Source organism: Quercus robur, chromosome 5 (assembly GCF_932294415.1).
Source record: "Quercus robur chromosome 5, dhQueRobu3.1, whole genome shotgun sequence".
NCBI classification, from domain to species: Eukaryota; Viridiplantae; Streptophyta; class Magnoliopsida; order Fagales; family Fagaceae; genus Quercus; species Quercus robur.
The window spans coordinates 54,761,497-54,815,800 of record NC_065538.1 but is presented as its reverse complement, the minus strand read 5'-3'; the positions used below and the strand labels follow the sequence as shown (position 1 = coordinate 54,815,800).

At 33.6% G+C, this 54,304-nt stretch overlaps 3 protein-coding genes across 4 annotated transcripts; all 3 read right to left on the bottom strand.

Annotated features, from left to right (window-relative positions):
• Positions 1-10,653: 10,653 nt before the first annotated feature.
• Positions 10,654-15,090, bottom strand: LOC126726339 (protein NRT1/ PTR FAMILY 4.5-like). 2 transcript variants are annotated; one of them, XM_050431566.1, is made up of 6 exons: positions 14,852-15,090; positions 14,648-14,744; positions 13,700-13,917; positions 12,666-13,109; positions 11,877-12,004; positions 10,654-11,739 (listed from the first exon to the last, which is right to left on the bottom strand). In XM_050431566.1, exons 1-6 carry the CDS (start codon positions 14,858-14,860, stop codon positions 10,866-10,868), a joined length of 1,770 nt encoding a protein of 589 aa, XP_050287523.1. In that variant the 5' UTR covers positions 14,861-15,090; the 3' UTR covers positions 10,654-10,865. The 2 variants fall into 2 exon arrangements, with proteins under 2 accessions (XP_050287523.1, XP_050287524.1); XM_050431567.1 differs by having other exon boundaries at positions 14,858-15,090.
• Positions 15,091-17,904: 2,814 nt separating this feature from the next.
• On the bottom strand, positions 17,905-29,809 carry LOC126726338 (MACPF domain-containing protein CAD1). Its single transcript, XM_050431565.1, has 6 exons — positions 29,330-29,809; positions 21,867-22,105; positions 20,797-20,992; positions 20,382-20,565; positions 19,378-19,532; positions 17,905-18,674 (listed from the first exon to the last, which is right to left on the bottom strand). The coding sequence occupies exons 1-6, from the start codon at positions 29,657-29,659 to the stop codon at positions 18,039-18,041; spliced, it is 1,740 nt and encodes a 579-aa protein (XP_050287522.1). The 5' UTR covers positions 29,660-29,809; the 3' UTR covers positions 17,905-18,038.
• Positions 29,810-37,372: 7,563 nt separating this feature from the next.
• Positions 37,373-40,386, bottom strand: LOC126726337 (cell division cycle protein 48 homolog). Its single transcript, XM_050431564.1, has one exon. The coding sequence runs from the start codon at positions 40,083-40,085 to the stop codon at positions 37,485-37,487; it is 2,601 nt and encodes an 866-aa protein (XP_050287521.1). The 5' UTR covers positions 40,086-40,386; the 3' UTR covers positions 37,373-37,484.
• Positions 40,387-54,304: the final 13,918 nt, after the last annotated feature.

The window sequence follows — 54,304 nt, the reverse complement described above, 5'->3', positions numbered from 1 at the left end:
ATTAACTCAGACTGGAAGTGACTATTTGGATGGATTATGCATGTCAATTGCAATTGTAGTTGGACTTGAACATTCCAGTATTTCTCTTTTTATTGTACTTGTCTTTCAAAATATTTTCTTTCCCCTAAATTTCTAGTGGCACGGAAATCCTTATAAAAGACATCTAATTTTATTCAATGAAATTTGTATATAAAAACCTTACATCAATTCACTTGTACAGGTGTGTTGTCTCCAACCAACTCATGTCAAGACTCAATCTTAAAAGCATATATTGTAAAGCTCTCAGTTTTTCTTTTCATCGAACACATAATAAGAGCCTTCACAGAGGTCCTGGCATATGAGAGAGAGAGATAGAAGAAGAAGACAACGATGGAGTGTGAAGCAATTGTATATATAATTCAATTGTAAATCTTTCTTTTTGAAATAAAAATCAACATATTACTTTTAAATTCAATTGTATATATAATTGTATAAATTTTATTTAAAATAATTTACTTTTATCATCAAATATCTATTTTATTTCTCTTTTAGGATGAATAGGTTGTTGAAAATGACAAGTGCCCTTTAATCAAGTAAAAAAACAATAAAGAAGGAGAGAGACAAAAATGGAAAGTAATAACATTTAATGATGCATTTTTTAACCATTAGATCTTTTAAAAATCTATGGTGTAAAAAAGGTGTAACTTTATAAGAGTTACACCAGGTGTAACTTGAACCCATCTATATATATATATATATATATATTGTTTCACTTTCCTTATAAAATAAATAAAATTTAAAGTGGATAAAAATGACACACCCACACACACACACACACACACACAACATCCTATAATTGGTTGATGGAGTATAAAGTGTAACACAACAAAACATAAATTATATATTACAAAAAGAATATGCCTGTATTCCTTGAATGCTTTTTGGTATTATTTTAGAAAATAAAAATTATATGCTTGATTAGCATATTATTAGACCCATGCCAACCAATTATATGTTAATTATTAGTATTATTTTTTACAATTCAATAGTTGGGCCAAAGGGAATATGAACATTTCTGTTTGAAATACTGGAACTTGCCATCTAATTAAGATAGAAGATTCTAGACTCAATCAACTATGTTATGTTAGGGACAAAATTTAAAAAGGAAGTAGTGTTTTTGATATTTTCAAATGAGAAGTCCGTGCCTCATTGTAATTTGTAACATTTGAATTATCAAAATAAAAAATAAAATTAAGGAATACAATATCTTAATTTATTTGTGATTATTTAAGTAATTTTATCTCTTAATTTTTATTATGGAGAAAAATTATAAATTTTTTGAATGGTTTAATTATTATCGTTTCTGAATGTTTGACCTTTTTTTAATAGTTTTCTTCAAATGGATTGCTTTTACTTGTAATGTTAATGTTCTTAATATATGTTAAATATTTCCTTTATAATTGTATTTCTTATTGATTTATTTGATAAGAAAAATTAATTAGTGTTATTATGTATGTATCTGTTTGAACACTTGATCTCGTATGATTATATAAGGATTTGATCATATACTTTTTTTTTTTTTTGAGGAACGATTTGATCATATACTTGACTGTTTTAAGTATAACATTATTATGTTTAAATTTTTTAGTGTAAATATTTAAAATAATCTTTAAATGTTAATCTATCAAATTTTAACCATTTTTTTATTTATTTTATCAAATTTTCATAATTTTTATTTCAATAATTACCAAACACCCACTAGTTGGTTGCTTAATAAATGTTATTTGTATGAATAACATGTTAAATATGTATTGATGGGTATCAATGAGTATTACCATGCATGATAGGACTAATTTAGTTTCAATTTTATATCTAGCAGTAGCGTGATAATCTTTATTGCATTATTGCTATATGAATAGGAAAATCCTAAATGTACAAACAATTTCACAAACTATTGATGTAGTGAGTGGTTATTGGTAACTAAAAAAGTGATGGTAGGCGAGATAGGTTTAAATCTTTTATTCAATCGTCAAATATCAATAACTCTTGATACCACATTTTGTCCACCCTCGATTTGCTTGCCGGACCCCCGAAAATTCAAAAATATTATTTTCTCTCTATGGAGCCATGAGAACATCTAGAATGACATGGCGTAACCTGTTCGAACACTGGAGCGCTCAAAGTGCCTTTTTCAGCCAAAATGCCCCTAGTCGCCCTAGGTTTGACTGAAGGCCAAAACGAGGTCCAGACTCTCACAAAAAAAGTTTTTTCACAGTTTTACGTCAAACCTGAGCTTCTCAAAGATTTTTAAACAATTTTGACCAAGTTTGGCCTGAAGTCGATCTCGAGTGGGCCCAAAACCCTAATTTTGATCTGGCTGCCAAAATGGGTTAAGGCCAATGCCATTGCGAAGATTATCCAAGTCTCATTCCAACGACTGTTCATGGGTCAAAATTGGAGTTAAAATGGCCGAGATATCATGAAAACTGGAATGACGCATTGATCAAAGCACCGCAAACTTCCGAGAGCTATAACTTTTGATCCAACCGTTGGATTTTTGATTTCCATACCTTTTTAGAAACTAAAAATCAATATCTATCCAAAGGAGTTAGGATTGGCCTGATCAGGTGGGGTTTGAGGCTGGCGGCCATTGAAAGGCTGTTGGCAGCGTTACAATGGCCACTGTCTCTATTTTCGCACCCAAGGCTATAAAATCAATGCCATCTAATTTTGATCCGGCTGTTAGAATGGGTTGAAGCCAATTCCATTGCAAAGATTATACAATTCTCATTCCAACGACTATTCATGGGTCGAAATCAGATTTGAAATGGTCGAGATATCATGAAAACCGAAATGACACACCGATCACTACAAACTTCCAAGAGCCATAACTTTTGATCAGACCATTGGATTCTTGAGTTCCATACCTTTTTAGAAACTAAAAATCAATATCTATCCAAAGAGTCAGGATCAGCCGGATCGCCGAGGGGTGGGGGGGGGGGGGGGGTTTGAGGCCGGCGGCCATTGAAAGGCTGCTGGCGGCCTTACAATGGCTAGGGCCTCGATTTTTGCACCCAGGGCTATAAAATCAATGCCATCTAATTTTGATCCGGCTACTAGAATGGGTTGAGGCCAATTCCATTGCGAATATTATCCAATTCTTGTTCCAATGACTGTTCATGGGTTGAAATCGGAGTTGAAACAGCCGAGATATCATGAAAATCGGAATGACGCACTGATCAATGCACAGTAAACTTCCGAGAGCCATAACTTTTGATCTGACCGTTGAATTTTTGAGTTCCATACCTTTTTAGAAACTGAAAATCAATATCTATCCAAAGGAGTTAGGATTAGCCTAATTGGGGGGGGGGGGGGGGTGGGGGGGGGGGGGTTTGAGGCCGGCGACCATTGAAAGGCTGCTGGCGGCCTTAAAACGGCCATGGCCTCGATTTTCGCACTTGGGGCTATAAATAGCCCCCGGCATGCCCAAGATAAAGGAGGACACACATTTTTCTGAAATTTTCCCTTTTGCCCAGTTGCTCTCTATGTACTTTCTCTCTTCCAAACACCAAAAAAAAAACACCAAAAACATCTAAAAAAATCCAAAAAAAACACATCAAAGTCTCTTGATTCTGCTCTCTTCACCAAGAACACAATGTATTGCTTTTTCAACTAATCTTCCTTTCCTTGGTTCTACGCTTTGGATTTGGGGTTTAGGGATGTGGATGTAGCTTTTTTAGCTATCATCCACATCCCTAACCTTCTAATTCTTTTTCCTAGCATTTTCTTGCACTTTTTATCATAATAATATGCTTTATTACTTTCTTTGACATGTTTCTTGTTTTATCTTGTTTCTAGCATATTTTTTAGCTTAGATCTATGTTCTTTTATGCTTGCTCACATGTTTATTTGTCCCTATCTACATGCTTAGGGTTTTTATGCCATGTTTTGTGCTTAGATCTATGTTTTTACACGCTTATATGTTTAGATCAACATGCTAAGGGTTTTATACCATGTTTCCTTTGTTTTGTTCCTCTCTTTGCTTTGTGTTGTTGTTAGGGTTATATGCTCACATGCTTGATACCATGTCCATGGTTATGCTTTGCTCAAATCTATGTGTTCGTATGCTTTTTGCCATATTTTATGCTTAGATCCCCATCCGTACACGCTTGTATGCTTGGATTCATGTTCTATCATGTTTATGTGCTAGCTTTCACATATTCACACATGTGTTGCCATGCATATGCCTAGATCTACATTTTTACATGCTTGCGTGCTCGGATCTAGGTTTTCACATGCTTATATGTCTAGATCTATATTTCCACATGCTAGTGTGCTTGGGTCTATGCTTTGCTTGCTTTATGCCATTTTCCATGTGCTTGTGCACTCCATGCCATGTTTGTGTGCCTAGATCTAAGCTATGTTTGTCTTGCCATATGCTATTGTAGTCCTTTTGTCGCTTTATCTTTCTTTCTTGTGTTTTGGCCTATTGGTTCAGACCCGATCTAGACTCTATGGTCTTTGTCATCATCCATATACCCTGGCCCATATCAAAGGGTTTGGATCACCCGTTTTGCATGTCTATGTTTGCTTGCTTCTATGCTTTATGCTTGTGTTAGCCTCTCTAGTTCTAGGCTTTGCCACACTTGACGCCCTTAGCAGGTCATCATTGTGTGGTTACATCCGACGCCCATGAGGCCTTGTTTGGATGTAGCCACTTGGGATGCATCATCGTGTGCTAGTTACTTCATGCACACCTTCCCCCTTTTCGTCCCATGAGATATGCTTACCATGCTTGTTTGTGCCACCCGTTGACTTGCTATGCATCTTTACACGCTTGTTTACATGTCCATACAGGAGTCTTCCTTGCTAGTTGTGAGAGACCACCAAAATTGGGGGTGCCTCTCAAAAAAGAGATTTGGGTACTTTTTATGTCACCTTTCCTTTTGGGTAAGTGGTATGGAGTCGCCAAAAAAAAAAAAAAAAAAAAATAAATACATGACTGAATTATTCTCTTCATTGATTGAATAAATATTACATATTTGAAAATTTGAAAATTTACGTGGCTTTGGGTCCTAGTTACAATCTACCAAAAATACATGGTTTTTTGTCCTAGTTACATTCTATCCAAAATAAAAATAAAGACAAGGCTAGATCTACTTAACCAAAGACCTAAATTCGAAGGCTAAGTTACGGAATTGGAAGGTGTTAGGCACCCATTCCGCCTAGACAGAGTCTAGTCTTCTAGACTCTTGTGACTAATGTACCTTTTTATGCATGTCATGAATGATATGTTGAAAATGTGAAAAAATTAAATCACACAAATTTATTTATGAATGAAATCTCTTCTTCTAAAAAGAATCAGATCTGTTTTAGTTGGTAAAAAAAATTGATTTTGATTTGTCAAAATACCAGATATGTTTTGTAGTATGTAGAAAAAAGTGGTTTTTGGAGATAAAAATTCAGATCTGTGTTTATCACATAAAACAAAGTCTTTTGGTTTGAAAAGCATCGGATTTGTTTTTTAAGAATTAAAAAAAATGGTTTTCGATAACAGAAAAATCAAATCTGTTTTATGACAAAATAAAAAAAGGGTTTTCAACAGTAGAAAAATCAAATCTATTTTTTATATGTTTTAAAATAATGAAAAAGATTTTTTCTTTTTTAAGAAGAGAGTTTCACTCATAATTTAAATTTATGCAACATGAACTAAATACAAACACAATCATATTTAACCTTTTTCTTTATTTCAAAAATCTGCATGTATTAAAAAATCAAATATGTATTTAGGGTAGATACAAATCAGTTTTGATTAAAGAAAATTCTATCCATTTTATTTTGAAGAAAAATTTAGATCTACATTTAAGGAAAATGCAGATTTGTTCAATTTTGAAGAAAAATTCAGATCTACATCTAAAGAAGATGCAAATTTGTTTTATTTTGAAGAAAAATTCAGATCTACATCTAAAGAAGACCCAGATATGTTTTATTTTGAAGAGTTAATTACATGCAGATTATTGACATTCAAGAAAGAGATTGTAACAATTGTATAAAAACAATCATGCTTTAAACAAAACAATGATCAATAATTCATATATATATATATATATATAACATTTATCATCATAAACAAGAAGCATAAGAAAAAGAAAGGGTGATGGAAACAACCTCTTGCATGAGCACTATTTGTTCTTGAGAGGATGTTTTAGGGTTCAAGGAAATTTGTTCAATTCTCTTTGAAACCTAAAAAACCTAATTTAAGCAGCAAAACTCAGAGAGGAGATCAGAAAATATGAGTAATTTGAGAGCGCTTAACGTATGCCTCCTATAGCATAAAAAAAGGTGCTGAATTATGAGGTTCAGTCTCTATTTATAGAGGTTAAAGGACTCTATAAAATAAGCGCAGATGATTAGGATATGAATCCGAACGCGTCCTTTTGCGAAAAGATCGAAAAGGGTGTGCCTTATCATCACCCGAAGGCTGTTGGGCCAAACCCCAAAACATGGAAATTTGGCCCTTTTAGAGTGCCGTTTGGCACTCCAAAAGTGTCGAATTGGCTTTTGGACACCAAACACTCTTTCTTGTTTGGGTGTCGTTTGGACTCCTCTTCTAGGATTTTTTTATCGGTCCTTGTACCTAGACATGTTTTCATCCTCCATCTATGATTTTTCATCTTTTTTCTAGATAATTCAGGCCATTTAAGAACAATTTTCTTGTAGATAAATATCCTAAAAGAAATCTTGATAAAGTTCAGATTATCCACAATTTTATTGTTATCCAATCATTCATTTATTCCTATGCATGCAATCCTATTTTAAACACTAATTATCAACCAATCACAAAATTATTTAATTAATTTTAATTGTTTAACCAATCAAAATTAATTTAAATTGATCATGTGTGGTCGACTCTACCTAGACACAATGAATGTTGACCGTGCAAACTTGATCATGTGATATCTTTCGATCCAATGGTCCGACTTGGAAACTGGAAACACCATTGTGTCTGTTAGAATATCAAGATCATTTTTATGATATGTAATAAATGAATGAAGTAATGCATGTTATGCAAAGACAATTGACGCATGTGATGCAAGAACAAATTGATGCATATGATGCAATTATGATTTTTATGGTACATGGATGGTCTTTCAAGTCATTCTCCTTGATTAAATCACGGGTGAAAAATTGAGTGTCTACATAATGCACCTCATTGACAGAGCTTGAAAAACGAATATCAATGTAAAACAAAGACACTGATTTTAGCGACCATGATTAATTTAATTGAGGTTGAGTTTTCAAAAATTACCTAGCCCTCGAACCTAAAATTTTGGAACATAGAACGAGTGCCTTATCTTTTGACGAAAAATGAAAATACTTGACTTAGCTAGTAATTGATGACTCTGGACATGATTCTTGGTAATTGAGGTGACCAAAAGACTTCTCTACCTCGATCTTGATGAAAAGGTAATCAAAGAGCTTCTCTACCTTGAAACTGGAATTGTCTGCAACCTAAGGGCTTCTCTCGATCTTGACGAAAGGCAATCAAAGGACTTCTCTACCTTGAAATTGGAGCTGTTGGAATGTCAATCAAAGGTCTTCTTCTACTTTGATTTGGAATTGTTGTAGTGTCGATCAAATGTCTTCTTCTACTATGATCTGGAATTATTGGAATGTCGATCGAATGTCTTCTTCTACTTTTATCTGGATTGTTAGAATGTCGATCAAAGGTCTACTTCTACTTTAATTTGGAATTGTTGGAGTGTTGATTGAAGGTCTTCTTCTACTTTGATATGGATTTGTTGGAATGTTGATCAAAGATCTTCTTCTACTTTGATCTGGAATTGAAATGTCGATCAAAGGTCTTCTTCTACTTCGATCTGGAATTGAAATGTTCTTCTACTTTGATCTGGTACTGAAATGTCAATCAAAGTTTCTCTTCTACATTGATCTAGAATTGAAATGTCGATCGAAGGTCTTTTTCTACTTTGATCTGTAATTGAAATGTCGATCAAAGGTCTTCTTCTACTTTGATCTCAATTTGGAATTGTTGCCTGCAAAAAGTCAAAATTTAGAGTTTGACTTTAACTGATAGGTGCTTCGTGGTCCCACTGTTTCTAAGATGTGTGATTTTCATTTGCTCATTCTTGATTTGAACTTTATCAAGAAAATTTTAATTGACAAAAGATTTATCTTTTAAGAAACATTTGATTTTTGAAACTTGGAAGTTTTGAAATTTTTATTTCAAATTTTGAGACTTTGGAACTTAGAAATCTTGACTTGAAGTTTGGAACTTGAAATCTGAAATTTTGAAACTTAGAATTTTGAAAATTAAGCCTTGAAATTTTGATCATGAAATCTAAGGCTTGAAATTTTGAAAACTTATGATTTGAGTTTAGCATTTGGGCATTGAGAATGTGAAATTAAAAATTTGGCAATGAAAATTTTGAATTGAAAATTTGGATTTTGAAAGATACTTAAAAACTTTGAAAAAGATTTTTTTTTTTTTGGTTGACTGAGTCAACTTGACTTAGCTTTTGGTTGAGTTTAAGTGTGGGGGCCGAAATTTTGGCCCCCCACTTCTTTGTCTCTTCTCTTTTCCTTTTTTTTCTTCTCTTTTTCTTTTTTTGCTTTATCTTCCATCAACTTCTCTTCCTCCATTGACACTATTCACCTTCTTCATCTCACCATTTCTCTTCACAAAAAGCACTTTTCTAAGCTTCTTAACTTTCCCTCATCCATCTCTATCAATATTTCTTTAGGTATTTGTGTTTTGAGCATTTTCATCATATACCCATTTTTGGTGAAACCCATTTTCTTTGCATCAAAATGGCTTCTTCCTCCAAGGGATCTTCTTTTCTTGCTTTTCATGGTAAGAAATATGATCCAACATTTGATTGGCATGATGATGATGGACTTCTTCAAGACCCTAGGACCCATGCTCCATATTGTCATGTCGACACCAAGGTGAGTTTTTCTTTGGTTTCTTTGCTTGGAAAAAATGTTGTTGCATGTTTTATTGAAAGTTTCATTGTGAGATATTGTCATTTAGTTATTTTGAAAATTTGGGGCATTGTGTGATTGATCATGTTTGGAAATGTTGGCTTTGGAGCATTCTTGAAGTGTTGTTTTTTCTTTGATCATGGTGCAATTTGGACAATGTGGGTGGCTTATGGAATTTTGACAGTGTAGGTAATTTGTGATGTTGTTGGATGAATTTTGGTTTGGATTCTGAGAGTATTGCATTGTGAAAAATTTGTGTTAGGCTTATATGAATGTTCTTATGGTATATGTGGGAAAATTTTATTGGTATATGTAAACTTAGTTTTATGGACATGGCAAAATTTTGTGGGTATGTGCATGGATATATTTGTGGGTATTGGCAAATTTTGACTTATGTAGAAATTTTGTTGGGTATGTGATATTGATTCTTGGAAAATTTGTGTGGTTATGATTTTGGCTATGTGAGAATTTATTTGTGCATGAACTTGTGGAAATTTTTATCTTGATCATGTAAGAATTTTTTTCTTTTTGCATAGATTCGTGTATCGAATTGGTTAGTCACATACTGGGAGCCGTGCATTGAAAATGAGAGATTGTCACTACAGAACAAGTCCAATTGGGTATTGGGGTAAGGGTTCAACTATAGGTTGGTATAAGGTACTGGGATTCCTTACCTGTAACCACTTGTTGTGATAATAGTGTATTCTTGAGAGTGATGACCTTAAAATCACCCGATGGGGTTTTTGCCTTGAAGGTTTTCCCCATTAGTCAACAAATCACCGTGTCAACTTTATTTTCCGCTACATATTTACTTTAGTTGATGATTTGTTTGTGCTACCATGCTTATTGCATGTTAATTGGATTAATCAATTAACTTGGTTAATTAATTGGTTAATTCATCACAAGAGGTCAATAGATTCTTGGCCTATCAAGATTTTCAAAATTCATACACAAAAAAAAAAGAAGATATATGAGAAGTTTGAAGAGTTTCTCTTCAAACTAGTTTGGAGAGAAACTTTGTTCCAAAACAAATCAAATGATACTGGTGGACCTAAACAAATCCAATTGTTATTCTGGGTAAGCAAAACATATCTCAAATTAGGGCTAGCATTTTTTTTAGTTTGATTTGAGAATATACTCGTTTGTTAACAGGTCAATTTGCAATGGGTTGGCTTCTAATGGGGTGATAGGTTTTTTTAGTGAGTTAGATTTGGATTTTAATTTTTAAATATTAAATTTTAATATACATCAGTCAAAATTTTTCACATCATTTCTTTGTCAACCATGTAGGCGCTTAGACTAATGACGGTTAACAGAATAACTAATTGCGTTTATTTTTAAAAAATTTGAGAGATTATAGTGCTCACTTTAAACTCAAGTAACCAAAAGTATATTTTCGCAATTTATTTATTTAAATAAATTAGTGTGGATTAGGATTTGTTAGATTAGTTTGGATGAGAATAAGCTATGATTAGTTTTATTGATGGATGAAATTAGTATTTGTTTTTATCTATTGCAAAATCTGCTTTGTATTAATTCAGAAGTTGATAATAAATTAAAAAAAAAGTCATAAATTATTGAATTACAAATTGCTAACTAGTCTAATTAGGAGGTCCAAACTCTCTTGAAATAGTCCATTCAACAAATTAGAAGTCTTGATTCCTTCAAAACAACCAATACAAAAATTGGGTTCATCATAACATAACGTAATTAAATTATTTTTATTAATGAACAACATATATGTCCCAAACCGTTCATAATATCATCAAATCTAACCAAAAACCAAAGATAAAGAAACACAAGTCGAATAGAAAACCCCCCAAATCTTCATTTTCATTCTTTACAATATTAATATCACCACTTAAGACTAACTCTTATTTTCCTCATACTTTGGCTTTCTCATTTGTGAGGACAGGATTGGTAGGCCTGTACTTGTACCTCTTAGCTGCAAACAAATAGATAAAGAAGTTGAACAAGCTCACAAGAGAGAGCAACCAGTAGAAGAGGTTCAAATGGTTCCTATTAATATTATTCCCTGCCAACCAACCTCCACTTGTACTATTCTTTGTTGAAGCATTAACTATTTTGATAAGTATAGTGCTAAAAAAATATCCCAGTGCCATGGAGCTCCAAAGGAAACAACTCGAGACGGATTTAAGGCCAGCAGGTGCCTCTGAGTAGAAAAATTCAAGAAGTCCCACATAGGTGAACAAGTCTGCAATTCCAAATATAAAGTACTGAAAAGATAGCCAGAATGTGCTCATGGGCAGTGGCTGTGTGACTGGGATTGCATCAAGCATATCATGGTCTCGTGCTACACCCTTTCGCTTCACTTCCAAGAAGCCAGCTACTGCCATGGAGATGAATGAGAGAATAAGACCAACTCCTATTCGTTGCAAGTGCGTGATGCCTGTTGGAATGCCGGTGATTTTGCGTGCAAAGGGTACGAAAATCCGGTCATAGACAGGGACTGTAAAGATAATGAACATGACTGGGATGATTGGGAGTGAGGCAGGTGGGATGTGGAAAGATTTAGTGACACTTGTGTCCATAGTGAGACCTTGTTGGACTGAGAAGGTTTGGAGCTGAGCAAGGCAAAGGGTCATGATAATTGTGCAACAAAATATTGGAAGCATGCCGAGTATTACTTTGGCATTTTCCACTTGCGTGACCCTGCATAGTTTCCATGGGTTTGGAGCCTCTAGTTTTCCATATTTTCCTATAGATGTTGATTGGATGGCTGCTTTGTCTAAAAACCTGCATAGGATTAATTTTAGCGTGGAATGTTAAGGCAAAATAGTCAAAATATAGGAGGCTGCATGGATATAAACTATAGATTTTGTAACTTTAACATATCAAGTAAAAAATAAAAGGGAACCTAATTTGGATAGAACCTGAAAATGTCTCTGTGAGGTAAAAAATCTTCTTCTATAGCAGCTTCCTTGTCATGATCAATCTCATAGAGCTCTGTGGGGTCCTCAGGAAGTTCAAGATTTCTATTACGAATGGCTGCAACATACACCTAAGAGGAAAAGGCAGAAAGTAAACAAACCTCAATCCGTGCAATCAAATCTTGCTTTAGGATTAGACTAGGACATAGTTGGAAGTATCCATAGAGGATCTTTGACTTTAGTAATTAAACACTACTGGTGGCTTAATATTAAGCTCAATCTTAGCAGATAGGCAAGGATAGATTTTTAGATTAAGCACAAGAAAATGTGGTTTTTATCTCATAAAAACCCACTTGTTGCATTTTGAGAGCTTCACTTTATACTCAACCAATCACAATTTATTTCATACAAATTTTTCTTTGTAAAATAACCAAAGTTTAAAATGGTAAAAAAATCAAATATATATCATACCATAATTGATGGAACATAAAATGAAATATTTAGAATGAGACATTTAGAATGAGACAGAAGATTTGTATTCGTCTTAATCAAATAAAAATCATTTGCCCTATTTTTTGTGTTCTACTTCATACTCTAATAATCGCACTCCGTCATGCATCCTTTTCTTTTTCTTATAAAATAACAAAAGTTTAAATTAAAAATAAATCAAACACATAGCATGATGGAGCATTAAGTGAAAGGCAGATTTCTAATTCTTCTTTTTCTAGTAGTAATAACTAGCAGAAGGGTCTAAGATTTGCTTTGCAGATATGCTTAACTAATTACACAAACCTGAATAATTTCAGTGATGGCGGTGGTTCCTTGAATAACTTGTATCCTGTACATTGGCAATCCCACGGTAAAAATAATAAAAGCAAAGAGTACGGCGATGGAAGAGACTCCAAAGCCCCAGTCCCACCCTTTATGATCTTGGATCCACACAATTAGCATTAAGCTGACAGCACCACCACCACACACTGCTAATAGAAGGAAGTTGAAGAAGCTAGACATTTGCTTTGCTTCTTTTGGGTCTTTTTCATCATATTGGTCAGCACCATGTGATGGCAATGCAGCTTTTACTCCAGCAGACCCTACTGCAAGGAAATATAGAGCAACAAAGAGGAGAACTGCACTGCCACCGCCAATTTTCTCACAGTGAGAAGTTGGTTCAAAGACGTCGCAAGGTGGGGGCTTCAGACTTGGATAGTGAGCTTGTATTGTAAATAATGCTAATGCCTGGATACACATAACCAACAAATATAAGTATTCCATACACAGATATTGTTAATTTGCTCAACTAAAATTACATGCCCTCCATATTGTTGGTCTCGTTTTCTTGAACACAAAATAGAAAAACTGATAATCATTTATATTTTATATAATATTTTTTGGAGAACAAAACATAAAAATAATATTAGAAATACTACAAATTTTACTACATAAATTTTACGGACTAATTTGTTACCAACCCACAAAATAAGTGATTCAAACATTTATCTGTTATATTGTTTAAATCATGACACTAATTATATTCTTGTCATATTAGTTTATAAGTTATTTTTAAGAAAACTTGTAATATTTTTAACATTTTCCAGGCAAAATAAGATCTTGAGCACCCATTTAATGAAGTATTGATTGGCAAGTGTATTTGTCTTCACAGAAGATTCATTTCAATTCATAATTGAATATTTATTGTTGCTCAAGCCATATCCAAAAGCACTTGTTAATGATTCTATTTACTTTTTTTTCCCCCTTACTAGTCGAGCTTTTAAGATATCTAGTAACTTGTAAATGTCAAAGATTGTATGGAGGGTTTGCAAGCATACCACTAATTCGAGGAATCCCCCAATGAGAACAGCTTTATATCTGCCGATGTAAGAGTCTGCAAGAACAGCTGCCAAGATAGACAGGATGTAACTAGTGCCCAAGTAGTTGGTTAGCTCATTAGCTGCATCTGCTAGTTCAAAGTGCATCACTCCATTGAAGTATGTGGTCAAGTTCACCGAGAGGGCCAAGGTTGCCACATTCTCAAAAGCAAAAGTGGCTACAACAAGGACACAGTTGGTAAGACTTTGGATGATGCAATGGACCAATAATTAATACTTTCATAAGATGAATTATTTGTGAAGACTGAAGAGTGATTGGTGTTTACCCATTAAAGCACATTCTCGTCAAGGTGTCTTCTCTCGAGTGTGGAACTTCTGTGCATGAATGTAACTCATGCAATAATATTTTATGTTTTGTAAAATCAACATGTACAATGATAATGCATGTGCTACTTGAACAGTGCAATATAATATATGTAATTTAAAATGTACTTATGCCACATATAAGTACATATGATAATTATCTATACATTTTTCATTTCTTAAATAAATAAATACACCACCTCTTTGTTTTTCGGTGCAGTTACCTAGGAGACAATTTTTCCATAAATAAATATATATCTCATTTTCTATGAAATGGGAGACAATTGTTGAAACCAAGGAGCCAATTATATGTTATTTAATGTTCTAAAGTCAATGGAAGTAAGTTTTCTTTGATTCTATAATTTCTATTATTGCTGATTTCATTTGCATCATATTATTTTTAATAATTGGATTGCTCTCCTTCATTAAAGAATTATCAAACTCACTTGAGTTCAATTAATCTCTCTTGAGAAAATTTTGATAAACTCTTGGAAAATTTCATGAATTTATAACAAGATTTCCGTTTTTTTTTTAATGTAATTAAATTGTTCTAACAAAGTAAGTTGAGTTTTTTTTTTTACGTACCTAGTACAAACAAAGCAGTTCTAGTTCCTCCATGTTTGCCCCTCACAGCTGTTCTTCCCTTCCAATCCACTTTTCCTTCAACGAGCTCATGCTTCTCCTACGAAAAATTCAAAAAGATAGATAAGGCTAAAGCACGAAAATTATAACATGCAAATCAAAAGTGTGAGACACATGAAAATAAAATAAAGATAAAAGGAAGCATACCATTACCATAGCTAGCTACTTGGTAAGGTCTTAACGAGAAGAAGAGGTTTTGGATGGATTGAAGCTAAGGATCAATTGATCTGTGTATTTATAAGAGTGCAAATGATTGAGGTTTTGGTGGTTGGCAATGGCATTGACCAATTCTTATATATTGAGCTCAAATCTCAATGTCCCTTTACTTTGTTTGAGTGTAATTGTATCTTGTGCCGCAAATTGCCGACTTGTAGTTGGAAGAGAGAGATTCTGAGGGCACTGTCAAGACTCAAGACAAGGTTGAGCCTTTTTCATGTTTTGAATACTTAAAAGCAAATTGTATTATTTTATAGTTTGTACTACAGGTTGTATTATGGAAGCAATTTTCTTGCATTTGCATTAATTCCTCAAATACTTTTTAGTGTTAGGGTCGAAGAAGAAATTCATATGCTTGATAAGCATATTATTAGACATACTGATGAACTATGGTAGCAACCTTAATAAAATGAGTTGGAAAACTACTTTTGACTTCTTCTATTTAGCTTGGTGTGAAACAAAGTTTTTATCCAAAAAAATTTATATCTAAGCTAAATAAGGGAAGTTAAGAGATAGTTTTCCTTTAGGCATTTTTTTTTTTTTTTTTAATACTACCAAAAACAAGGAAACCCAGAAACTATCTTCATGTAAAAATTTTCATATTAATTTTTTTTTTATCTGAGATAAAGTTTTACTCTAGCCTAATCTAAATATATGTGTGAGAATCTTACTCCTAAACACTTGAACCTAGGTCCTTGCCTCACCCCCTCAAACCCCACAAGAACTAATACTTGAATAGTAACCACATTCTTAATATTAATGCATGACTAATATTTCTTTTTATAATTGTATTTTTGATTGATTTATTTAATAAGCAGAATTCAATATTATTTATGACTTATTATGTATGTATTTGATGAACATGTGGTCCCATATGGTTATTTTATTAATTGTAATTTAAGGATTTGATCTTATACTTAATTATTTTAAGTATGCCATTATTATGTTTTAAATTTTTATAATGGATTTTTTATATAATTTTTTAAAAATTAAACAATAAAATTTTAACAAATATATATATTTTTTTAATTTTCATAATTTTTAATTGAACATCAACAAACACCTACTAGTTGAATTGTTGATCCAATAATCCAATGCTTATTCCAGGTTAAACTCCAGCAATAACAATGATGATAAGCATTCTTCCCATCCAAAATGTCAAAAATTGTTGCAATAGTGTATAACATTTTATTTAGTAATGTTTGGTAAACGAAAGGATACTTCTCATCATCGTTATCACTGGAGTTTAACTAGGAATAAGCATTGGATCCTTGGGTCACCAATTCAACTAGTAGGTGTTCTACTAATATTCAATTAAAATTTAAGAAAATTTAATAAAATGAGTTATGTTATAAGGTGCCATTAGAGTATTTGTTAACGAACTATTTTAGAAAAAATTTAATACCAATTTCTTGGGAAAGGTAAAATATTGTCAAAAAAGTAAGTAATATTCTTCTCTTATAGGGTGCCCTTAGAGAATTGAAACTCTTATTATTGGATCATTAATGTTTACCAAAATAATTATATATAAAAATGTTCCACAAAATAAAGTTGAGAGAGAGAGAGAGAGTGTTTATTTAGAATCTTGTGTCTGAACCTGTAGTTACATTCTAGACTCATAACAAAAGCAACAATACAACAGAAATGATCTATGTTCAATCCCAAACGTCCCAACATGTTTGTAGTTAGTGTATTATTGGAGAGCTTTCTCTTTGGACACAAGTACGTGCCTTTATCATCAATCACTAGCAATCACTTAATAGCAACAAATATTTGTATCCAAAGGTGACGGAAATGTCCAGTAACAGTGAAACCTACCCAAACATTTGTTATTGTTAACATCAGTGTTACAGAAGCTATTACTAAGCAAAAAATTAAAATTGAATTCAAATGTGGGTCCAATAGTAATGTCATGACAAAGGTTCATGTGTTGTTAACTTGTTATTTAGGAATAATGAAAACAGAATCCGGACAGACAAGTTTAAATCATAATATAGTATATGGGATTGGGGTTTACAATGACTTATGTTACATATTTCCTTCCAGCACTGTAACGTGAAAAATGTGATAAATGCATGGACATTTACGTGGCTTTGAATTTATCAAATCATGGGCAAAATAGAACCCTTTATGTACACAAGTTGCTCTGTATCCAGCTTCAAATGGATCTGTCACCAATCAAATGGGTCCTTCCCTCAAATTGCCGGCTAAAAGTATCTGATGAATTACTTACGGCTATAGATTCTTCCCATAGGCTGATTAAGGTGGACTTGTTCTATTTTTTATCAAAGAAAGCCAGTTAGAAGATATTGTTGGGAAAGGAAAATAGGTAACAAGATATTCATAAAGTATTTCAAATTAAGTCAATACTTAGGTGCCAAGAGCCTTATAGTTTAATTGGCACTGGCATACACCAAGTGCTTGGAGCCTAGAGGAATAAAAAGTTTGAGTTTTAAGGTTAGTAACATATTGTAACTATCTCCACACACACACAAAAAAAAGGTTCTTAATTTGCATAGGTGCAATACATTATTTTTCCAATTAAATTCTATTTCATTGTGTCATTGAATTTAATTGTCATTGGAAAGGATAGCACTTTTTATTGGTCAATCTAATTGCACATTTGAATTTAAGAGGAGATCTTAATATAGTGCACCTAAATATCTAAGTAATTGTACCTAAGTTTTTCCCATTTGAAAAATTGGAAGAGATGGATATCACCTAATATATGCAGAGAGAATATAAAATACACAGCCCATTGTTCATCAGTCAGGAAGCCTACATCATCATATCTTCACGAGGAAAAAATCACTCTATAATAAATAAAATAAACAAGTTTATCATTTCATTGTTCAACAAAATAGCCTTTTCAATAATTTTTTTAAAAAAAAAAAAAAAAAAAAAAAAAAAAAAAAAAAAAAAAAAAATCAAACCAAATTCTGGAAGAAAAAAGGTCATCAGCTAATCAATGATGCGACTAACAATTATCAACAAGGCGGCTATAGATCAAAAGAACACAAATGTACAAAACCAAAGAACTGGGATCACCTGTGCAAAGAATGCTTGACTATAGTTTCTAGTGGGAAGGTAAAAAACTAGAACAACAAAACCAATTATATCAGTAATTCAGCAAGGAGTATTTTATGCGCAATACAATCTTTCCCTTGTCAACCCCAAGTTTTGCCCCTGTGACTAACCAATGACCAGGAATATCTTGTGGTCCCTTTGACATTTCTGTCATGTCTACAATTTTTGCAAGTTTCCCAATTTGGCTTGAACTTACATCTTCCTTTTTATCACTTGAAACTGATGAAGAAGTGCCATCAGGCCTCTGTGATGTGTAAAGAGTGGAAGGGTTGTGATCCCAAACAGACCGCCTTATTGTACAGCCTGGTACTTTAGAGAAGAGTAGTTTGAGGTGTAATACGTTTTTGGCACCAAAATCCCATACACCAAGTTGAGCCCCTGTGACAATATGAACACCGGAGAGGTCTCCAATGCAAGTCTCAGTGTGCTCAATAGGTGCAGTGCTTACATGGGAGAAGTTCTTCCACTTGATTGCCTCAAACCAACGGCTGTCCTGTTCCTCTGGACCCTGCCACTTGGGGGCCCCAATAGCCATGTGTGCATCCCAATGGGGCTGAAGAATTTTCGGAAGAGACACTAGATGCTGCATATGAATAGCAAGTCGGTTCTGTTTGTTCCCTTCTAGGCTAAGTCTAAGCCCAGTGACTGGCTTACGGCCAACTGTTACCTGGAATAGCAAGCCATGTTTAAAAATTCTAGAGAACCAACATATTTTGCATGTTTGAACTGGTAGGTAACTCGTCAAGAAATAATACAAGGTATGCCAAGGAAAAAATTTACACGCGCATACACACATATAATTACCATGTTAACAGATGTTTTCAAGTTCATTATTAGCTTTGCTCTCTCTCTCTCTCTCTCTCTCTCTCTCTCCATATTTTTGCATGGCAAGGGGGGATGTTAAAAGATGGAGTCATTAAAAAAAATGACAGCTTTTTTTGGGTGCAAGTTGGGGAAAAATATCCCTTCTAGCCTCAGTTTAAAACCATTTTCTCAAAACTCCAAGTCCTATTTTTAAGGCTGAAACAACATGCCCCAGAATTGGATTACAGAAATGACAAACCAGGAGCCACATATGACACAGGAAAAAATTAAACAAGGGGGAAAAACATTTGTATCCCAAAACATTAAAAAGGGGGACAATACATGCATAGTTTTCCAGGCATTCCTGCATTGAATTTACTGTGACCATGCATTTTTTTCCTTCTCTCTCTTGGTTTCAGATTTATCAGTCTCTCTTTTATATTTCAGCAGTACTGAAAATTAACTTAATAAGAATGCAAGACATGTCTGAACCACTTGTAAGCCAATTTCAAATTCATAATTTCATAACCACTCCAGTACATAGATGATAGAACCACAAAAATTACCTGATCTGGGCTCACATACAGCTTTGGACCCATCAAGCTGAACTGAAGGGAGGAACACACAGGCTCCTTTCTTTGTAGATTATTGTGTTCTGGGGCCCAAACTTGAGCAATTTGAAAATCCAAGAAATATTGTAAATCTTCAATAGGTGGCTTGTCTGGTAAAAACAGTAACAGATGAGCAGGCAACAATTATCAAAGAAGCATATTTGTAATACAACTACTCCGTAGTAGAAAGAAGATGAATAAGCTCCTAAACAAGTCTAAGGGAAATTGCAGTTGGAATTAACATAGTTGAGGACATTTCGAGATTTATTTAGCTTAGCAGAATCATAGAAAGTAATAAATCAACAGGACAATCAAATTTGTTATAAGCAAGATTATTTTTAACCACAGAAAGAAATAAAATAAAAACAATACTAAAAGATACCAGATTTTTAGAACTCAATGTCAGATTTGTTATCTGTATTATAATTAAGGAATTATTGTGTATGCTTTGTTTAACTCGCCTTATTTTGGGATCTGTAAACTAAATATTTGAGAATGTTTGCAACAATCACATGGCCTACTATGAAAAATCTGTTAGGCGTAGATTCTAATCAAATTATTTCCACACCTATTGACTTCTAGGTGGTATTGGCCCCTGTAGTGCAATCACATCTTGTTAAAAGGCCTGATGAAGTAAGCATAAATGAACTTCTACAACATAGTTTAAAAAGTAAATCGCTTTCATATACTGATCACTAGTCATTAATCAATAAACAGGATTTATTACTTAGGCATTGAATTTTCGTTTTCCTTTTTTCTTTTTTAAATGGCTTCAAACCCTTCTCGCTTCAAAGAATGGAATGTATTTCTAACGGATAAAAAAGGAATGGAATGTATTTCTAAGAATACTCTTTTCTTTTTCTTTCTAATATATTTTTCATGTTACTTTTGGTAGCCACCTACTAGGATGTGAATGAAATTCACATTTCAAGAAAACAAATAGTTAAATGAAATCTTACACTCCAGATATAATTCAATTGCACGTGCCAAATGCTTTATTCCAGGCACATCTTCCAACAGAGAAACGATGGGTGTAAAGGTCATGTTAATCACATCTGGTGCCAACTGAACAGTCTCTACCCACTTGGCATGACTCTGCTCAAGATCGTCACCTCCTCTCCTCCTGAAAATTACAGTAACATCCTGCAGCAATAAACTGAATTTTAAGAATTTTTTTCATACAAGCTAAGAAGAAAATTTATGCAATGAAACAGAAACGGCTTCAGAGAACAACAAATTTCATCAAAACACACTTGAGAACAAGGAGACATGATGCAATGAGCTAAAAGTTCCATGAGGGTTCTAGACTTCTAGGAATAAATGCAATCTTTTAGAGATTAAAAAAAAAAGGGTTTTAGAGTGAGCCATGCTGACCTTATCCTTGTATTTTAAGGGCCCAGCACTTAACTGGCTTTTCAACTCCAGAAACCGCTGATCCCTAATGTCTTTCACATAGCTCTCAATGTCCAATGCTGACAATGGAGATGATTGGTGCTGCCTGATATAAACAACATCTCTTCCACCGATTGTTGCAGACGTAACGATATGGGTACCAAAATTTTCAATAAAACTGAAAAGTGGGAAAATGAAATGGAAATGCAAGTCAGAAACATGCTCTCCAGATCATCAAATTCATCTTTAATTTTTACTTTTAATTTTCAATTGCAACCAAAATATTGAGTCAATCCAGTTAGCCATCAGAACATGCTCCCAGCCTATTGACAAATCATTGGAGTTTGAACTGTCAAAGTTCTTCTCTATGCATTAACAGGGCAATTATGTCTAAAATATTGCATAGTAATTGGTAGTTACAAGATTTCCCAACAAAAAGGTAATACCATATGATCCATGCTATTGTTCTTTCTCCAAGGATGTATCAAGTATGAGTTTCCATCATTTTACTATACACTTGTCTCAAATTACATATTTGGAAAGAAGCACAGATCCATTGGGATGAAGACCACACCATTTTATTGAGCAATATATATTGGTCATAATCGCTCAGTAACCAATTTGTAACTATCATGTAATTCAATGCATATCGAGGTTATTCAAGGTAAGAACGAAATATTAGATATGTATAGGAGTAGGTAAAAGATTCAACAATTTTGGCACCTCCAAATCATAGTCCTTTTTGAAGATCTATTACTTTGAGAATATTGATCATAATAAGCATTACATTATCATGTATACATTCTCTTTTGATTGCTAAGTTACACACACACATAGTGGGTTTTGAATTTACAACCTCAACCCTCACCCTCATTTATGAGAAAAGTAATGGCCATTTGTGCAAGAGATCATTTGCATCATCATGCTAGAATATCAATTGAAAAAACAAGAACTTTCTAATTTAAACATTAGATAAATCAATGAAAAACAAATAGAAATCTGTCCAAACTGAAGTGAATTACAACAATACAAATCAGTGATGAATTGCATACCTTGCCAAAGATGCTGGATCCCAAGAGTAAGGAACAGCATGTTTAATTTCCTCACTCAAAACCAAACCATCTTTTGCCAACTTAACTTCAAATAGAGGAATGAAATATCCAACCATTGCAAGGGATTTTGTAGCTGCTGCATCTACTTGCCAAGAACCAGTGAAATTGAACATGGCATTAAAACTTCCCAGCGGGATGCGTTCTGATATATCTGATTTCTTATTAAAATATTCTGCCATCTGGAATTTCAAGTATCAAAGGCATCTATTAGACACTGAGGTTAAAAACATAATAGGTCAAAAAATAGGTAGAATGGTTTCATGTTATCAGGGAAATAAGCCAAAACATCAATGCCAGACAAGCATGCAAAACATGGACATGATACTTAACACAAAAACAGCAAATATAGTACTTTATGAATATAAAAGACTGAGTCTCAACCTTATGACAAGCAATCTAGTAAGAATACCATGCTTGAAATCTCTGCAAATTAAACGTGAGATTATGTACAGAACTTCTTTTTAATAAATAAATGAAATTATTCAACAAAAACTATCAGAAAAACATATATTCTAGATCTTACAATTTCAAAATTCAGACTATCTAGTATTGTAACAAATCCAAAACTGAACATGAGGGGAAATTTCCAAGCACGACCATCTAATCATACAAGCATTGTAACAATGATTTGTTGATCCTATGGATTCACCATAATTCCATCAAAAGTCAGCCTGTTGTGCTCCACCCTAATTATACACAAGACGCACAAAGGGACCGCATTCCAAACTTTAAAACTACAATGGCTTTGAAAAATCCCTCTCAAACAACGGAGCATTTGCACCACCATCTTCAACATGACCCATGATGCTCCATATAACACCCACACAAGTGACAATATCTCTAGCTACCATACAATGAAGTAAAAGGTGGTCCACCGATTCTCCACCAGTCTTGAACATACAACACCAATTGACAATCATCATGTTTACACTTCCACAAATTATCCATTGTTGAAAAATTCTGTCTAGTGCTTTGGTCCACACAAAGAAAACAATCTTTAGGCACCTTGACTTGCTATATACTTTTGTGTGGAAAACTTGCCCCCAAAGTACCCATCAAAGCTTCATAATAAGGATGAACTTCAAATTTACTGGCTTTTACAAGGTTCCACTCTATTCAATCCTCTATAGCAGGGAGACTAGAGTATAGCATATCAAAAGAATTTGAAGACAGACTCCAATTCCTGATCCCAGGATGATTGAATAAAATGGTGATTCCAACTATGGTTGTTACCCAAATAGGAATCAATTGACGCATTCTTATCAGTTGCAAGCTGAAAATAAGTTAGGGAAAGCATCATTCAGGCAAAAGTCACCACACCAAAAATCATGCCAAGACTGAAACCGTGTATGACCAACCCAAAGAATTTTATATATTGTGAAAAGTTATCCTATCCTCCTCTAATGCACTTCCAGAGACTAACCCCATAGGACCCTCTAAGCTCCTCCATAGCCTAGCCCACCTCAGGCTTCACCATATATATATATATTTGATAATCAGGCTTCACCATATTTGAGAGAGATAATACACTGCAAAAGCTGATCCCTATCCACTCTATCCATCCTCAGCCATTTACCTAGAGTGTTTCATTGAATGTGCTCATTTTACAAATCCCCAACCCTCCTTTCTTCAAAAGAGAACAAACCGTCGCCCAATCAACTAGATGGAGCTTCCTAGCTACCTCCAATTCCCCCCCCCCCCCCCCACCCCAAAAAAAAAAAAAAAAAAATCCTCTTTGAATTTTGTTCAATCTATTATCAATACAGATGGGCACTTTCAAGAGGGGAATAAAATATGTAAGAAGAGAAGATAACATATTTTTGTTTAACACCATCCCTTTGAAAGATAGCTCTTCTTCACCCTGCAAGCTATAGCCTTGAAATTGGAGCCCAATGTAGTCCTAAATGTCATCGCCAATTAAGTCACTTTACAACCCGATATTATGTACAAACTATCATCAATTCTTTTGCAAACATAAGATCATCAACAGAACTAAGCTGCTCTAACAAATTCAGAATTCATACCTTTGAACATGCTAAGCTAATTGAAGCAAGTGAACCAGAAAAATTTGGAAGAGAACAAAGGAAGTACTTTCCACAGCTTTGGGAGCACTCATTAAACAAGGATATTATTGGGGTGGATGTAGAATATTTAGTACTATTGACTATGAACATGTTAAAGTAAAGCTTAAAGGTCCAGTATTAGGTTCCCAAAAGATGTGGTTTGCCTTTTCTTGGACAAGTAAAGAACAAATATATTAATAAGAGGAGAGAATGCACAAGCAGATGGGGAGTACAAGAGCAGCTCCTAAACATTACATTTTGATCAAAAGATTTAGGAAAAAACCTAAAAATATAATGGAATGGATGATGTCTAAAGCAGTTCAATCAACCAAACAATGACCTCCAGAACAAAGACAGTTTTCTCCAGAACAAAGACAATTAAAACTGATGACGGCTCTATTATTCCTCTCTCAAAATTCTCCACAATGATCATTTGTGGTGCTGAAACAGAGATACTAGTGTTGGTAAAAATGTTAAGCACACGATCCACTTGGAGCCTAGGCACAAAGCATAAGAATGCGCCTAACTGAAGCAAAACGCACATATTTTTCAAATATAATATATAATAGCCTCTAATCTTTTTATAAAAACATAGATACATAACATACAATATAAGAAAGTTAATAATATCAAAATAGTGATATATTTTGCCTATTAGCGAAAATGGGTAGTGCAATTGCACAAAAATCTTGTTTCAGTTTAGTCCATGTGTTTTAAATAATGTGTCAAGTTTGTCCTTCTGTCATAATGCCGTGACAAAGTTGATGATGTGTAAACAGTTTTAGTACTGCTCCATTTGCTAAGTGACAGAGTTATGAGGAAAGGACAAGCTTGGCACAGTATTTAAAACACAAAATAGTAAAATTCTCTGGGCCCAAAGTGAAAATTTTTGAATTTTTAGTGACCAAAAGTGCAGTTTAGCCTGAAGTTTTTATATAGTAAAGTTGAAAAACAATTCTAATAATCTAGTCATAGAAAGTTGAAACATAACATTTTATATATCTCTCTTGTACTTTATAATACCTAACCATGATAGCTATGATCAAATAAAAAAGTATATGGTTCAATCAAAATCCAAAAGGCAGAGACTAAAAAGCACAAGTATAATTAATTATCCTTGTTCATGTCTTTTAATATGTAAACAAAAAATTGTTTGTATAATACAGCACCTTAAGAATAATTTTTGTATAATAAATCAACGTCTATGTAATTTCCTTTAAGAACAAGAGTTTAATGGTTCATATATTTTTTAGGTGGGAAAAAAATAACAAAAAGTTGTGACTAAGCATGATTTTTACTTCTTCAAAAAGTGTCATACAACAGTGCCTAAGCTGAGCTCCACTAAATGAGCTTCACTTTGGTCAAGAAAAACACTTTAGACCTTGGGGCTTTGAGCTTTGAAGCTTTTAAGAACACTAGGAGAAACTGTTTTTTTCTTCTTCTTTTTTATAAAGTAATTGGGAGCAGTGAGGTTTGAACCTTGGATGTCTTTGTTGAAAACACTAGGAGAAACTGTTTACCAATGACCTTGACTTAAAATAATTTCAAATTGTGGACTCAAAGACCACAATTCTCAATGACAGACAAGTACAGGTGGAAAAAGGGTTGAGTTAGGTTTGTAAGGTCTTAGGTTCCAATCTTGCCAATAAAAAGAATGAAATTATGAGTGTTTCCAAATTCCTAACCAGAAATGCTTGTCGATTGTCAAAAGATACTTTGATCAGTTTCAAATTTCAAATTTTACTTATCAAAAAAGATACTTTGATCAGTATCTTGCTTGCTTGCCTACAGCCTGGTCTACATAAATACCACTTGGTTACTCCAGTGAGAACTGCAGCTGAAGAACATCGCTTACAGCTGATATCATTTAAAAATAATAATTCCCTGAAAAACTAGGCCATCCAAGATATCTTTGGATGATGATTTTCAAGGAAATCAAATATTCTCCCTATTGAAATTTTTGTATCTTGTCCATAATTAAAGATTCTCCCCATTCACATATCTAAAAATCCATTTTCCTAGGCTTTAATAGGTTTTCTCTCATTAGCCTAAGCTAATCCACAACCCAACTTAGAAAGGAAATTCTGTCCCAATGACTAGATAATTTTTACTCTCCATCCCTGCTTCCAAAATCATGAAATATCTCTCACCCAACAACACTGACAAAAATTCCTAGAGAGAATCTGAAAAAATTGAAACAAATAGGTAGGTTGGTTGGATAAAACAAATTGAAAAACAGAATCTACCCCCAAATGTGATCTAAGCCTTCTCTGACCTAGCCCCTGCTAAATGTTGGAACTCCTTGACAACAAGAGGATGCAGAAGCTCAAAAGCTTGAGCTGAAATTGCACCATTCTTCCACAAGATGATGTCCAAAGTAAAACTTCAGCCCATGATAAAGGTCAGAGTCTCTTCCACAATTTATGATTTTCAGTATATTTCAGGATGCTTAAAAAGATAGTGTGATCAGTACTCTCTAAATGAAAAACCATAATAATCTCCTCCCAATTTGAAATAATTAAATAAACTTGCAGTTTTCCTCTTAGATACAAATTGCATGCAGAATATCAAGGCCAGGGTTAAAAAGAAAGGGGGGAAGCGCAAGAAAAGGGTTCTCTAAACCAAATTAACCCTAGAAGCCTTGAACCATAATTCTCCCCACCATTAATATGAATGGCAAAGCTGGTAGTCAAAAACCATCATTTTCAAAAGAACTCTTCCATCATCATGACAAAATCCAATAGTTGTAGCCCACATACTTTTTTTTTGCCATTTTCCTAAATCAACTTAAATAAAACCTTCAGCTTCCTGGGAAGAACTTTAAAAATTGTCACAGACTTCTTATCAAAAAAAATTATGTAAAGTCTTCTGGCTATAATAGGGTAAAATTTAATTGCAATAAGTAACTAGAGCCTTTTCTTTTGTAATTCATTTTTCTAGAAGATCAAACTACCTATGCCATAAAAGCCCAAATGAATATAATCTCGACAAATGTGATAGAACTTACATAGCTTAGAAGAGAAGAGGAAAACACAGGTCAGGAACACTATGATTATCTCTTAAATCTCTCAAGTCTAAACAATGCATTCACAATCTTTTTTTTGATAGGTAAGAAAAAAATTTATTAAAAGAGAAAAAGCAAGAACAAAATACAAGATTCACGATAGTGAACAAGTAGAAAAGAGGGAAAAGAAAAGCAAACAGGCATTAAGTTATCCTAAGAGACAAAAGAAAATCCGTGATAGTAGAACAATCTGAGAGGCCAACACCGAGACCAATCAAAGAGGGTCCATCTGCATAAATCTAGCAACTGATCCAAAGATTTTGCCATATCCTCAAAAGAACGTCGATTCCGTTCTACCCAAATATTCCAAATTAAACAATCCAGAACCAGATTCCAAATATCAGAATTATGTTTCCCAAACCATTGATACCAACAAAAAAATAAGTCTATAATGGAACCTGGCATGGCCCAATCAATCCCAAACAGCCGAAGCATATACATCCATAGAGAATGAGCAACCGGACAAGAAATCGGCAGGTGATCCACCAATTCCTCATTACAGCAACACATACAACAACGATTTACCAAAGTTCGGCCTCAGAGCATAAGATTATCCAAAGTAAGGATCTGACCATGAGCTGCTGTCCACATAAAGAACGCCACCCTTTTAGGAACCTTTGTTTTCCAAATGCCTTTCCAAGGGAAAGAAGTACGAGTTGCATTTTGAATCTTAAGATAAAAAGACCAAACATCAAACTTCCCACTTCCATTAAGACACCAAGAAAGATTGTCACTACCTCCACCCCTAGGAATTCTAGTTTGAATGAAGTGAAGAAGGGAATAGGAAGCCACCAACTCCCAATCATTAAATTCCCTATAAAATCTTAGACTTCATACTCTATCATTATCACCAGCCAAAGGACTTAACACTTCAGACACAAAAGCTTCCTTATTGGCTGAAAACACAAATAGTTGAGGATAAAGAGATTTGAGAGAATTATCCCCAGTCCACTTATGATGCCAAAAAAGAATACGGGAACCATCCCCCACCACAAAAGACACATGCCTAGAAAAACTTTCCCACCCATCACGAATACTTCTCCATAAACCACAACCATGGGCCCTTCTACAAACTCTAGTGCTCCAACCCCCTTTCCCCTCCCCATATTTCGTGGCTATAACCCTCCGCCATAGATGAGTAGTTTCATGACCATATCTCCAAAGCCATTTTCCCAGAAGAGCCTGATTAAACGACACCAAATTTTGAATTCCCAATCCACCCAGCTCATGAGGTAAGCAAACATTTTCCCAAGCCACCAAAGCGTATTTGAAACACTCTGCTGAAGAACCCCACAAAAAATTTCTCTGAATACGTTCCAATCTCATTGCCACAGCTTTAGGAACAGTAAAAAGGGAAAGATAATAGGTTGGGAGGCTTGACAAAGTACTTTTCAACAAGGTGAGTCCGCCACCCTCTGGCAAATAAAGCCGCTTCCAGCCTGCCAACTTCTTCCCCATCCTCTCTAGAATCGGATTCCAAATAGAGGCTGTCTTATACGAGGTACCCAATGGCATTCCCAAATAGATCATGGGCAAACTGCTCCCCAACAGTGGCACAATATTTAACAAATACAGTTTTGTAATTGTAACTTAATAGAATCTATTAAGGTGTTAAAATGCGGTTCACTTTAACCACCCCAAATTCCATGTCCAAATGCAACCAGAGCATCAAAGTAGTGACAGGAGATTGCAATTGTACAAAGAAATCATGACAAACTGTTATTGCATATTTACAAAACATTCATGATGCACATAGTATATAATGTAGATATCAAATATATTTTACAATTACATAATCATATTGGAAATCAGCAGCCATAAATAAATGGAACCGAAAGAATCTTTAGACTACCAGACCACCCTATTAAAATTATAGACAACCAAAATCTATTGAAGATCTTAGAGGCAAATAGAAATTGAAAACTAGACAATCATTGCACGCCAATTGTTAAAGATGATGGTCCTGAACCACACTCATATGAACCAGTTCACCATAAGAATTAAAGAGTTGAAATTGAAACATACCCAGCTATAATTCCATTACCAAACCAAACTAGGACAAGAAAGCAAACATCCCGGATATTAATTTCAGTACCCAATCAATATACAAAAAGCCAAAGCTAAATCACAAACAACCCCACATCTCAACAAGCCCATCACACAATCAGAATTATAGAATTCAGATATACCCAGATAATTATTCAAGCAGCAAATAACACCAAGAACAAGAAAACAAAAACCCAAAATCAAAATGTGTGAAGAAAGTCAGAAACAACCTCACGAAAGGAGCACACAGATTTATTCTCAAAGGCAATCTCCCCCGTTGAGCAGTGAATCTCAAGAGGCACATTTGGCACCACAACTCCTCTAGAGACCACAAGATCCCTGGTACTGTCTTCGTCAAGGTGAACCAGCCTCGACCCAGGAGCTCCCTTGCAGTAAAGAAGCCTAATATCAGAGGTGACATCAAATCCTCTGCCTAAAGCTTGGATTGAGTTGCTAAGAGTAGTAGCCAAAGCATCAGAGCTAAAGCTTCTTGATGCTGTCATTGGTTTTGCTGTTGTTGTTGCTGTTTCTGAGTATTCCATAGTAAGAGGATCTTTCATTGGTGGAAGACAATAGGAGGTGAAGGTGAACAAGAAGTGATTTGTTTGTTGTTGTTGTTGAATGTGAAATTCATGGTTTTCTCAGAAGCAGATGGAAGTGTTTTTGTTTTTGTTTTTGTGTTTTTGTGTTTTTTTTTTTTTTTTTTTAATAATGTTTTGTGTCTTTTGGTTTTGGGTTTTGGTGGGGCAAAGGTTGGACTTTGTTAGTAGGTGAAGTTTGTTCTTGTTCTAAAGGCACGGCTTTTGACTAAAAACGCGTTTTTAATTTTTCGGTAGGATGGGAAATCAGGATTCTGAGTTGACTGGTCCACCTGCATCTTTGTAAGAGTAAAGATCAATACTTTCTCTGTACTAAAATTCATTTCTTAAAAATAAAAATAAAATGTCTTATTAATACCTTTTGAAAAGCACCATTAACCAATTTTTTCTTTTTTTCATAATTTGGTCAACAATTCTAACCAACACAGTTCACACTCAATTTTACACTTTTAAGAAATAGTAGAAGAAAAAAGTGATAAATTTACGTAAAAAGCGTAAACCAATTTGTAGATTTATGACATGAAAAGTGATGAATCTATGTAAATTTAAAAAAAAAAAAAAAAAAAAAAAAAAAAGGAGTTAACCCATTTTATGACATGAATATGTTATTTTTATAAATGATCTTATGACCAATATTTGTGTAAAAAGAGTAGCTCCAAATCAACTGGATTTGAGAATCAAATTAACATGCTCAAGTTTCTTAAGTTTTTTTTTTTTTTTTGGCTGAATTCTCAAGTTTCTTCAGATGAAAGTAGAAGGAAGAGTTTGTCCATTAGAATGGCCTCATAAAATGGTAGTAGCATTGTTAAAGCAAAAGCTTTTGACTTTTATTTTTATTTTTTCTTAGAATCAAAAGCTTTTGACTTACCATATTCTAAATGATACTTGGGACATGGCTATAATGTATTTGATGATTCTTGTTTTCACAAATAACCCATTTTGGTTTGTGAAAAGTTGACCCCAATATTTCTGTTTCTCATTTTAGTAGTATACAACTATACATACACTAAAGGAAAATATAGTATGGGTCCTCCTTTGTGAGTTTGATAATGCCAATTGAAGAAAGTAGCGTAAATTTCTTTTTATTTGTGTGTGTGTGTGTGTGTGTGTGTGTGTGTGAGAGAGAGAGAGAGAGAGAGAGAGAGAGAGAGAGGCAGTAGTAACCTGACCTAAATAGATACTGTGGAAAGGTTCATTAATTTTGCCCCCGCGAGAGCTCATCAAGTTGGACCATTTATTATAACTTTTGTTTTTGTTGACTTTTGGATTGTTTCAAAATTCAAAGGCATGTATATGGACATGGTAGACATGCTGACAAGATAGTTAAGTACATGTCCCTTCATTTCTGCTTCTATTTTCTCCTTTATTATATTGGATTTTTTTTCATAAGAAAAAATGGCAATGAATTCTTTTTCCTTTGTGTGTGTTTTTTTTTTTTGGGTAAGATTTGGGAAATTATTGAAATCATTATCCTTTTTATTATCAAATAAATAATTATTAAAAAATCATTACCCTTAGAAATTATAATTACGTTATCATATTCTTGGATTACTTTAAAAATAATTAAAAATAATACTTTTCTCATGTAATAATAAATTTTATTGATCAAATTTATTGTAAGACCGATAAATTATATGGAAGGGAAAAAAAATCTGGGTGAGAGGTTTTTCCTCTTTTTTTTTTTTTTTTTTTTTTTTTTTTTTTTTTTTTTTTTGGCTTTAAAAATTGTTTAACCGTTCTTGTGGCTTTTCCCCAAACAATTTGCTATTCACACATGAAAAATAAATCTAATTTCTTCATATTAAAAATCTACTCTGACCGGCTCGTAGCCTATGACTGTCTTTCAAATTTGGTGCGGCCAATCTAAGATAAAAAAGTGCTAAACGAAACCATTAAAAATTAGAAAAAATTATAATACTTACATATTTACATTGTATCTTATTCCCACCATCTCAGTTTTTATTTAAATATAATTTGAGACCTAAAGTAAAAAATTTAAATGGTTCCTTTTATATTTAAATAATATATAATTTATTTTTCATCAATTTAGTTATTGTTCTAAATTATTTTTTTAATATGACTAATTTCATTTATTTGATGTTACTGATCTTACAAATTGTAAAGGCCTTAAAAATAGACGTGTCAAAAATTATAAAAAAATTAATTCAAACATTTATTTGTAATATTATTTAAGTAGCACTAATTATATTCTTGTTATATAAAAAAAAAGTTATTCAAACATTCAGTGGTACTGGTCATATTCTTGTCGTCTTTTTAAAAAAAAAAAAATCATATTCTTGTCACATCAAAAAGAAATTTATTCAAACATACATTTATTTTATTGTTTAAGTGGCACTAATCATATTCTTGTCACATTAATTCTTAAGTTTTTTTGAGAAAATTTGTAGCAATTTCAACATTTTTCATTTTCTTAATGGTAATTTAGTTGGACTACTATTGTTAAAACTACTGCAAATTTTAATACAAAAACTAAAATTTTAAAAATTGATGCGAAAAAGACTATAATTAATGGCACATTAACAACTATAAAATAATAACTAAGTATTTGAATTACGTATTGTGATTAATGACACAACAATTTATAAGACCTATATGATAAAATTGTAATATTTTTAACATCACATAATTGTTTTAGCCTTCTCAAAAGTGGAGAGAAAAAAAAAATATATATATATATATATATATAACTCACAATTTTTAATTAAAACAAAATCACTTATTCACCTTATTGGACATTTCTCAATTAGGAGAGGCTAGGACATGGCCTAAGTGAACTAGGCCCAACCCTTGGTGAAGAGAAGTGATGAAAATAGCCCCACTTTGTGACCAACAAACAACCTGGCTAAATAAAATTTTAACTAAAATTTTGTTTTTTTTGCTAAACTTAACTAAATTTTTGTTAGAAAGTCATTTTCCAATCTATTCTACCTATTAACTTTTTGGATATGTTCCTAACAATATTTTTATTTCCTTCTTTATTCTACTTAAATATTATTTTTATATTTCAATTGTAGGGAAGATACCTAGAAATATATATTGGGCCATGAGCCCTGTCCGAGGACTCCTATTAGTCCAAGGATAAGGGAATGTTGATGTGGAAGTACGAGCTAGTAAATAGTGGAAAGTGACTGGTCATAAGAGTTCAAGAAGGTGGCCTAAGGACAAATTTCTCCTCAGTTGTAACGGTGCAGAGGTTAGAAGGGTTGACCTGCCATCAAGAGCAACGTTCCGAGCAATTCCACTGTTAAGGATAAGTATCAAGAAGTAACGAGACATAGGAAAGGTAAGAAATATTTGAGGAAAGACAATTATCACCGCATTAAATACTCTGCAGCTAACTCTCTAGCCACATTAATGTGGAAGTGATACTTTAACAATAATTTTCAGCCTTACAGCTACTCCCAGAAACTTCAGAAAGGTGCTAATAGAATAAGGATCAATACTAGCAACTTGATTTACACGTGGAGGGTGGAGATGGAAGGAAGAGAATAGTATAAGAGAGAAAGAAGCCCTTGAATGAGAGGGATCGGAGAATTGAAAAAGAAACATTGTAACAATAGGAACTAGATTTGTAATCAAATTCAAAAGAAATATATACAAGAACTAATCTCCTCGAATCATGCCGAGGAAGATTTTCTTTGGGTAAACTAATTTTTCTTTACTTTCTTGTCATCTGGATCCACTGTAATTGTTATCCCACTCATTAGAACCTAGTTTTCTAACCCACTTTCTACAAATTCATTGTATTGGGCTCTTTGGGCCTAGATCCTATTACCTCTTGGGCTTAGGCACCAAATTGTGGCCTTACATCAATCATCCTACAACCACACAAAAATAAATAAAAACAAAAAAATAAATAAATTAAAATGTTATGAAATCCGACACTATATACACATGGTGCATCAACTTACACAGTGACGGCCCTAGAAATATTTTTTAGGGGGGTCATTTAGAAAGTTAAATTAAACAAAATTTAATAAAAAGAAAACTTAAATATATTAAGTTATCGATCCAAAAAAAATAAAAAATAGTTGCAAATACATAAAATGTTACAATATCCTTCTATGAGTTTTTATATTTTGAAATCATCACATGATAATTCATTATCAATCGTTATTATCTATTGTCAATGTGGGTAGATATGATCATTTTATTTTATTGAGTTTGTATAACATTTTTATTTTTATGCAATTGTCACTATCTATTTGTCATTATTTTTATAAAAATATTTTAAACTAAATGGCAAAACTTATCTCACTTGCATTGTTATGAATTATTAACTAATACAACCACACACATCCATACATCAATAATACACTAAGTGTCTACTTAACTAATCAAATGCTTGAATCTCTCTCATGAATCTCGTCTCATCTCTCTTCTCTATTTGACTATCTTGATATCTCTAATTCTAAGAGTAAAGAGTGAGTGTTTGTTAGTTATGCGCAAGGTTTTCAGACTCGGATCGTTCATTGAACCGTAAAAGGGAGAGGTTCAAGGTTTTTGAGGTCGAACCGAGGTTGACCGGGGTTGAACCGTGATGACGTCATAATTAATTTAATAATTAATTAAAGCCTAAATATAGATATTAAATTTATAAAACTAGCAAAATTGACAATATATCTATATATGTGAGGGAAATTTAATGATTTTAAAGCATATATTTAATAATTAAATAAGAAAGTTAATAAAATAAAATAATAACCATGAAAACATTAAAATTTATGTTTAATTTTTGAAGTAAAGTTGAATATCTTAGAAGGATTTTAATTATAATTTTTTTTATTCCTTGTAAGAGATGAATAATTTAATTAAGTAGAATAAAATTGTAAAAAAAAAAAAAAATTGCTAAGGGGTTGGACCACACGGTTCTCACCGGTTCGTGCGGTCCAACCCCGGCTTTAGAGGTTCACGGATTTAAAAAAAAATCCGGTTCTTTATGCTTAAAAAACCAGTTTTCATCCTGGTTCCCGATTTTCACGGTCCGACCTCCCGGTCTGGTCCAGTTCTAAAAACTATGGTTATGCGTATGTGTATGATATGTGCATTATTTATTTATTTATGGTTATAAAGTAATTTGTGTGAATTGTGATGTGTATGAGTATGATATATACATGTATAGTGTAAATATAATATAACTTAATATAATCTAATATTCAGGAAATACAGAGGGTTTGATACATGTATGTGTATTATTATCATGTTATAATAATTTTTTGTTATAAAGTTAGTGATTTGAGGAAAAAAAAATAGTAAAGTTGATATGTGATCAGGGTGTTCAAGATTTAAGTCATGGTGTGCAAAAATATTTTTAATGATAAATTAAATCGGTAAAAAAAATATTATATATAAAAATTTTTTTAATAAAAAAATCAGGGGGTTCATTCGAACCCCCTGAAATACATCTAGCACAGCCCATGAACTTACACCGTAAAAGTGGATTTCGGTTAACTCAACTATAAAGTCTCTGTTGATTAAATAAGAGATCTGTGATTCAATTCCTACTTACACAAAAAACAGATTGGTATTTTGGTTTAATGATAAATAGCACAATCATAAAAAACGAAAATCATACTTGAAACTTTATCAAAATAAACTTACACTGCAAAAACTCACCCACCAAGTATAACATTTTTTTTTTTTTTAGAACAAGTATAACATTGATTGCTCACTTATTGTGTTATCCTCTAATTTTATCTCCTATTTTGGATAATTTAATACATTTTCCCCAAATCATTTTAAATCTTAATTTTATTTCCTTATTAGTTTTTATTTGTTAATGAATTTATATTTTTAATTACTTCCCAAATTCCCTCTCCATAATTTCTATTTATGGTTTCATTACTTCATTCGCTCTTCTGGGTTCTTTTAGGTGGAAAAAAAATATTTGAAAATGATGAATTGTCAATGAATTAGAATAAAAATGTACCTCATAATTACTATTTATTTTTTCAAATATAATTTAAAAAGTAATATGAAAGGTTTAAATATATATTAGGGGATGCAACCAAATAAATATAAGGTTAAAAGGGAAATTCATTTGAGACAGAACCATACTAGGATACGTGCATTAAGACCAGCCCAAGACATTGTGCATCGAGGCCGAAACAATTACAACTGCACTACAGCAGGCCGGCCCACCTCGTCCCACTGAATTGTCCCATCAATGAGCTGTTTCTTTGGCTAAAAGATGCCTCGGATAATGATGCCCCTACCCCTACCATGCCACACTTATTGCTACGGGTATAAATACCCCTTCCCCTCTCAGCTGGGAGAGATGAGAAATAACTTAGGCTACGTTTGGATAAGGCATTTGGGTCTGCGTCTTTTTTTTTTTTTTTTTTTTTTTTTTCACGCGTTTTTGAGCTTTTTTGAGTGCTGCTGTTACTGTTTATGTACTGTTTAATGAATAGTAACCGCAAATTTTGACTTTTTCAATTTGTTTCAGCCAATCACAGCACATCGTGTGCTGTTCACGGATCCACAAATTTCACTTTTCAGTAACTTTTTCATTAAAAATTGGTCCCACGATACTATTCACACATTTAAAAATTATTTTACTATAGTGTTTTTCAGTTTTCAGTTTCAGTTTTCAGTTTTCAGCTGTATCCAAGCGTCTCATTTCAACTCTTCTTTCCAAAATTAACAACTAACTTGAACTTCAGAGTGCTTACTGTGGCATAGTGTGGCATTGTCCCCCTTTTGTGCAAGACCCTAATATCATGCAACATAAGCCGACATCATGAAGGCACAATTTCTTTACTTTGTATTATTCTAGTTGATAACTGTTTAGAAAAAAGAATAACTAAGCAATAATGAATTGGATTGTAACATAAGAATTTCATAGAGATTATGCAACAAAAGAATACTTGGAAGGTAGGATTTACAGATCAATTAAATTACTCAGGACACAAACTGTAGAAGAAATGGACCCCTCAAGACCACTAGCTTGGATATCTTTATTGAAAATACAACTCTAATGGGTTAGATTCACTTGAAAATTTTACAAGAATATATTTAAATAATATTATTGGGAAGAAAATGCATACAAATTTTGAAATTGTTTCCAACTCTGAAAAAGTTGGGGTATTCTACTAGTGAAGTTTTTACATCTAATCCTACTGCATATGGCCCAAATTGAAAACCTGAAGTTTTTCAAGTATAAACCTATAATCACTATTAGTACATAAATGGAAAAGGTCACAACCACTTACACTTTAGTTAATTTGGTTGAGAGCAACTAGCAACTCGCCAGTGAGATTGTGCACTAGAATGCTGCAGTCACCAAATGAAAAGTTCAGACCAGTTCAGCTTGGTGCTGATGGAATAAGTCAATCATTGAAGAGCTTATATATTAGCCAATCCTAAGGACATTTCTTTTAACCAATCTCGTAATGTGGTTAAGGAAAACATAAAACAAAAAGTCATGAAACACAGAATTTGCTTAAGGAAAACTTTTCTGAAGTGTTTGTCATACCATGGCAATTTAAAAAATATATTTACAAGGAATTAAATTTGAATTAATAGTAAATAATTACAATTGACAAGACCAACAGAAAGGAAGCTTTTCTAAAGGTAAAATATTTAATTATATTGAATCACTTGTTGCAGAAAAAACTACAATCATTATTGAGTTACAGCAAATACATTGAAGCTGAAGTTCATTGCAGAAAGTAAGAAGGGAGAGAACTAAATTTAAAATCCTATAATACTTATTCTAGCTACAAAGAATTGTATGATTCTGATTCTCTGGATATCTAAGTCCTTAAAGCTCAGCATCATCAACCCCATCAGCTGAAGATGCAAACAGATGTGCTCCCCCCTTTTGTGACACATTGGCAAAGCAAACTCTATCAGAGGGCCCAGGAGGTGGTGTGGAGGACAACGAACTTTTCAACTGATGAAGCTGGATACGCAATTCAGCCATATTGCCCATCAGTGTATCCAAGAGCTGACCATGTGCAGCCTGAGCGATCAGTAAAGACCGCAACATGTCTCCTTGAGTTGCTTGAATGTCAAGCACTTGCTGTGGAATGGCATGAACAGATGTGGAGGAACTCGAAGTAGCAGGAGGTGCATCATCAACAACAGGATCTCCATAGGAAGCAGACCCAAAGCCCCTGGATTGCTGCAATGTTTGAGCAAAAGCTTGATACTTGCGGATGTCAGCATCACTCACACTCCTTCTGGCAAACTTCAAGGACTCCTCAAAGTGAGCTTCCTTGATCTCAGCCATTTCATCTGCGGAATCCTTTGCCATAGTGCCGCTTTCCCTCTCAATATCCTTTTGAATGTCCTCTCTAATGGCATATTTGCAAGCCCGCTGGCATATTTCTGTGATATCTGCCCCACTAAAGCCTCCTGTAAGCTTGGCAAGAGCTGTAAGGTCAACATCTTTTGACACAGGTGATTTCCTAAGACAAGATTTGAAAATCTGAAGCCGTGAAGCCTCATCCGGCAGAGGGATATAGATCAATTGATCAAGACGACCAGGTCTTAGAAGTGCTGGATCAATTATATCAGGCCTATTAGTAGCTCCAATGACAAAAATAGTTTTCTTAGATGATAACCCATCCATTTCGGTTAAAAGCTGGTTCAAAACTCTATCAGCAGCACCACCAGCATCTCCAACTCCACTTCCTCTCTGAATAGCAATGGAGTCAAGTTCATCAAAGAACAAGACACAAGGTGCTGACTGGCGAGCCTTGTCGAAAACATCCCTAACATTGGCCTCACTCTCCCCAAACCACATTGTGAGTAACTCAGGACCCTTGATGCTAATGAAATTAGCCTGACATTCATTGGCAATAGCCTTGGCCAAAAGGGTTTTTCCACAACCAGGAGGACCATAGAAGAGAACTCCTCTAGATGGTGACATTCCAAACTTCTCAAACTTTTCGGGATGCTCCACTGGATATTGAACTGTCTCTTGAAGCTCTGTCTTGACACTCTCAAGTCCACCAATGTCTTCCCAGCTAACATTAGGGACTTCCACAAACGTTTCACGCAAAGCAGAGGCAGTGCTAGTTGCAAGAGCAGCACTAAAGTGATCATTGGTGACAGCCATGGAATTGAGAACCTCAGCATCGATGGTTTCATCTTCCATGTCAATCACATCCATTTTTTCTCTAATACATTGTAGTGCAGCTTCAGTAGAAAGAGCCGCAAGATCCGCACCCACATGTCCATGAGTTTCCTTGGCCACTCTTTCCAAGTTCACATCTTCAGAGAGCTTCATCTTCCTGGTATGGATATGAAGAACCTCAAGACGCCCATCTTCATCCGGAACACCAATATCAATCTCTTTATCGAACCTCCCAAACCTTCTTAATGCAGGGTCAATACTATTAGGCCTATTGGTGGCTCCAATAACAATAACATGTGCCCGGGAATTCACACCATCCATCAATGTCAAAAGCTGTGAAACAATCCTCCTCTCTACCTCTCCACCAGTCTTGTCACGCTTGGGAGCAATAGAGTCAATCTCATCAATAAATATAATCGAAGGAGCATTCTCCTCTGCTTCAGCAAAAGCTTTCCTCAAATTACTCTCGCTCTCACCAGCCAACTTGCTCATAATCTCCGGCCCATTAATACAGAAAAAGAAAGCCCCAGTTTCATTAGCAATAGCCTTTGCTATGAGTGTCTTGCCAGTACCAGGAGGCCCATATAGCAAAATTCCCTTGGGAGGCTTCACTCCAATAGTTTCAAAAAGCTGTGGATGCCTTAAAGGCAATTCCACCAATTCACGAATCTGACCAAGTTGCTTCCTAACACCACCAATATCATCATAACCAATCTCATCCAATCTTTCCTCATCTTCTCTCCTCAAAGCCTCTCCTTCACAGTAAACTTCAGTCTCAGGTGCAACAATGCAATACTCAGCAGGATCAGTCTCCATCACCTTAAACTCTACACTCCTCATCCCACCCCTCACAACAAAAAGATCACCTTTCCTCACCGGCCTAAACGAATCCATAAAATAAGGCTTCAAGTAGGCATCAAAGATACTCCCAGTAAGGCCTTCAATGGTGTCATCAATAGGTAGAACGTGAACTCTATAGCCGTAATTAATACCATGACAGTGATGAATGGAAACCACATCACCAAGCCTGACTCTAAGGTTAGAACGCACCACCTTGTTCATGAAAACCTTGGAACTGTCACAAGCAGCGTCATCAAGAACAACGCAAACCGTGTCCCGTCTCTTCTTCCCCTTGATCAAGACAGTATCACCATGAAAGAAGTTGAGGGTGTGCATGGTATCAGGGTGCAGTAAGATCACAGAGTTGTCGTCGTGGTTAATGGGCTCCTCCACGACCAACCTATTGGGAGCCTTCTTCTTCTTATCGTTGAGGGAATCCATGGATGTTGATGCTTGCTCTGCCTTGCTATGGACTAAATAGAAACAAAAGGAAACAACAGAACAGAACAGAACAAAAGCAAAGCAATAGAATATAGAGTAAAGTGTGGGGGAGTATGTGGGGGTATTTATAAGAAAAGTTTTGGGGTTTAACCTTAACCTTTGTTGAAAACCGATTTCTGTGAGGATTAGGAAACGTGGGAGTCACGGTTGGTGGTGGTATTCATATCAAGTTTCGGACTTTTAACATTGTTCACCGTGTTCTGTAGGAATTCGGAGTTGTAATCTCAAGTAAAAGAAAAAGTGTCTCGACTCTGGTCCGTTGTACACCTGTAATCAGAAAAGCCCCACCAATTTTTTTCACTTTTTTATAATTCAAATAGTCCTAGTTTAGTGGCAAATTAAATCATAAAACTCAAGAGGAAAAAAAAAAAAAAGTTAGAAGAGAAAATAATTAATTTTTTGTGCTAAGGCATGGTCTTTTTTTTTTTTTTTTTTTTTTTGGCTAAAATGCAAAACTTATCCTTTAAGTTTTTTCAGAATTCATTTCAGTTTTTTTAATTTTATTTTCATTCATTTTAATCTTTTAAGTTTCAGATTTATTCAATTAAATCATTTCTATCAACTTTTGTTAAAAATTTCTGAAAAAAAAAAAATTTTGAAAAATACTTTTCAATCATTAATTGAATTTTTCTAAATAAAAAATTTTGAAGAAAAATTAAAAAACTGGAAAATTAATTACAATATATAACAAAAGTTGATGGAAAAGCCTAATTGAATAAACTTGAGAGTTATAAGACTAAAATATACGAAAGCAAAGTTAGATAATTGAAATGAATTTTGATGAAACATAGAAGAATATGAGTTTTGCATTTTAACATTTTTTTTCACACAAAAAATGTGCATGGGTGATATGCTAAACACTTATTATTAATGATATATATATATATATATATATATTTGTATTTATAGAATAACTAATAGTTGAAACGTTTGATTTTTTGTTGGCCACTTTTCATTACGTCATGTGGCTACATAAATTATTGACACTTTTTTTTTAATTTTTTAATTTTTTTTTTTAAAAAAGGCCTATTCTTACAAACTAGAGACACAAGGCTGTAGTGTTATAAAACTGCCTATTTCTTTTCTCCTTCACAATTTACATATAAATTTTTTTTCCTTTTAAGTTTTTACACCACATTTACTTTTAAAAACGATAAACAACCATATCTTTTGGTTTTGCCTTTTAAGAACATCCACAATAGATGTGCCAAATGTGCCAAATGCCAAATGTGCCAAATATTTGGCACATTTGGCACACCAAACACAAAAAACCCCCTTTATAAGATGTTCCAAATCTCATAATTTTTGCTACATGTAAACAGTACTGTTCTATTTTGGAATGGTACGGACAAGAATGCTAAAAAAAAGAAGTTTTTTATTCATTTCTCTCTGATCCTTTTTGACTTTGTTGTTGTTGTGCTTGATGATGATGGTGGTGGGAGGAGTTAATATATTATTTTAATGTGTAGTAAATATTATTTTAATGTATAGAATTGAATGATAGAACATCTGATAAATGAGATATTGTAAAATGATGTGGTAAAATAATAAAGTAGGCTTTTGGTGTGTCAAAATGACATTTTTTTTTTTTTTTTTTGCAACAACTGCTACGAATTCTCTCTACTAAACGTTTGGCATAAACTATATATTAAAAAAAAAAAAACTATTTCAGAGAAAGAGATATATTAGAGTTATAAACGAACATATATCAACGGAGATTAGAAACCATCTATGACCGTGAGACATAGAGATACAAATCTGACAAGATGCAGACAGAGTTGGAGAGAGAAATCTGAGGGAGAGGCCTCTTCACTATTGTCAGACCGTTCTTCCTTCATCTCTCAGTTCCACAAAGTTGTCAGTAAGTTTTATTTGCTTGAAAACTTGAGAATAGTTCTAGGCATGACCATGGTGCAATCTTTTTCAATCTCTGGCCCAGCCCCAATATAAGACCATTCTTTCTTGGTAATTTTCAACTAATCTCTTATCCTATTGTCTACAATTAGGTTTGCTATCAATTTAGGGATTTTGTTGAAATCAGGGAAACAACCTAGATGATCAAATTCTACTTGAATTGTTATTAGGATTTTTTTTTTGGCTTGCAATCTGGGTTATTAGAGAAGAAGAGAAGGCAGTGGAGCAAACACAGGCCAAGAAGGGAAAACATTTTTCAAATCCATAATGATTACAAGGTTGCCCACAACTCATTCCCGCATAGGTATTTCCCCACAAAAGGAAAATTGCTGGTATTAGTCTCTATCACGTTTTAGAGTTGGTCATGATAAATACCTATAAGCCATTACTTTTAGTTGTAGAGAAATTATGAATCTATCAACTATCGAACTATTTGACTAAGGCAAATAGCATTAGACTTGATAATAGATTTTTCTTTGCATGTTTCCCTCATTAGGCACATCTCTTAGGCCTGTTTATTTGCCCATGAATCAAAACCATTCATAATTTTTGTATAATACTACATTCACAAATTGTCGCTATAGTGGATAGAATGACTTATTTGTGTTTTACTATGAGGTGGATTTTAGCAAAATATTTTTTAATTTTGTTTTGAGAAAATTGGAACTTGTTTGAATTTAAAAATGGCTTGAGAGTGAGGTTATGATAGCTATTGTCCTGCCCTATATGCATATAAGCATGTAAGGCTGTGTGTGTATTTTTCTCATTGGGAAAAATTTATATCATTAAATGTCTTTTTTATATTTGGAGGTTATTGTTTTACATTGTAGGTTTGGAGAATTGACAGGTTTTTTTACTTGAATTCTGTTGTGATGCAGAATGTACATTTTTTGGTGTGTCACAGTTTGCATTCTTTGGCAAAGATGTTGTTGAGTTGGGAGGTTGTCATTCTTCGTCACTTGGAGTTTTTAAAATGGTTAGTGATGTTTTTACTTTAATTTTAGGATTTTCCCTCTTACCTATTTTCTTTATTTGGCCCTTTGGTTTACTAATCTATTTAAATTTTGTTATTTTAGTTCAAGCTTTTCTAAACCAGGTTTGATCTTATTGAAAAAAAAAATTTCTGAGCAAAGTATGCTTCTTTAGTTTTAGATATTAATTTTTGCATGTCAATGAATTTTAATTAGTGTTTTATTTGTACATTTAGCTACTATAGTTTCTTTTTTCTTTTTCTTTTTCTTTTTTAGGTTTCTTTGTTGCATGTTATATAATATATTTGGAGCTTGATATTAGAATTCATGTTTGTTTTATAAAATTTTAACTTTATATTAGAATTTATTTATTTATTTTTGGAGCCTAATTGATTTCGTTTTGCATATAATTCTAAACATAAAAGCCAGTTAGGACTAGATGTAGTTTATAATTGAACATAAGAGTAGGATTCAGAAGTCGGGCTTGGTGCAATGATAAGTACCTTCCATAGAACAAGTCACTATGTTAGTTGGAAATACTATAGTATGGCTCATATTTTTTTGGTTTCAAGAAGTTACAAATCACATAAACCCAAAATAATTTGGATTCCTTTTTTTTTGGCAAAATCTTTTTGTTGAGAACAATATACTCCTGTGAAACTGAAGGTCCAGTTGTTTCCAATTGATGATGCCATTTGGGAAATGGTGAGATTAAAAAAAATATATTAGTTGTTTGATAAGAGACATTTAATTAATTATAAACCTCACATGAAGCTTTTTTTTTTTTTTTTTTTTGTATATATTGTTAATTTTTTAATTGTCTTGGTTGTTTGTCAAAATAGGTTTCTAATTTGTATATTACATTATTCTCAAAAATTTTAGGTGCTTGAAATTTATGATTCTCTCTATATTAGCACCTGTAGATCAACCAAGTTCTATTTAAGTACATCTTGGCTTTGCTAGGTGTTCGACAAAAGTCCTTCAAGGGCAACTGGTGTACATGTGTTGGGATAATAGAATAGATGAATTGGCACAAACTATATAATGGCCCATGAGTGACTAAGCTGCTTAATTAATTTGTGTATCTCTGTTTCATAACTTTTATTGATGAAAATTGTTACCTGGAAAGTGGTTTCTGCTTTACGCAGAATGAGGTCTACTAGCATAAGTTTTATGCACTAGATTATTAAAATTAACAGTTTGATACAAATCATTTTATGTTTCACATGGCAATTTGTCTACGAATCTCCTGGTGTTAAGAATAGGTATTTCTCAACTAAAAAAAAAAAAAAAGAAGAAGTGTTTTTTAGTTTTATCATGTAAGTCTTATGAATTAGATCATTGAAATTCAAAATTTGATACTAATCATTTTATTTTTTTCACATGGCATATGTCTATGCATCTCTTGGATATAAGATTTAGATCATTTTGTTATTTTCCTGTGTAAGTTAGTGTTGTCATAAGGTATCCTCAAAAATTTAAAAGAGATGTGTAAGCCAAATATATGTCTTGGATACTTCTATATGTAACTTTATATGCTATTATGGTAATTTTGTTCTTAAGTTTTAAGACATTTTAGACATTTTGCAACAAGTGTTTTGGGTCAATATCCTATTGTGGGTTCGGTATGGAGAAGGAAATAGGCAGATTTTAATGTTGTTGGTTAGGGTATTGAGTGAATGATAAGGTTTTACTAGAGTTATTGGTGTATTAGTGGCTTTTGCTATATTAGTTGATTGTGGCGTTGAAACTGAACAAGATGTTGGTACAATGATAATTTTTAGTCTGTTTCAGTTGTGGGGTAGGGGTGGGGGATGAATCGAGTTAATTTATAAACTTATCATTAGATATCAAAGTTGGTGTATCAGGGGCATATTCAATTGAAAAATATACACTACTTAAAAAAATTAAAAAAAAAAAATCGCATTCAATAGCTTTCCCGTGCATTGCACAAGTTAGCGACTAGTATATATATATATATATATATATATACATATATTACAATGATTTAAAAAAAAATTATTATTGGCAATATTAACATAAAAAAATCATATATAAATACACATGTAATGTAGGTTGAAGCGTAACCAGATTTTGATTTATTTGACTATGAAGTGAATCTTATAAGAATAGGATGATTTATAAGAATAAACATAAAATATGTTTATAACGTTAAAAAAAAAAAAAAAGGTTTATAGCATGATTTAACATATGCTATTTTCTTATATTTAACAAATTATTCACATCCAGTATATCTATAAAATCAATAAAAATTAAATAGAGTAATTCTTAACTCCTAACCATCAAATCCACATTTATGGTTTCTTCTAAAAGAAAAAGAAAAAATGTCCATATTATCTCTAATTTAATATATATATATATATATATATATAATTTTTCTAGGATGTTTCTTAAATATTCCTTGGTTCAATGAGCTATTATGGTACAGAGAAATGATATGTTTAAAAACAAATTTGCAAAAAAATTTAAGTGGTAGGTTGTTACCAGTTGTTATTGGTGGGGGCAAAAAAGTAATTTCAATGATAGATTTAAATTAGAACCAATAATAATTAATCACCTATAATTTGTTGTGAAAGTATTGTAAAAACATTGTGGAGATAGTACTTCTCTTATGGTATATGAGTAATTATAAGAAAAATATAGTGTATTAATAATTTATAATTTTTTTTTTATGAAATACATTAAATAACACTTTGAATTAATAAGTTATGAATGGTATAAGATTAATTTGAGGAAACAAAAACCATGTATTAGTCAAGTATATATAAGGGGGCCATTATTTAAATTTATACATAAATTTACATACATATATATATATATATATATATATGTAGGGGTAAGGGCTCAAATTTGTATATAGGTCCTTGGGCCTTGGCCGAGAGCATGAGTAGTCCGAGGACAAACGAATGGTAATGAATGGTTCAGACTCAGGACTTAATGAGCAAGATACAAATGAGAAGGTGGTCCAAGGAGGAATATCTCTTCAGATAAACTAAATATAAATCAGATGTAGATCCTAATGATCAAAGTGACCTTCTAGGAAGCTCTAATGATAGGGACTTGCACCATAAATGTACAAGAAAGATGGGAACCCAAAAATATCTAAAGGAAAGCTACTACTACAGCATTGAATGCTCTATAGCTAACTCCCTGGCCGCATTAATGAGGAAGTGACCTCTGAACAATACTTCTTCAGCCTTATAACCATCCCCTAAAGGCTTCTAGAAGAGGTTGATGGGACAAGTATCAACATAAACCCTCAACTGTCTACGTGTAGGGTAAAGATGAAGGAAGAGATGTAATACAAATGAGAGTAGAGACCCCAGAAGGGAGAGGAGGAGGAAAAGGCACTGTAGTAATCTAAATTGCACTTGTACTCTATTTGACTGATTTATTTGAAAACTTACCTCCTTGGACAGTGAATTCATTCAGTTCTATGTTCCTTGTTCTTGCTTAATCATCTTCTATATCCATGCTAGCTGTTGTCAAATTAACTAGGGCCTAGTTCTTTAATCCACTCTCTACAAATTTATTGTATTAGGCTCACTGGGCCAATATCGCACACACTTTGGGAATGGGTTGTGAAACGTGTCCCTACAATATATATCTTTATATATATATTACCAAAACTAAAAGAGGAATCGAGAAGGGATTTTTTGGAAAGTTAAGTTGGACCGTGGCCCTCCTAGGCCCCCCCCCCCCCCTTCCTCTACATCTGCTTTGAGAGAACTGTCACTAGTTTCAATAGTTGTGCAAGCTCCAATGGTGGCTATGTTATTGAAGCAAGACATACAATTTCATAATAATAAGTCTACATACCAATAGGGCCGGCTCTACTATATAGGCAAGTGAGACAATTAACCAATAAAGATGTATCTTTACTTGTAAGAGTATTAATTAAGTCCTTATTAGTCAATAGAAAAAAAAAATTTGACAAAGTTTGGCAACAAACTTGATTGTAGCTTAAGGCTAGAACTCCACTCAATATATATTTATTGGATGTGACAAATCCATCATTGGATTGTGTTTTCTTTCTCATATCCTTTATTCTTGCAAAATTTTCAGAAGATTAAATATCAATAACTATGTCATCAATAAAAATTAAGTTTATGAATCGAATAGTAAACAACTATCAATTACAAGAAATTTGATATGTATATTAAGAATATAATCAATGCAATCTAACAATCATATTTTCAAAATATGTAGACATATTAATTTTTTTAATGGAAGTTGTAGCCTAACCAAGTTTGTAGTTAAACTTTGTCCATAAAAAATACCATTTAAAAAAAAATTGAAAATGCTAAAACTACTACAACTTCTATCAACTACCTCACAAATGATTTGGCAATGAATGTTATTGCTACCCCTAATAATTGTTTTTTTAATGATTGGTTATTCAAATTTGTGTTAAAAACCCCTCTCTCTCTCTCTCTCTCTCTCTCTCTCTCTCTCTCTCTCTCTCTCTCTCTCTCTCTCTCTCTCTCTCTCTCTCTCTCTCTCTCTCTCTCTCTCTCTCTCTCCCTGCTTGTTTTTATAGTTGAAAACTAACTTTACTCTATGTTTATTTTACCCTTGGTAGTGTCGTAGTGGTAGAAGACAAAGAAAGTAACCATTGTTTTATCTAAATAATGAAGTTATTCAGCCACTCTTATTTAGCTTTTAAGCTTTTACACCAGCCATGTTCATTATTGTGACTATCATTCACTTTTTTTAATATTTATAGTTTGGGTGGTGTAGCATGGGTTTTGTGGGAACTTTTTTTTTTTTTTGGTTAGATAGAACTTCACATTTTTTATTGATAGTAGTATAGGTGTTGCTTTGATGATGACGATGATATACTAGTTGTTAACTAAATAAAATTTATAATTTGTGAAAAAATAAAATAAATATATATCTAATTACTTGTTAATAAACATAACATCCTAAGAAATATTAAGTGAATTAACAATATTATCGGTTTAAAAAGAGATGTTATATAACTTGAATACAAAAATTTAATTACTAGTTTTGAATCTTAACAAGCAAGTAGAATAGATTTTATATTATAAAACAATTATTATTTAATTTATATTTAAATATATAAAAAGTCTAAATTTAATTCTTACCTTAGGTCCCAAAATATATGGAGTGAGCCTTGCGTACTAGTTTGACAAAAAATTGACACTTGTCTATGTGGCAGGCTGTTAATGGTAAGAAAAAAAAATGTCAATAGTAGGCTAGATGAAAATTAGTAAAATTAGAGAAAAAGATTCTTTATGGACTTTTTCTTTGGACCCTCTCACATAAAAGTTAAGAGGAATAAGAAATGGGAGGCATTCATGGTTTAAAAAACGAAACAATAAACCAAAAATGAGTTTAATTCCCATTTTTACCAATTGGGGTTTTCAGTTTTCATGATTCAATCGCTGATTTTTCCTATTTTTAAAGGATAAGTTCTGTGTCCTATTTCCGATTCAATTGGTTAGTCCGGTCCAGTTTTTAAAATAGTGAAATCATCATGAAAGATGTTGCTTGTCGTTACGTTGCAATATTTCTAAATGTTACAAACACATTAAAGGAGCATTCGCATTGGTCAACATGTGCCCAACTTTTGGTGACCTAATTAGGTTAAACATGGTCCAATTCTAATGTCTCCAACTCATACATAGAGGGCACAATCTCACCGTGCCTTTCTTGTGGTATATATATTCTCAAATATGTTTATACCAAATTACCAATTAATAGACTTTGTGACCTTCGAACACTAAAGTTATAAATATTGTTCATTCTCTAAAAATGGTTCATTATCAAAAGAAGTTATAAATATTGTTCCATATTGTTTGCCTTGATTAATAATCCAGTACACTTAACCCTTTCAAATATACCGAATTAAATACCGATTAAGTTATTTTGACCAATTCTTGTTGTCTCCAAGTGTAAATTCAGACATTTTTGCACGTGGAACAATTCTAATAACAAAGATAATTTCTCTCTCTCTCTCTCTCTTTTCTACTTTCAAATTTTTTTTTTTGAGAATGTACAATTTTTTTAGGAACATTATTTACGTACAATTGACATGGGAATATCCATATTTTAACCCATAAAAGTTTATGTAAAATAATAAATATCTGAGAATCAAAACTACTATATCTCAATCAAGGATCCATATCCCGTGCAATACCTAAAATCCCAGCCTTAGATTTAATCTAATAGCTTAAATCTTTGACACCTCACCAAATAACAAAAAGACTATTTTTCCCTTTAAAAAATTTCACCTGCCCACTGTTTCAGTTTCAGCCTTAACTTTTCATAAACTCATTTTTTTTTTCTCTCTCTCCCTTGCGCAGCTGCCTCTCCTTCAACCCATTCTCTGCCTCTCCTTCAATCCATTGTCACAGTAGCCCGGTACCAATCCACACAAGGCCAAGCCTCTCTCTTTGCCATCACTATTGCTTCGATGAACCAATTCTCTGAACCTCCATAGCTTCAAGAACCCAGTTGAGTTACTATTCTTCCAAAGCTTCGACGAAGCTTCAAGCTCGTCTGATTTCGACGCCGACAAAGAAGACCCATCTCGCTCTTCAACAAAAAAACTTCCTCCCTTTTTCTCGTGTGTGAAGATGTCCCAAGTCCCAACTCTCATGGAGTGAAGGTCTCTCTGAAGCAACGAAGCCATTGGCCGGATCGGTGGTTCCGACGGTACTTGGCCATTGTATCGTCGGAAAATCCCCTTTGTCCTCCTCTTTTTGTTACCCCTTTTCCCTTTGTCACTTCCTATATATTTGTGTGCATGTTTGTTATGTATAATATTTTTTTTTTTTTTTTTTTTTTTGAGAATCGTTATATATAAGATAATTTAATAGTAGTGAAGAAGAACTTCAAATAGGCAATGAAGTTTTGGAGTCTAATTAAGTGGAATCGTTAATTTTTGAAGTGTCCCATATGATAAAAATTACTCTATTTTCATTTTCTTTGTCCTACCTAACAAAACAAAGTATCAGTAGTGGTTGGCCATTTGGGTTTTATGCTTAAAATTCAATTTTTGCTTCAAGAAAACTCAACATAGAAAAATCTAGGCTTTTGTTGTAAATTTGATAACTTTTCGTAAAATGAAGCTTAATTTCTTTAAACTTGAAGGTTAATTTCTTTAATCCTAATTGCTTAATTGCTGTGATGTAGGAATGGAGGATGTTCTAGCGAGCTATGTATTCGGTAAGAAGAAGACAACAAAAGTTGCTCACTTGTAAGTACTTAAAGACTGGAATCCTTGAAATATTGATTTTATATAGTTATATATTTGGTTTGCCATTTTGATTCTTTACAAAGATTTTAAACCTTGCTAATTCGGATTAAGATGTACTTGATTAGAAGGAAATAGAAAAAATCGCTTCACCACCTCTTTTGCACTGAGCCTTTTGTTTTTGGTACCTCTTGAGCAATTTTAGGAGGTTTTTTTCTCTTTGACATTAGCTAGAAATTCTATTGCTTGGTCATGAGGTATTCTAAAAAATATTTTTCTTTTTTGTCCTTCTAAGTTTACTTAAGTACATGTTCTTTTTCCTTAAATTTGGATTGATTATCCAGCTGTGTATTATTCTAGTGGGATAATATATTTGGCATGTTGTAGTTCATTTTATACATACAAACTATGGTTCTTGAAATGTGAACTTGTGAGAAACTTTTTGTTGTCTTGAATTGTCACCAGTCATACTTTACAAGTTTTGCCCAAATGTTAAGCAATAAATTACAGATTTTTATATGTTTGTTATTGCATGTCCAAAATATTTTGGGTTTTTGATTTTAAATAATCTTCCAAAATTTGGTGATTCTATTTTTCTTCTAATAAAACATCAAGTATTTCTAGATGAACTTTGATTCTACTTGGACATTTCTATGTTATTCAGATATGGTTCTGATTTGTACAATAAAGCAAGAATTGCAACTAATTTGTTAGGCATAGTTGATCATATGAATAGCCTAGTTTGTTTTATGTTTTCATTTACTGAGGCTGAAATGTTATATGGAGTAATGACCATATGTCCCTTGTTTTTTTGTTAATAGGAAAAAAATTTAGCCTTTATTGGCCAAAATTTTAATGTATCTTTTGAGAAAAGCTTTTCAAACATTCCATGATCGATTGAAGCACCATGTATCTTGAAGTCAACCTAGGCTAATGCAGCAATGGAGTGCAAAAATGCAGCAATGGAGTGCTTGATTTTTTTCCAGCTTTTTGGTGATGGTGGAGAAACTGTCAAAAAGGGAGCTAGAACAATGGGCCACTACATCTAATCTGGAATGCAAGAATAAAGCTTACTTTGAGAAAATCTAGACACAACCAAAGGCCATCTTTGGAGGGAGCTTTAGTGATGTTGGAGACATAACACAAGCTATCGGCTACTCAAGCACATTCTTAAATATGGGGCTACAGTTATTTACAATCTAGGCTTGCATCTTCATCGAAAGGTTTTGTTTAGTTGAGGGATAGCCTAGTTTTTTTCTTTGTGTGGCTCCTGGCCTAGCTTGGGGTGTGTGCCCAGGCTATTTACCTCTGTATATGGATTTACATTTCTTTGAATAAAATTTTCTATTAACATTGAATGTATTCTCTAATTTTGACGCAAGAGTTTCCTTATTTATTTATACAACAATCTTACAAGAATGTAGAGTTCAAACCAAGAAAATGTACTAACATGTTTTATCCTTTCATGATATTATTTTGAGAATGCAATTGATTGTGTGATTTTATGTTTAATTTTGGCGTGCTTTTCCTTCTCACGTAAGGTGAGTCTTTTTCTCTACATGGGAGTCTTCTTCTCACTTTTTTGGTGAGACATTTATGCTGTTTGGTCTTTTCTATGGTAGTGTGTCCTTTTAGTCTCCTTTTAGTCTTACGTTTTCAACTATGGATTCGGATTTTGTTCAAAAGCTACAAAATATTAAGTTGACGGAAGATGAAGGAGAAGTTATTAGGGTTGGATCTGTGCATAGGGATAGGATGTTGGAAGAATGCTCTCTCAGTCTATTGGGGAGATTTCTCATGACTAGGTCTTTTAACCAATGTGCCACAATGGCTTTATTGCGATCTGTGTGGAAGATGGGTTCTGATGTTCATATTGTTGATGTCGGAGATGGTGTTTTTCAATTTAAATTCACCATGGAGAGCCAATTGAAGTGGGTGCTAGCAAATGGTCCATGGAGTTTTGAGGATCGTCCTTTGGTGTTATGCAAGTGGGAGTGGGGCATGACTGTGAATTTTGTTCGTTTCAATTCAATACCAATGTGGGTACAGGTGTGGGGGCTTCCTTTTGATCTGTTGTCTGAGGAGGTAGGTAGAGATATTGGTAATGGTCTGGGAAAGGTTGTGGAGGTTGATTTGAAAGCTTTTTCATCAGACCAAGACCGTTTTCTACGAGTAAAAGTTGAATTGCCATTGGAGAAACCGTTACGTAGAGGGGGTGTTGTTGCAAGTCTGAAAGGAGATAAAGTCTGTATTGGTTTTAAATACGAAAGATTAGTGGGGCTATGCTTCAGGTGTGGTCGGATTGGTCATGAAGCCAGAGAGTGTTCTTTTCAAGTCGATCACCAGCAAGAACTCCCTTATGACGAATGGTTGAAGGTCGGTTTTCATAAAAACTTTGCTTTTGCAAATACTGGTGGCGGTTTGGTGAGAAGAGAGGTTGATACGCAAGTGGGTCCAAGTCATGGAAGAGTATCATTGCAATCTATTAGGGAGAACGTAAACATGGAAATTGATTTCGTGGGAGTAGTTCTAGGGCAAAAGCATGTTCAAGTTGACAGTGGTGTTTCTGTTGGTGGGCCGTCTAAGGGTGGTGCTATGTTTGGAGCGGTTGAGAAGGCTGGAACAGTTGCATTGGCTGAGAAACGTACTCTTGACTTTGAGGCTATAATTTTGGAACTTGATAAGGCTATCCAATCATAACCTATTATTTTGACTATAGGTTCAGTCTGTGTAGAATAGTTGGGGACAAAAGGGACATTTATTCGGGCTTGGTTGAAATTAAGGTGATGGACGCTGACTTACCTCCTAATAAACGAGTTCCATAGAGAAAAAAGTGGATCCATATACTTCTTTGTGTCTCCAAGAGGTTGCATACGACTTCAACGTTGGCAAAGGGAAGGGCCAAGCGTGTAGCGTCCCGGTTGTTGGCAGGCCCAAACGAAGTGCAACTAAAACTAAAAGTGCTTTTCACAATGTACAAGGCCCATCTTTAAATGCTTCAGGTGGAGGTACTTTTCAAAAGCCTACTTCAGAGAAACAGAATTTACTTAATGCGGGTGAAATTGGGCTCAAGAAAGGGACTTGGAAGATGGCTCAAGTTAAGCCACGGTCTGATACAGAGTTGCCACTTAATACTTTGCTGGGTCCAAAGAGGAGTAACAAGAATATCTCATGTGTGACAGAGAAGGCAGATGGGGCAAAAAAGAAAACCAAGGTGAGTAACAGTGAAGTTTTACATGTTCTTTCTGGGATAGATCAGATTACATCGGTGGAGGTTGCTACGCAACCCTGCCTGGCATTATGAGTCTATTGAGTTGGAACTGCCGAGGGCTTGGGAACCGTCGGACAATTCGTGCCTTGGTGAAGGTAATCAATAAACAAGATCCCAATATTTTCTTTTTAATAGAGACAAAGTCTGGTTTGGATTGGATGCTAAAGGTTCGTGATTGGTGTAAATATAAAAATGGTTTTATTGTGCCTAGTAGGGGAAGTAGTGGTGGTTTAGCTTTATTTTGGAAGAAAGAGATTAAGCTTGATATTCAGACTTATTCACATTCACATATTGATGCATAGGTAGATAGGGGGGGGGGGGGTTGGTATTGGTTGGTGGCATCTTACTGGTTTTTATGGTGAACATGATACTTCTAAAAGAGGGGAGTCATGGCAAAAACTTAAGCATTTGCATGGGACATCTTCTTTATCGTGGTTAGCAATTGGGGACTTCAATGAAATTACTAGCATGGCTGAAAAGGAGGGGGGAAGTAATAGAACAAGACAGAATATGAAATATTTTGTTGATACCATTAACTGTTGTGGTCTTAAGGAAGTTCGATTTACGGGGCCATTGTTCACTTGGTTGTATTTAAAAGAGGATGGGTCCCAAATTAGAGAAAAGTTGGATAGAGCTTTGGCTACGGTGGAGTGATTTCATTTATTTCCAATGGCTAAGCTTGTTCATCTTTCATCATCGGCTTCAGATCATTCACCTCTTAATCTTCAGTTTTTTGCTAAACTAAGAAAAAAGAGGATGG

Bases quoted from the DNA above. Each gene is read 5' to 3' on its own strand.
- LOC126726339 (XM_050431566.1), bottom strand. The intron at 13,110-13,699 runs GTATGCTTGCAA...ATGTGTATCCAG, and splicing joins GGGGATTCCTCGAATTAGTG to GCATTAGCATTATTTACAAT. The intron at 12,005-12,665 runs GTTTGTGTAATT...TTTTCCTCTTAG, and splicing joins CCATCACTGAAATTATTCAG to GTGTATGTTGCAGCCATTCG.
- LOC126726338 (XM_050431565.1), bottom strand. From the start codon at position 29,659: ATGAAAGATCCTCTTACTATGGAATACTCAGAAACAGCAACAACAACA. The intron at 22,106-29,329 runs GTTGTTTCTGAC...TTGAAATTCCAG, and splicing joins CTGTGTGCTCCTTTCGTGAG to ATGGCAGAATATTTTAATAA. The intron at 18,675-19,377 runs GTAATTTTTGTG...TTGCTATTCCAG, and splicing joins TGTATGTGAGCCCAGATCAG to GTAACAGTTGGCCGTAAGCC.
- LOC126726337 (XM_050431564.1), bottom strand. From the start codon at position 40,085: ATGGATTCCCTCAACGATAAGAAGAAGAAGGCTCCCAATAGGTTGGTC.